Below are 72,089 nucleotides of genomic sequence, written 5' to 3'. Positions count from 1 at the left end.
AGTCTGGAGCCGCGCGACCGCTACGGTCGTAGGTTCGAATCCTGCCTCGGACATGGATGTGTGTGATGTCCTTAGGTTAGTTAGGTTTAAGTAGTTCTAAGTTCTAGGAGACTGATGACCTCCGAAGTTAAGTCCCATAGTGCTCAGAGCCATTTGAACCATTTGAACCACAACGCAGATCAGATTTCGATCTGTGTCATTATCAATGCTAAAACAAATACAAGAGTATATATTACAATGTGATTTCCAAAAATTATAAGTCCATCACATCGTTGTCTTTTAATGTTAATATTACATACCAGTGCGGAATTGTAGCAGTTGTTCGTGCTCAAGTGAATGCTTACACAGTTCAACCATTCCTGTCGTAAAATTATATGTTGGTTTCACAGTACACATCGGTTTGCGTATGGCGTGTACTGTGAAACCAACATGTGATGGACTTATAACTTTTGTAAATCACATTGTAATATATACTCTTGTACATGTTTTAGCATTGATAATGATCTGACACAGGTCGAAATCTGATCTGCCTTGTGACTATAAATGTCATACTAAAGCAAATTAATTCTACGACCTATTGCTGCTTTATCTAATCCAATATAACCACAGTCGTTGAGCGCACCCAGCCCATGGAGGGGAACCTGACAATGTTAATTATTACAATATTGTCACTGAGTAATGGACTACGAAAAAAAATCGAGTAGGCAACCTACCAAACCTTATGCGTCCGTCACGTTGGCAAGGTTAGTCTGGAGTTCCCTTCATACATGGGCAGGAGTAGTGCAATGGGACGAAACCATTACATTTCTTCTACATGTGGATCATACCGGACATACGGACAAATATAATACTGCAGGCATATTGACGGTGTGCGAGATTTGCCTGTGCTCCCAGGCAGAATAAAAATACATGTAACACAAAATAAAGACTTGCAACATCAGTGTGCGACATCACTATAAGACCTGTAAATAGAATCGTCCCTACCGCCCAAATCAGACTGAGCTGTGGCAACAGTGCAGCAGACATAAACTATTTCTACTTAACAAGTTGTCGACTGACAGAGATGATGACATTTTCACTGCTGTACGATAAAATGCGGTGATAGGGAGCTGTAGTGCTCACGCACCGTCTGACGAATTTCACTCAACATTCCAAAGACGTGTAAAAAACTGTGGGACTGAACGGTTACGGTCAAGATGCTACATGATGCAAGGGTGGCACTGCCGACGGCACCACAGGCTGCCATTGATGCCACAACCGGCCACTTCTGGTCCAACCGCTGCCATCACTCTAAAACCTTAGCAATGACAAATATGCAGTAACTTGTGTCATTTTGACAGCCTGACCACAGAAATAGAAATTTTATTATCTACCTGTGTGGTTTATCATATTGCTGGTCACACTTTGTAACAGTGAATCTTTTGTTGCTTGCGGAAATACTGTAACACAATCCATACTAACTTAATAGAATACTTTCCCCAAAACCAGTACTGTAATACTGGACATGTTATCGGCAGATTCGATCGAAAAAAAAATGGTTCAAATGGCTCTGAGCACTACGGGACTTAACATCTCTGGTCATCAGTCCCCTAGAACTTAGAACTACTTAAACCTAACTAACCTAAGGACATCACACACACCCATGCCCGAGGCAGGATTCGAACCTGCGACCGTAGAAGTCGCGCGGTTCCAGACTGAGCGCCTAGAACCGCTAGACCACCGCGGCCGGCTCGATCGAAAACCTAGTATTGTATGAACTCAATATGCACAACGCTTTTTTCGTAAAAACGCTATTGAGAACTGCATTCGTGCCCAACATACATTTCGTGTAAGATAAGAGAAATTATTGCTCGTGCAGAGGCATATAGGCAGTCGTTCGTTCTTCTTGCCTCACTCTATATGTGTGTGGCATTCAGTACCCTCCGCCGCTGACCTGTAGAGTATGTATGCATTCTAAAAAATATTAGGGTGAGAGGTCATGACCAACTTATAAGTAAAGAGCTACCTAGAGTTTTCACTGGCTTTAGGAAACATGTGTTAAAGGTAATTGTATACCGTATCTACTTATGCAGCCTGGTATGGGTCTCACGCAGACGAACAAATCACTTAACATGACATATTTCTACGTAGCTCACATCGAAAAACGCCTCGAATTATTTCCCGAAATGTGTTATGTAAGTGATAAATAATTATGTATTATATTGGTCATAGTGTTTGCTCATGAGTATTTTATGTCAATATTGACGTTAGCATCAGGAACCAACCAACCACATCACGAAATCTTTGATTGTAGTGTCAGTACGTATTCTGTTTATTTTAGGAGTTATGACCGGAAGTGCTGTGATGATTACGTGATCAAATACACTCCTGGAAATTGAAATAAGAACACCGTGAATTCATTGTCCCAGGAAGGGGAAACTTTATTGACACATTCCTGGGGTCAGATACATCACATGATCACACTGACAGAACCACAGGCACATAGACACAGGCAACATAGCATGCACAATGTCGGCACTAGTACAGTGTATATCCACCTTTCGCAGCAATGCAGGCTGCTATTCTCCCATGGAGACGATCGTAGAGATGCTGGATGTAGTCCTGTGGAACGGCTTGCCATGCCATTTCCACCTGGCGCCCCAGTTGGACCAGCGTTCGTGCTGGACGTGCAGACCGTGTGAGACGACGCTTCATCCAGTCCCAAACATGCTCAATGGGGGACAGATCCGGAGATCTTGCTGGCCAGGGTAGTTGACTTACACCTTCTAGAGCACGTTGGGTGGCACGGGATACATGCGGACGTGCATTGTCCTGTTGGAACAGCAAGTTCCCTTGCCGGTCTAGGAATGGTAGAACGATGGGTTCGATGACGGTTTGGATGTACCGTGCACTATTCATTGTCCCCTCGACGATCACCAGTGGTGTACGGCCAGTGTAGGAGATCGCTCCCCACACCATGATGCCGGGTGTTGGCCCTGTGTGCCTCGGTCGTATGCAGTCCTGATTGTGGCGCTCACCTGCACGGCGCCAAACACGCATACGACCATCATTGGCACCAAGGCAGAAGCGACTCTCATCGCTGAAGACGACACGTCTCCATTCGCCCCTCCATTCACGCCTGTCGCGACACCACCGGAGGCGGGCTGCACGATGTTGGGGCGTGAGCGGAAGACGGCCTAACGGTGTGCGGGACCGTAGCCCAGCTTCATGGAGACGGTTGCGAATGGTCCTCGCCGATACCCCAGGAGCAACAGTGTCCCTAATTTGCTGGGAAGTGGCGGTGCGGTCCCCTACGGCACTGCGTAGGATCCTACGGTCTTGGCGTGCATCCGTGCGTCGCTGCGGTCCGGTCCCAGGTCGACGGGCACGTGCACCTTCCGCCGACCACTGGCGACAACATCGATGTACTGTGGAGACCTCACGCCCCACGTGTTGAGCAATTCGGCGGTACGTCCACCCGGCCTCCCGCATGCCCACTATACGCCCTCGCTCAAAGTCCGTCAACTGCACATACGGTTCACGTCCACGCTGTCGCGGCATGCTACCAGTGTTAAAGACTGCGATGGAGCTCCGTATGCCACGGCAAACTGGCTGACACTGACGGCGGCGGTGCACAAATGCTGCGCAGCTAGCGCCATTCGACGGCCAACACCGCGGTTCCTGGTGTGTCCGCTGTGCCGTGCGTGTGATCATTGCTTGTACAGCCCTCTCGCAGTGTCCGGAGCAAGTATGGTGGGTCTGACACACCGGTGTCAATGTGTTCTTTTTTTCCATTTCCAGGAGTGTATTATGTGTACACGGTGGTTTCTTAGGTTACAAATGTACGGGGTGCATGAGGCGTACCCGTACCCCGAAGTATCAAATGCTAACTGGTTTGATTTGTTTAGTTCAAGAACGTACTTACGTATAAACTGTCCATTATAATGGTATGTTCCACATCATGCTATAAATACGCTTCCACACGCCTCCGTGTTCTTGTCGACATATTTTTGGGCATGCCCGGTGTTATAGTGCGAAATGTTTCCTCAAAAACATCGCGCATTTCTTCGTTTATAGAATAGACGTGCAGATACATGCGTCTTAATGACTTCCCATAACGAGTTTTCAGGTTTGGTGAGGTCAGAACTTATTGGTGCCCCTTTCAAGGGAGCTAATTTTGCTGACGTACCACGACCTACCTATCGTCCTGAAAAGTGTTCGTTTAGGAACTTGCGCACTGTGAGAGCGTAGGCTGGCCGCGGTGACCGAGCGGTTCTAGGCGCTCAGTCCGGAACCGCGCGACTGCTACGGTCGCAGGTTCGAATCCTGCCTCGGCCGTGGATGTGGTGATGTCCTTAGGTTAGTTAAGTTTAAGTAGTTCTAAGTTCTAGGGGACTGATGACCACAGATATTAAGTCCCATAGTGCTCAGAGCCATTTGACCATTTTTTTGTGAGAGCGTAGTAAGGAGTCGTTCCGTCTTGTTGCAACCACATACGTTCTGTGAGGCTCTTTTCCTCAAGCAGAGGTATTAACCATGTTTGTGACATGTGTAAGTAATTTGTTCCATTCACAGTACCTTCAGAAAAGTACGGTCCAAGCAGATGTTGTGATGTCATTGCCGCCCATACCGTAACGTGAGGCCGGCTCTTTCCTCACTCGACTGTGTAATGACGGTTGTCCTTGGCCCAGATGACAACAGTTCTAGCACGGGAGCTGTGATACAGGGCACACTGATCTGAAACCATAACTTTGGCTCTGTTTACTGCATTTTGAAATTGAGTTAACAAATGCCTTCTTTCCGATCTGTGTCCGATAACTCGTTTATGAAAGTCGGTCGAAAAGGTCTCACCTTAAGATCTTTTTCGATGTGATCTTGCATTGGTTTTCCTCGGTGTACCGAGTCTCGAAGCACGTTAACATGTCGACATTATATGAGACTACGATATTGCAGTGCCTGTGTTATTCTGATTACGATGCAAAAGGAACAGGCACTGCGGCGACTACAGCCGTTATGCAATACATTAAATGAATTCGCACTTGCGAATGACGACGACCATCAGCTGTAGATTGGAATGACGACAATGAATATTTGTGCCGTACCGTGACTCGAAATCGAATTTCCCGCTTACCGCGAGCTAATTCTTATACACACAATATCTTTGGTTGGAAGTCGGTAAATCTCAGAATTTTGCTATGACGTCATACATTTACCGTTACATGATTATTTCCAATAATGTACTCATTTTAACACATAAATTATCCCATTACACAATTTGGCAATGTAGTGGTGGCTTCATAAGGGGTCAACTAGCGCTGTGTCCGCCCCGGTAGCTGAGTGGTCAGTGCGACATTATGTCAATCTAAGGGCCCGGGTTCGATTCCCGGTTGGGTCGGAGATTTTCTCCGCTCAGGGACTGGGTGTTGTGTTGTCCTAATCATCATTATTTCATCCCCATCGACGAACAAGTCGCCGAAGTGGCGTCAAATCGAAAGACTTGCACCCGGCGAACGGTCTACCCGACGGGAGGCCATAGTCACACGACATTTACATTTATCTATCGCGGCGTGGTATTTCTGTAATATTTGTTATACGTACAGTATCTCTGAGTGGAAGTCGGTAGAGCTGCAGTGCTTAAAGAATTTGAATGTTTCGTCGATGTACTTATAGAATTTGCTATTACGTCATTAACAGCCGCGCGGTATAAGGCACCTTGGGGGGGGGGGGAGGGGGTGTTGTACTTAGCGTAAGATAGATTAAGTAGTGTGTAAGCCTACGGACCGATGACCTCAGCAGTTTGGTCCCATAGGAAATAAAATTTTTTACGTCATTATTTCATTATTTCTACCAACGGGGGGGGGGGGGGGGGGGGGGGGGGAAGGGAGCGTAATCGTTCCTAATATATACATTATACATTATGTCGTTAGTACTGTAGCAGTGATAAGTAATTTGATTACGTTTGAGCACATGCTGCTGCATCGTGATTGACTGAGAGTATCATGACGTCGACAGGAAGTGACATGACATGGTGTTGACGTCGTTACATCGCAGTGTGACGTGACAAAATGTGACATTGGAGTGGGGTCAAGAGCAGTGTGACGAAAATCACGAAATTGCATAAAATACATAAAATAAAATTGAGGAAAAATACGAAAAATTTTAACAATTGTTGCAAATTACGTAAAATTGTACAAAATACGGAAAAGTACGTAATATTGTGGAACATATGTGAAAAATGCAAAAAAATAAGAGTATGCACACATCTGTCTGGGTGTGTTTCCTACTGGTGCATTGAGTGAAGAAAATCGCGTACTTAAATTAAATTTGTTATTAACAGTTACCAACGCCGTAGACCTCAAGTGATGTGACGTTAACATAATTACAATAACATTAATTATTTGCTAACAATGAAAAAATGGTTCAAATGGCTCTGAGCACTATGGGACTCAACATCTGAGGTCATCAGTCCCCAAGAACTTACAACTACTTAAACCGAACTAACCTAAGGACATCACACACATCCATGCCCGAGGCAGGATTCGAACCTGCGACCGTAGCGGTCTCGCGGTTCCAGACTGAAGCGCCTAGAACCACTCGACCACTCCAGCCGGCTGCTAACAATGAGCCACACCCTGATCCTATTCCTATGGTGCACAGCTCCAAAGTGAACACGCTCACTCACCTGCTCTAATTGTAAAAGATGAAGATGGAAGGGTGCCTGAATTTTACTCGTCCAGGGAGAATGAAGGTGATGGTGGGGGAGAGGGGGTTGGGGTGGGGGTGATTTGATCAATTGCTGATAGTTCTCTGGATGGAGGACGTGGGGAGTGATCCTGCACATAACTCTCACAAGTGTGTAACCTGACACTAGAAGTTCTTATCAGTGACCTTGAGAAAAGATCTTTATCTTGGATCGTATGCGAAATAATAACCTACTTTTACGTGGCGTTTTGCACCCACGTATTAAATCTAATGGGTTTTCATTCTCTTTGCCTTCAAAACTAAGCAAATATATAATTGTCAGAAATATAATTTTATGCTATTGATTATCAGATGACACGGTATGACTGGTGTAGTACATGTAGCATTAATACTTTACTTTTATATTGTATAAGGTAACACAGCAATCTATAAGACGTCTGTGACGGTGTGCTTGGGTAAGCATAATTGATATTACTCTACAAACCAGTAGGTAGAGAGAGTTACCTCCATTTTACCGTCTACTAATTTGTTCTACTGATATAAAATTGTTACCTCTTGAACAAATCGACATTTAGTGAGGTCAACCTTAACTACATGCTTCTTCAAGCTATATGGTCAGCCATGAGCTCTGTGTGTTAAGGAACAGATCATCTGAACACAGTGTTGATTTTATTGTAGTTTTCACATTTAAATCTTTGTCTATTTGGCAAAGAGAATTACTGTTATTAGGTACGTGGTAACGTAATACTTCATTATTTGTGAATATACATAAGACAAAATGTCGACGTTGCCTTTAAATTACCGCTATAATTCCGTTCCGCTACAATTTTGAGAAACTAGCTCGTATAATGAGATTCAAAAAATGCATTATTAGTGCAACATAATCTTTAGAAACGATGTGGTGAACTGTCTAATGTGTTCCTTATCCTAAGTTATCAATTAAATAATTATTTTATATTGCAGCATGTCACAAGGAAGGGGTTATGGAAAGTGAAGCACAGATGAATTGCATTTAGCAGTAACGGTATATCTAAATGGGGATCATGGCTTAAATAAATGTGATCAAAAGTCTGCGGACACATCGCTGAAAATGACTTAAAAGTTCGTGGCGCCCTCCATCCCTAATGCTGCAATTCAACATGGTGTTGCCATGCTCTCTCACGATGTCTAATGACTACTGAGGTCGCTGATATAGAGTACCTAGCAGTAGGTAGCAGCACAACGCTCCTAATATGAGAAACGCATGTCTTTGGGGGTGTCCGGATACTTTCGATCATATAGTGTATCATGTGCCTATGCCAACAATTAAGAGGCACGCTGAAAATAAAAACGAAATTTTAGACTGGATATAAAAAATTCGGCGGCAGTAAAGTGTTTTCCGTCGAAGGTGGAAACGAATTGGTAGTGCCTATTAATACATTTCAAGAGACGATGATCGATATAAGCATCTCGGACGTAAGAAAACTTGTGTTCGACATTGCAGAAGGAAACGGTTTGCTCCATAATTTCAATGCAGAAGAAGTCATGGCGGGCAAAAATTGGGCTGAATTATCGCCGAATCCGAGCGAAATGAGGAGGACTCCAAACAAAACTTCCAAGGCCCAGCCAAGGGGCCTGTGAGCTGAGGAGCAGTCCATGCTAAAAACAGAAGGAGAAGAAATGTGTCAAAAGGCACTGCTCTTGAGACTTCAACAGCACAGAAACTCATTCGTAAACAGAGGAATGGTATAGGGAATTGTGAGAGGAAGATCGAACGGAGGAAATGATCAGCTCCATGAAATGAAAAGTTTCGATTCACGCAAAGTGTGCAGGGGTTTGGAAAGGAAGGTAAAAAGTTATATTGCAATGCCTGCAAACAGTAATGTAAGGAATAAAATATGGAACATTTTATTAAACTTATCGTAGTAAATATCTTTAATCTTAAGGACAGAATTTATAAGGGTAGTATAAATTCTGTACCCACTAGCACAAATTAGGAAACGAGATTCCTGATTGGTATCACTTGCAGATGTTTAGAAAATTAAGTGTAGTATGTTCATTTTTTGCTGTATTTCCAGTCTTTAAGTCAGACACCAAGAACAACATCACGCAATTGAGGATGATATTGTTTAAATAAGTTTGTAATATATTGTTAAGCTATAATAAAAGAAATATTAAAAGTGGAAAAAAATAATCAATCTACCCTACCTTCAGTTTTCTCTGTAATTATATGGCAATTTGCAACCGTGATATTTGTGCGCAGACACGCAGGAACTATCTTTAATTATTACAGTGGTGGCGCATTGAATCCAGCGTGAGTAGAACAAAACGCAGCCATGCTTTAATAGAATGTGTTGGAGTTAGCAACCGTGTTTCGTTATACGACATCTATAGTAGTTCACATAGATGTGATGCTGAAATAGATGTAATAATGAATAAGAATGTAACGATGTGCGTAAGCTACTATGAACAGCATAGTGAACGGATTATCCCAAGACAGTAGTAAAAATTTACATGTGTACCAGCACCACAGATGAATATATTATACAAAGAAAGTATGATATGATAAAAGAAAGTATTTAGGCCGTTTAACTGTTCCGGGTGACTGGAATACGGTAGTCGTAAAAGGACGAGAAGGAAAAAATAGTGCAAGAAAACGAACTGGGAGAAAGGAGTGAAAGGGGAAGCTGTGTCATAGAATTCTGCACACAGCACAAATTAATCATTGCTAAAACATGGGTTAAGAAGAAAGCTATAAACGTGGAAGAGACCTAGAGACACCAGAAGGCTTCATATGGATTACATAATGGTAAAAAAAGATGCAAAATATTTCCAGGGGTAGATATGGAGTCTGACCAGAATTTATTGATGATGAACTGCAGATTGAAATTGAAGAAAGTCCAGAAAGACAGGAAATATTGGAGATGGAACATGAACAAACAAAGATTCGGAGCTTATCTAGAGTTTCAAAGAGGGCACTGTAAAGAACTGCAATAGGGTAAAGAAATGCAGTAGAAGGCGAATAGATAGCTTTGTGTGATTAAGTACTGAAGGCAATAGATGATCAAATAGGCAAAAAGACGAGACTCAGCAAAAATCTTTGGATAATGCACAATATGTTGAATTTAATTGATCAAAACAAATAAAGCAGACAAAAGGGGATAAATATGTCTACAAAATGAGGAGGCAAAAACTGAAAATTGGCAAATCACTAATGACTAGAGGAGAAATACAAAGCTGCAGAAGCATGCCTAACCATGGGAAAGATAGATGCCCCCTAGAGGATACCTTTATCGGTCTGAAGTTTGCTGTCGCTCGACTCGAGCTATTCTAGTCTGCCAGGACCATTAACAAGTGGAGGGGTGACTAAGTAAGTTATCTGATGGAGGCTGTTGTAAGCGTCTGATTTACGGCGCTCTTCCGTTGTCTGTTAACGACAGGTCTTGTGGATCCTCTTCTTGTCGTAAAGTGGGCCATGACGTCAATGTGTTATAGCCTTTGCTTTCCGTGATGCAGTGAACGTATATCAGCGGAGGTATTTCACGACTCGTGTAATGAAAGATACCGTACAGTATATTCCACTGCTGGGGACGCTTTCCTCACACATGATTATCTTCTGGCTTGAAACCTCTTCTTATTTTACGATTATGTGCACGTAAGTAATTCTGTGAATGCACGAAACAGCGAAAATTGATCTCCTTGGAGATGATTAATAAATTTAGAAGCGATTTTGAGTGATATTTTAATGATTTGTTCACATAAACTGCTGAAATATTCATACTGCTATCGTGAACATCTGCCTACCATACCGTGCACATGGTGACTGGTTATCTCGGTTCGGTAAAAGCACGTTATCATGGAGCTAGTTTACTAGATAAAAGAACATGCTGCATATCGATGTTACCAAATAAGCTGAAATTTACACAGCGCTGATTAGTTATAGAGTGTGATTATTCCGTAATTTTCATATACACTCAGTTGTAAAGTATTCGGGCAGCACGTAACGGCGCATAATTTTGCAGTTTGCCGCATGAACATATACAGAAATTGCACTTTGTAATGTATTTGGGACTCTGGGTACGATGTCGCAACGTAAAACACGCGTCAAATACGAAGAATTGTTGTTGGACATGTGTCTGTTACGTAATATTTCCTGAAAACGACATGGGAAGATGCACAAAAGTATTCGGACAACGGCGGACAACGTGAGAGAATAGTTCAAATGGTTCAAATGGCTCTGAGAACTATGGGACTTAACATCTGTGGTCATCAGTCCCCTAGAACTTTGAACTACTTAAACCTAACTAACCTAAGGACATCACACACATCCATGCCCGAGGCAGTATTCGAACCTGCGACCGTAGCAGTCGCGCGGTTCCGGACTGAGCGCCTAGAACCGAGAGAATAGTTCATTCCGAGACGCACAGAGGGTGAAGCGACTGCAGTGTGTCCGACATTTCAGCGAGACGATAGCGATGATTAGTAAACACATACCGCGAGCCTGTGCAGGTCGTCGATGTGACGCAGAGGGAAGTGTTCTACATTCGAGCAAAGGCACCTTGTCGTTTATCATCACGCGAAGGGGAAAACCTGCAGGGAAATTGCCGCAATAGTGAACAAGAAGAAAAGTACAGTTCACGACATTATTAAACGGTTCGAGAAAGAAGACCGATTGGAATTCCGTTGCAGTACAGGACGGCCACGGACATTTTCACAGAGAGATGAACGTGTGATTGTGCGAAAGGTACAGCAGAATCCGAAAATATCTAAAATATCTGCCACACGAATTGCAAGTGAGATGGAGGGAGACCTTGGTATAAAAGTTCATCCTGAAACCGTGCGGAGAGTACTACGACGATGGCAGTGCCATGGTCGAGTGGCACGGCGGAAGCCATTCATAAATGCCGTGAACCAGAAGAAACGTATGCAGTTTGCGAGAGAATACGCCGAATCGGGTGATATTTTGCGACGAATGTAAATTTACATTATGGCAAAGCGACGGGAAGGCAAACGTGTGACGAAAGACCAATGAAGAGCTGAATCCCAAGAACCTCAAACCAACTGTAAAGTTTGGAGGTGGGAGCATCATGGTGTGGGGATGCATGTACGGCAATGGTGTGGGTGATTTAGTGTTCATTGATGATACGATGAACAAGGAAGCGTATTTGAATATACTGCGAGGACATTTGAAGCAGAGTGCACGACATCTAGGTATTGCGAACAACTTTCATTTTTATCAGGATAATGATCCCAAGCATACCGCGCATATTGTACAAATGTGGTTGCTCTTCAATTGCCTGAAAGTATTGCACCCCCCTCCCCAATCACCAGACCTTAACCCAATCGAACATTTGTGGGATAAATTGAAACGGACCCTCCGCGCGGACAACATCTATACGAAGGAAACCTTGAAAGAGAAATTGCGCCAAGAATGGGCAAATACAGGCCCATATTTCACGAAAAACTCGTGGAAAGTATGCCTAGTAGATTGGAGGAGGTATTGAAAATGAAAGGTGGACCCACAAGGTATTGACATTTTCGTCGTACAACTTATGAACATTTATTGGACAGTGTCCTAATACTTTTGTAGCAGCAGGATGTGCAGGATGTTTCATTTTTGTTGTTAATTTTTCTGTTATTTATGTTTTGGAAATGAAATAATACAATAATTCTTTTGTAATTAATGTTGTTACGCATATATATTGCTAATAAATATGTTTGGGTTTCATAGTCAGTCTTTCTCGAGTACTCATTGTGAAACTACCCACTGTCCGAATACTTTTGCGACTGAGTGTATATACTCGAGGCATGATTATGCTGTAATTTTCGTATATACACTAGAGGTGGGAAGTGAAGTCATGACGAAAGCGTCTGTTCTTTTCGTAGCTTACATCACTATTACGGCAAGAATTTAGGCAAAGCGCGTATATACAGGGGTTGGACAAAAACATGGAAATGCATGTTTGATGATAAATGCAGACGCTAACCAAGCCTGCTGGTTGCACTGTTGTGTTTGACTACGAACGGCCCTGTGCGACGTCCTCACTACGCCGCAAGTGTCAGTTGTGGTCAGAACATTGTTCTGTGTAGTTTTGAGTGCATTATGTCGGAACGCTCTGTATTCGTAAGTGGGCAGATTGTTGGTGCTTTTATTGTGGGTGGTTCCGTAACCAAGGCAGCCAAAATATTTGTTGTTCAAGAGGCACCGCAAGCAGGGAAAGCGCAAAAACATCAGTCGCTGAGTGACAACTTGCACAAAAGTGTGTGCTGAGTGATTGTGACGGACGGTCATTGAAGAAGATTGTGACGACAGCTGCAAAAGTCACCGTGAAACTGAATGCCGTACTCGCGAACCCTGTCAGCACGAAAACAACACGTAGGGAGATTCATAAGCACGGAACTGCAGGGCGAGCTGCAATTCCGAAGCCACTCATCAGTGAAGCAAATGGCCTTAACAGGAAAACGTGTTCTCGAAGCCACAAAACCTGGACTACGGGGGCAATGGAAGAATCTCATTGGGTCGGATAAGACTTTTTTCACACTGTTTACAACTTCTAGCGCTTTTACGTCCCAAGAGTGAGACATGGCGGGGATTCTGTGATGATTTGGGCAGCCATATCGCAGTATTACACCAGCTCCATGATTATTCTACAGCCGGCCGGTGTGGCCGTGCGGTTAAATGCGCTTCAGTCTGGAACCGCGTGACCGCAACGGTCGCAGGTTCAAATCCTGCCTCGGGCATGGATGTGTGTGATGTCCTTAGGTTAGTTAGGTTTAAGTAGTTCTAAGTTCTAGGGGACTGATGACCACAGATGTTAAGTCCCATAGTGCTCAGAGCCATTTGAACCATTTTTTTGATTATTCTACAAGTTCGCATTGCTGCCACGGATTTCGTGACCATTTTACTGATCAGTCCCATTCCGCGGTACAACGTTTGTCCTCTGATGGTCATTCTGTGTTTCAAGACGACAGAGCCCCTGGACTGGTTTTGTGAGCACGAAGATAAATTGTCGCATCTCCCATAGCCACCACGGCAGCAGACCTCAGTACTATTACGCCTTTCTGATTCACTTGGTGAGACTCTGTATGCCCGCTCTTCACGTTCATCATCGTTACTTGACTTTGCCAATGGAAGAATGGAATACGATTAACTTGAAAACCATAAAGGATCTCTATTTAGCACTTCCGAGGCGACTGGAATCTGTTTTGAATGTCAACGGTTTTCCTACACCGTATTACGACGGTAATTTGTTGTGTTTTCGATTTTTCCATATTTTTGTCCATCCCTGCGTATACAGAGTGTCTCTCTTAAGCCGTCATGCGCATTGTATATCGTGTTTCGACAACTATTTGCAATTTAGGTTTTGCACTATATAGAAGGAGTCGGCCCAAACCAATGCTGCTCATCACACTTTTCATGCTAGACCCAGTTTCAGGAGAACGCATCGGTTTCTTTCACGTTACAAACAAAATGGTTTTTAAAGCGGAATTTTACCTGTTCATTCGATAGAGCAGTCACAAATTTTTCTAGTACGATATTCGTTTTATCGATACTGCTGGAGTACTGGTTATTCTTTGTGTTTTACTGTCCCTCTTATTACACTACTGGCCATTACAATTGCTTCACCACGAAGATGACGTGCTACAGACGCAAAATTTAACCGACAGGAAGAAGATGCTGTGATATGCAAATGATTAGCTTTTCAGAGCATTCACACAAGGTTGGCGCCGGTGGCGACACCTACAATGCGTTGACATGAGGAAAGTTTCCAACCGATTTCTGATACACAAACAGCAGTTGACCGGCGTTGCCTGGTGAAACGTTGTTGTGATGCCTCGTGTAAGGAGAAGAAATGCGTACCATCACATTTCCGACTTTGATAAAGGTCGGACTGTAGCCTATCGCGATTGCGGTTTATCGTATCGTGACATTGCTGCTCGCGTTGGTCGAGATCCAATGACTGTTAGCAGAATATGGAATCGGTGGGTTCAGAATACGGAACGCCGTGCTGGATCCCAACGGCCTCGTATCACTAGCAGTCGAGATGACAGGGATCTTATCCGAATGGCTGTAATGGACCGTGCAGCCACGTATCGATCCCTGAGTCAACAGATGGGGACGTTTGCAAGACAACAACCATCTGCACGAACAGTTCGACGACGTTTGTAGCAGCATGGACTATCTGCTCGGAGACCATGGCTGCGGTTACCCTTGACGCTGCATCACAGTCAGGAGCGCCTGCAATGGTGTACTCAACGACGAACCTGGGTGCACGAATGGCAAAACGTCATTTTTTCGGATGAATCCAGGTTCTGTTTACAGCATCATGATGGTCGCATCCGTATTTGGCGACATCGCGGTGAACGCACATTGGAAGCGTGTATTCGTCATCGCCATACTGGCGTATCACCCGGCGTGATGTTATGGGGTGCCATTGATTACACCTCTCGGTCACCTCTTGTTCGCATTGACAGCACTTTTTGAACAGCGGACGTTACATTTCAGGTGTGTTACGACCCGTGGCTCTACCATTCATTCGATCCCTGCGAAACCCTACATTTCAGCAGGATAATGCACGACCGCATGTTGCAGGTCCTGTACGGGCCTTTCTGGATATTGAAAATGTTTGACTGCTGCCCTGGCCAGCACATTCTCCAGATCTCTCACCAATTGAAAACGTCTGGTCAATGGTGGCCGAGCAACTGGCTCGTCACAATACGCCAGTCACTATTCTTGATGAACTGTGGTATCGCGTTGAAGCTGCATGGGCAGCTGTACCTGTACACGCCATCCAAGCTCTGTTTGACTCAATGCCGAGGAGTATCAAGGCCGTTATTACGGCCAGAGGTCGTCATTCTGGGTACTGATTTCTGAGGATCTATGCACCCAAATTGCGTGAAAATGTAATCACTTGTCAGTTCTAGTATAATATATTTGTCCAATGAGTACCCATTTATCATCTGCATTTCTTCTTGGTGTAGCAATTTTAATGGCCAGTAGTGTTCATATCGTTACAATTAATATCGTACTAGACAGATCTGGATCCGCTCTATTGGATGGACAGGTAAAGTTCCTTTTTAAAAACAATTTTGATTGTATTGAGAAACAAACCGAAGCTTTCCATTGTCACCGAGAATCGCATGAAAGCGGTGATGAGCAGTATTTGTTTGAGGTGACCTAAGCTGCACACTGCAGAAACTAAACTGCAAATATCTGATGAATTATATTTAAAGATATGGCATACGCAGAGGATGCCGAAATAATAGAGATATTTTCAGCAAACTTTGCATTGTCGAGGTCTTTCAAGGATGTGAAGTGCGCTAAAACACGAAAGAGTGCGAAGTGGTTAACAGATTTCTACCATGGAATTCAGTGGGATAATCCTGGTATACACTATAAAGATATGGTGACGTCGCTTAGATTACTCAACCATCATCTACGTAAAGGGGGTAGGAGAAAAGTTCGTGGATGCGTCGAATCTTCAAGTTTGCTGCCATTCAAGACCTGGAATTCTACGGGTGTCCTGCTCTCCATCAACTCAAGAAGAAGAAGATGTGTGAAAATAGTGTTGCTGTTGTACCTCCTTATGAAAATGTAAAATTACTTTGAGAAAACCGAGCGAGGAGATCCAGGTGTTAGCACACTGGACTCGCATTCGGGAGGACAATGGTTCAAACCCGCGTCCGGTCATCCTGATTTAGGTTTTCTGTGATTTCCCTAAATCGCCTCTGGTACCTTTAAAAGGTCAACGCCGACTTCCTTCCCTAATTCGATGGGGCCAATGACCCCGCTGTTTGGTCTCTTCCCCCCAGATCAACCAACCAACCAGCTTTGAGGAATAAATGAATTTTTACCTCATAATACGTGTATTTCTCTTCGCCCTGTTCCCATTTTGATAGTATACAGTTTCGTCCAGATACTATGTCCGTGGTTTTCGTACATATAATTTTTGATATGTTTGCTATATGTCTTCGGAAGCAGATGCGGTCACACGCCTCCTGCTCCCAAAATCCAATATATGCTGCACAACAGGCTTAATTCCATGCAACCATTCTATATATTTTATTATTCTCTGTCTTAAACTTCACCTCCTTAATAGCACTCATCTTCATAAAAACTAACGTCTTTCGTGTCCTACACAGGCTTTGTACATGCATACATAATGCAACAGGGGATAGGTTTTTTTGTAAATAACAACAACAAAAACATATGGTAACGAATTTTTTCGTTTATTCAGTTCACACAAATATAGTTCAGTTCTTGAGATTAAAATTCAGTTCTTGAGATTACAGTTCAGTTCTTGAGATTACAGTGCAGTTCTTGAGGTATAACAAACTGCCTATTGGCTTCTATCTCGGGATTTTCAGCCGACGTTCGTCTGATGATTTTACTGACGTTTCGCCAGCACGAGTGGCTGCCATTGTCAAAGCTTCACACTCTATTGTGGGTGGTGGACTGGAGCCGATGTCGCGGCCGCAGACTATATGTACCCGGCGCGCCAACGTCCGCGTTCATTTCCGGTGAGGTTCTGCTCTTGCTACCTGCGACGGTCGTTCGCTGCAGCACGAGAAGCCAGGATCCGTTTACCTTGAGGCTTTCTTCTCTATTGTTGAAGCTATTTCCATGTTTTTGTATTTCTATAGCTTCTCTGAACAAGCGGGTGTGATAGTGCTTTTCTACAGCCAGAACTTCCGTGTCGACGAATTTTCAAAAGTTCAAATGTGTGTGAAATCTTATGCGACTTAACTGCTAACGTCATCTGTCCCTAAGCGTACACACTACTTACCTAAATTATCCTAAGGACAAACACACACACCCATGCCCGAGGGAGGACTCGAACCTCCGCCGGGACCAGCCGCATGGCGAATTTTAATACGTGGTCGGTCTCACACAGTACGTGCTCCGCCGCGGCCGCTTTCTCCACCTGCTGCAACCTGCAATGTCGCTTATGTTCTTTGGGCCTGGTGTTGATTGATCGTCCAATCATTCCGACATAAACTTTTTCGCATGTGCATGGTATGCGGTATATTCCCGACATTGCAAGTGAGTCCTTTTCCTCCTTTGCAGTTCTAAGACACTCTTTGATCATCTTCGTCGGTTTGAAAATCTTCTTTACTCCGTGTTTGCGCCATATACGGTCGATTCCGTCCGTCACTCTGGAAAAGTATGGAAGAAAGGCCGTACCCGACATTTCTTTTTCTGATTTGTCACTTCGCCGAGTGTTTGGGTCTTTTACACTTCTACGGTACGTCGTCGGATCTAATAGGCCCCCGATCTTCTGCTCATAATCTTTAGTCTTCATTACGACGGTCACATATCCCTTATCGGCAGGCAGTACCAATATACTCTTGTTGGCGTTAAGATTCTTAGTATCTTGTACCTCTTCTTTCTCCAGATTGCAAGCTGGTATCCTGGCTGTTTCAGAGCATATTTCAGTGCGTACCGAAAACTAAGTGTAGATCCGACTTTGCGTATCACACGGAATACGAATCGGTTAATCAAGGCGTCTTCTCTGCCGGCGGACGTACAGAGGAACCTGAGCAACACAGAAGCCCTACCACCTCGGCTGTATGGATTTCCTATGATACATAAGAGTAACGTTGCAGTAAGACCGATTGTTAGTGCTCCTGGCTCGGCAAAACACTTGGCCTCTCTGCTCCAGTCATACGTGGGGAAGATTGGCACATACATAAAGGACTCGGGACATTTCATTGAGAAGCTGAAGAAACTAAAACTTGCACCAAACGACATCCTGGTCAGCTTTGATATTGTTTCTTTGTTTACGAAAGTGACACTCAGTGACTCTCTGGAGTACATCGGTTCCACTTTCCAGCAACACATCACAAAGCTCTTTCATGCATGTCTCACCACGAGCTATTTCACGTGGAATGGCAATTTCTACGAACAGCTGGAAGTCGGCGCCATGGGTAGTCGTCTTAGCCCAGTGGTGGCCAACTTCTTAATGGAACATTTCGAAGCACAGACACTGGACTTGGCGACTTGTAAACCTAAGGTGTGGTACAGGTATGTCGATGGTACTTTCGTTGTGTGGACCCCTGGTGAAGAACAGCTCGGTGACTTCCTAAGACACTTGAACAGCCTCCATGCCAACATAAAATTTACCATGGAAGTAGAAAAGGAAAAAAACTACAATTTCTAGATGTGCTGGTCATAAGGGATGGTGAAGACGTGGGACACAACGTGTATCGAAGACCGACACACACGGACTGATACCTGCACAAACTATCCGAGCCAGAAAAGAGGCATGATTAATACGCTGGAAATGCGAGCAGGACGAATATGTGAGCCGCAGCACCTCAGACGTGAAATGCATCACCTGGAAAGTGTTGTGAGTAGCAATGGGTACTCCACGAGTTATATTAGAAGTGTAACAGACCCCAACAGTCGGCGAAGTGACAAATCAGAAAAATAAATGTCGATTACGGCCTTTCTGCCATGCATTCCCATAGTGACGGACAGAATCGGCCGTATATGGCGCAAACACGGAGTAAAGACGATTTTCAAACCGACAAAGAAGATCAAAGAGTGTCTTAGATCGGCAAAGGAGAAAAGGGACTCACTTGCAATGTGATCGGCCGTGGCAGAGCACGCACTGAGTGAGACCGACCACGTAATAAAATTCGCCGACACGGAAGTTCTAGCTGCAGAGAAGCACTATCACACCCGCTTGTCCAGAGCAGCTACAGAAATACAAAAATATGGAAACAGCTTCAACAAGAGAGAAGAAAGCCTCAAGGTAAATAGATCCTGGCTTCCCGTGCAGCAGCGAACGACCGTCGCATGTAGCAAGAGGAAAACCGCACTGGAAATGACCACGGAGAAGCCATCGGACGTTGGCGCGCCAGGTACATGTAGTCTGCGGCCCTGAACTCTGCTCCAGTTCACCACCAGCAAAGGAGGGTGAAGCTTTGACAACGCCAGCCACTCATGCTGTCGAAACGTCAGTAAAATCAGCAGACAAACGTCGGCCGAAGAACCCGACGCAGACGCCAATAGGCAGTTTGTCAACAAGTGGCCACGAAAGCCTTAACGATCTTGATGTACAGTTCAGTTCTTGAGACACAATATAGTTCTTGAGGTACAGTTTTACTTTCCTCCTCCAATGCAGAGATACTTTTAATTACGCTACGACAGTAACACTGGCCGAAATTTTTTTAAATATTTTTTTTCCAGTACCACTCGATGAGAAAGTTTTTCCAGATTATAAATCTACAATAGAGACTAATGAAGAGATACTTTTTTACTACGACAGCTAAATTCCACAGTCCCAGTAGCACAGCTTCTATAGTAATTCTGGTAGACTGTGTACACTTAGAATCTAATTTCCACAACCCCAGTAGCAAAGGTTTTTTATAATAATAATAACTCTGATGGACTGTGTACACTTAAAAAATGATCTGACTTGGATGGCTAGTGGCAGGTGAAAACTTAAAAGCTATTCTATTTACAAGGTGCACATGATGCGTAGACGTATGATTTACAGGCTGCACATACATTGCGTACGAATAAATAGATCAATATACAAATATTTTTTTGTTTATACTTTCTAATAGATTTAAACATTTTTGTTTATTCTCTTTTTAAACTTTGTAACTTTTTTCGCACGCATGGTCTGCATATCTTCTTCTTCTTCTTCTTCTTCTTCTTCTTCTTCTTCTTCTTCTTCTTCTTCTTGCGTTACGGCCTCTGTAGGACCACGGGTAGGCCCATCGTGGACTGCAATTTCCTCTTCTTCCCCCAGAACCTCTTCATTCTTTCTCTTCTTCTCTCCCGATCTTCTTCCGAGATCTTCAGTTTCCGTTTCTCCTGTCGGCTCCACTGGTGACACTCTAATCTTTTCCTGTATTCTTCTCTGTCATTGATCTCCGGCATATTGGTCGGTGTATATTTGTTCCTCCAATTTTCCTTTCCTTCGACCTTGATCCCCAATTCCAACCAGTCCTTCCAAAGTTCAACAACCCACTTGGTTCCTGTCTTTCCCCTTGTTCTCCCTGTTGTTTCCCACAGACTCTTCGTCATTCTGTCCATACTCATCCTAACTACATGTCCAGCAAACCTTGCCCTTTTGAGTCTGATTTCCCCGGATATTGTTCTCATGTTCCTGTACAATTCTTCCCTAGGTCTTCGCATCCACATCTCTCCACCACTTTTGGGACCTAGTATTTTTCTCAGTATTTTTCTCTCTTCTTTCTCTAGTTGTTCTGCCCCATTTCTTCCTAGTGTCATCGTCTCAGTAGCATATAATACTGCATTCCTCACCGTTGCCTTGTAGTGGCGTATCTTTGCCTCTGTGGATATATTCTTTTTATTGTATATGTCTCTCGTCATGCAGAAGGCAGACCTCATCTTATTTATCCTCTGTTATTCCCTCCTTGCTCCTGTTCCTGTGTTTTGTATATACAAATGTACAATGTACACATAAATATTTGCAACACACACACAAACACACACACACACACACGCACACACACACACACACACACACAAATTACGAACACTATGATAAAGTGGTCATACTCTATCTCCGCAGACCCTCTCTCTGTCTGTCTCTCTCTCTCTCTCTCTCTCTCTCTCTCTCTCTCTCTCTCTCTCTCATTCTCTCTCTCTCACTCACTCGTAGTCCCCCACCACTTCTCTGGCTACAAGTGAGTAGTGTGAATACGTGAGAGTTTCAATCTCACCATCACAAATGATTCTTTTATCGTCATGAGGCAACAGGCCGATTTTAGATTGCAGCACACTGTACACCTTGTGTCCTCTCAATCGAATACTGGTTTGCTGTACCATATGTGGTGACTATGGTGCAGCACCGCGAACACTGCTGTATAGGCGCCGCAAATAGTCTTCGATAGAAAGAGCTCTCGATCCGATATGAGTAACAGCCTTAGCCCGCCTCTGGGTGGCACCTTCCAATGTGTGATACGCATACATTTTTGATCGCAGACCTACAAACTCCACAATCCATTCGCCTCGTCTTTCTGGTTCTGTTGAACAATACCATAAGGATTATCGGCCGTGTATGGCGATGTGTCGAATTCATTACCATGGTACCTCATTACTTCATACGGTACGCAGTTCTTCACCCAACAGATGACGCTATCTGTATCCATGATGATGAGGTCCCATACTCCGAGGAGCGTAGGGGACGATGCGGGAGACCCGCAGCGCCGACTAGGCAAGGTCCTAGCGGAGGTGGTTTGCCATTGCCTTCCTCCGACCTTAATGGGGATGAATGATGGTGATGAAGACGACACAACAACACCCAGTCATCTCGAGGCAGGGAAAATGCCTGACCCCGCCGGGAATCGAACCCGGAACCCTGTGCGCGGGAAGCGAGAACGCTACCGCAAGACCACGAGCTGCGGACCAAGTGTATCCAAATTAAGTAATTTAGGATCTGTGATATGAGTTTTCGCAAACTCATAATGAAAGCGGTACACGTGGAGTTTGGATAGGTCTAGTATGCACATCCCCATATAAATAGGTTTTGTAAACTCTACTGCACTCTTCGCTATCTCCACAGCAACAAAGTTCTTATTGAATATGGTGAGCTGATTAAAATATGGTCTGGAATTGCATTTTCTTATCTCATAACGCCCATCCCCTTCGGTTTTAATCAAAATTTCACATCGTTCCATCACATTCTCCTTTGTTTTACCGTAAATTGAATTATTCGTTAATTTATACAAGACTTTCTCAAAGTCACACATCACGGAAGCTGTCTGTCTCGTATTCAAATCAACATACTCCTTCAACCAGGGGGACTGCTTGAAGGAGATAGTCCATGTGATTCTAGCCAGCTCCATACCCAAGCTGAGACACTGCAGGAGATTACGATAATGCACAACGTATATCCGCTTATTCCCTATCGTTGTCATCAGTTCTGGGGTGGAGCCTCCTCGCAGAACCAGTTGCTCTGGACACAGTGGCAAATCGGCGTGCACATCATGCCAACACATAGGGTATGTGATTTCTGCCTCTGCCACATATCCTACATGAGCATCACCTGCCATACTCCCCATGATATTTCCATCTAATGTGCTGGCGTAAGCTGGCACCAGCACACTATGCGGGATAAAGGTTGCGAGAAGATCGATAGAGGCCAACGGCACACTCACCGGAAATGTGCCGCCAACCCCCTCTCGGCCGCCAGTATTTAGATCGCCGCCGTGGACCGGAGGGCCAGTCTGTCGCACCAGAGTGTCTGTCGCATCCAGTGAGTTCCAGTCTGTCATCGAGTGAGATACCGAGTCGGAAACACAGTCACAGACACTAGCCCAGAACAAGGTAGCACACAGCGATGACAATAGTGTACATAGCGGACTTGTATTTTACCAGCAGTGAAACTAACGTGATTATTACAGAGAGCTTGTACCACAACGACTATCTTGAGTTAAGTAACTTTCTATTCTTATGAATAAAGGACCTGGTTAATATATGCGTGCAGTTTGTGTTATAGAAATAGGATACCGGCCACCAAACATTCTCTCCTTGCTTCCCATGGTACAGATCTACAGAGACAACGATACGACATGAAAGTAGCGGTGGAAATGTTCGAGGGTCGCAACTGCTCTGTCGAACTTCACTGCAGCAGCAACAGTCGCAACCAAATATCGTATAACAACATAGCACAGACACGGGTAGTGCCTGGTGAAGGATTTGCTGGGAGACAATATCCAGCACGCTTTTACATTAGACCAAATAAGGTGTGACTATATACTATTAGGCACTCTTCTAAATACAATTTAGACCAAAAAAGTATGATTATATAGTATTAAGCACGATTCTAAATACACTTTTTAGCTTGTTATGGGTTTAAAGTCTAAATTAGTTGAGGTATCTAGGATACTCTCGATATGAATATGACATGAAACCTACATAGTTTTTAATAAAAATAAAATGTTTTGTTTGGTACTAGTTATAAGGCTAAAATTGATAGCAACATTATTTAATAAGCTGTGAAGCAATACAAATATTTGTATCTTGATTATAATTTTAACACCGTAATGTTACCGGAGCTCAGCCTATTTCACATATTATGACATGCTCACACACATACAGGGTGTAACAAAAAGGTACGGCCAAACTTTCAGGAAACATTCCTCACACACAAATAAAGAAAAGATGTTATATGGACATGTGTCCGGAAACGCTTAATTTCCATGTTAGAGTTCATTTTAGTTTCCTCAGTATGTACTGTACTTCCTCGATTCACCGCCAGTTGGCCCAATTGAAGGAAGGTAATGTTGACTTCGGTGCTTGTGTTGACATCCGACTCATTGCTCTACAGTACTAGCATCAAGCACATCAGTACGTAGCATCAACAGGTTAGTGTTCATCACGAACGTGGTTTTGCAGTCAGTGCAATGTTTACAAATGCGGGGTTGGCAGATGCCCATTCGATGTATGGACTAGCACGGGGCAATAGCCGTGGCGCGGTACGTTTGTATCGAGACAGATTTCCAGAACGAAGGTGTCCCGACAGGAAGACGTTCGAAGCAATTGACCGGCGTCTTAGGGAGCACGGAACATTCCAGCCTATGACTCGCGACTGGGGAAGACCTGGAACGACGAGGACACCTGCAATGGACGAAGCAATTCTTCGTGCAGTTGACGATAACCTTAATGTCAGCGTCAGAGAAGTTGCTGCTGTACAAGGTAACGTTGACCACGTCACAGTATGGAGAGTGCTACGGGAGGACCAGTTGATTTCGTACCATGTACAGCGTGTGCAGGCACTATCAGCAGCTGATTGGCCTCCACGGGTACACTTCTGCGAATGGTTCATCCAACAATGTGTCAATCCTCATTTCAGTGCAAATGTTCTCTTTACGGATGAGGCTTCATTCTAACGTGAATAAATTGTAAATTTCCACAATCAACATGTGTGGGCTGACGAGAATCCGCACGCAATTGTGCAATCACGTCATCAACACAGATTTTCTGTGAACGTTTAGGCAGGCATTGTTGGTAATATCTTGATTGGGCCCCATGTTCTTCCACCTACGCTCAATGAAGCACGTTATCATGATTTCATACGGAATACTCTACCTGTGCTGCTAGAACATGTGCCTTTACAAGTACGACACAACATGTGGTTCATGCACGGTGGAGCACAATACGCCATTCTCCAGGGCTGCATCAGCGCATCAGGGATTCCATGCGACGGAGGGTGGATGCATGTATCCTCGCTAACGGAGGACATTTTGAACATTTCCTGTAACGAAGTGTTTGAAGTCACGCTGGTACGTTCTGTTGCTGTGTGTTTCCATTCCATGATTAATGTGATTTGAAGAGAAGTAATAAAATGAGCTCTAACATGGGAAGTAAGCGTTTCCGGACACATGTCCACATAACATATTTTCTTTCTTTGTGTGTGAGGAATGTTTCCTGAAAGTTTGGCCGTACCTTTTTGTAACACCCTGTATACATACACACAGATACATACCTGTACAGAGAGAGAGTGTGTGTGTTATGTATGAGGCGGAACTATGGGCCTCGTGGGAAAAGGCTGACCCAGCTGAGTCACGCAATTTGACTCTCAGTCTGATCACGAGGTGTGGCCATTAATTGCACGCGTTGATCACGTAGGCTGACGTGAGGATCAATGAACTATACTTGACGGGACGTACATGGAACATCTTAGGTGACTAGAAAGTTAGTAGACTTGAATACAATTAAATACTTAGCTTTATTTCAGCATCAGCGGTGAACGTCGATCTTGACTTTGTACAATAATATTTACAAGTGCAGTTATAGACTGATCTGCGAATACCTCTTCACAATTCTGATTGCTTCATACATATAGATCAATTGGCAATGCATAAGCTGTATGTGGCGCCTGGCTAGGTCGTAGCTACTGACTTAGCTGAAGGCTATGCTAACAAGCGTCTCTGCAGATGAGATCTCTGAAGCTATAACAAGTGAACCATTCCTATCAAAGTCGGCTGTAGAACTGGGCAATGCGCTAGCTTGTCACGTAAGACCAGCCGAGTGGCTGCGCTCGGTCTGCTAGCGTCGACAGTGGCGACTCGCGGGTACTGACGGACCGCGGCCGATTTGAAGCCTACAACCTAGCAAGTGTGGTGTCTTGCGGTGACACCACAGAGAGAGAGAGAGAGAGAGAGAGAGAGAGAGAGAGAGAGACGAGTATCATTGGGGAAAGGAAAATTTCGTGTAAACGATAACCCGTAAAATAACGCGAAATGGGCAGATTTTATGAAATGTCACGAAATTCAGCATTTTCCCCATTCAAGTGTAAAAATTGCGTAAATATGAGGACAGCAGTTTTCTAGTGTTGGTAATCATATGACCGAATATTGGAATTACTTTTTCATTATTCGATGGGCCCTCCGCCAGGCACTCAAGTGTGAACTGCAGAGAAGTCATGTAGATGTAGAATCTACATGTAGATGTAGGCGGCTTTTACCAACTCTCAACCAAATTATCATCCTTCAACCTAACCAAGACCTCGGACTATGGAACAGATCAGACCGTAACTACGAACTTCAGCCACAAAAAATGATAACAATATTGAGCAAATATTGAAATGAACATCCCCAGTGTTCTATTTTACTGCCAGAAATACGTTAGCGTGACATAACGTGCTGTGATTGGCCGATAGAAGAAAACCGTGCTGGCGCCATGTTAATCTACCGGCTTGTGAAGCTAAAGTATCGTGTTTAGTGGTTTTAGCTTTCATACTTGCGCATAACGAAAATATGCTGTTTATTGGATGTTCTGCATTGTAGATCTCTTCAAAACGCTTCAGTTTTGCTTCAGTTTTTTATGCAGAACTATTGGGAATCATGACGTCAACGGGTCAGATTGTTCTCTCTATTTCAGGCTTAAAGCATTTGAGGATGGGTTCATTGTTATGGGAAAACGATTTTTCTCTGTAGGAACTAGCAAGCTTTTGAGGAATATGAAGAGGCAAACTCTTCAGACAGAAATGAATGAAACACTGAAGTGCACTAGGGTACACCTTCAAATTGGGATGATAACTCATATAACCACAGATCCATTCAAATCTGTGTTCACAGCCTTATGTCCTTGTTTCAACCCTAAGATTATAGTCATAAACTCTGTAAATGCTGGCATGGCAAAGATTCTGTTATGTGTACTTGGAATGGTTGGTCTCAGCAGTGTAGATATATTGAAGTGACACATATCCCTTCATAATTTGGCAGAGACGCAACTTTTCGTGACAACACGAAATTTGGACATTGTCAAAGGTCTCGTGCTGAGGTGAAGGCAGTTTGTTTACTGGGTTCATATGTGGACTATGGGCAGATGTTTTCACGCAATAGCGAAGGGTTGACAAATCGGCGAAATGTCAACTCAGGGCAGTGTTTTGACTTTATCACAGTGTTTTATATTGAAAAAACTTTCAATTGTATAGTTGCAAAGTTTTCTTTAATAGATTATACTGATTAGGTTTCACGTATTTCTCTTTTCTTAAGTAATACAAATAAGTATGACGTTAATATCAATATACCATCGGCACAGATGCGTGCATACCTTCAAGGATGCCATCTGTGTGCATGTGCCCAGTTGCAGTTCCATATGAAAGACACGGAGATCTCTGCGACTGCCTAAAGATATGTCACTCGAGCTACATGTATTGCCTGGTTCAACGGCATTTCTCTGTAACTGGTTGAAGGATGAAGCAAGTTATCCCATTTTAATTATTTACCAGAGCTTTAAAAGTGCGTCCATTTCTTTTTGGAATGAGGTCTACACAGGCAAAACTCCTCACAATTATTTCTTTCACTTTTAGTGATCAAAATAAATCCACTGCTGGTGTTCATGTTGTTCACTGTATATAATTTCATAATTGGTTTAATTATCGTAAAAGGTAAATAAATTAACAGACTGGAACTGAACACAATACTTGTGACTATTAAGACGTCGTCTGTCAGTAGTGTTTGGGAAGCTTAAACATGCTGATATTCTCTGTGATCTATTTTATCTATCTGAATATCATCTTAGTTACAAATACGACAAAAGTTCGTTTATAACGACATAACACCGCAGTGGAATTTTAAATAACAGGCAAGACTTGAATACTGAATGAAAAGCAGAATATTCACGACCTGAGAGTAAAATAGTGCGATCTTTTCTGTCAAAAATGCACATATCTTTCCACGCAGTTCTCTTTTAAGCGGATGCATTTTCTCCATCGCTCTTTCAACGAATAGATTCTATTTCTGAAGAGTGATTGAGAAATTTCTAAAAAATAAAAAAATAAAACATCAAGCCTGTGATAATCTATTCACCCAACACAGAACGAGTTCGATGTTCGAATTTATAGAGCTGTGGTAACAGGTGAAATTCTGAGGAAACAGAGCATGTGAAAGTCTCTGTAATTCGTACTTCAAAGCTCTCAGCTATCGTACTGCCATATCAACTTTGTGGTCAAGTTTACTGCCCTGATGAAAAATATTTTTTGCCTTTTTCAAATGAGGCCTCTTTTCAGAATTTTTTTCATCACTTTTGTCCAACAGTATTACGTAGCATTCGCCTACTATTACTGCGCTCTTTGCAAAGTAATCAATAATAAGAATCACTAAACATTGGCCAAAGCCTTTCTGCAGATAAAATCCAACTCTGCTCTTCTGGGAGAGGACCACTATTTTCCACCCACTTTGATTTCATTCCTGGAGTTTCAGCATTTTTAAAATGATGTATACAATGTTGAATATTTCATTTCTACATTTGCTTTTGGTCAGTATCCAACAAATAAAGCATCCATTTCCTGCAGAACTTTCTCATACATAATTCTACCTGTAACATGAGACATATTCTTTCTGCTGAAAATGTGTATGTTTTCAGCAATTTGATAGACCATTAATTAATAACAGTACAATATTAAATTGTGCACTTTGTCGGTGTTACCTTACATCATTAAAGTTCGAGGGCGCCATTCACGTATAGCTATTTAAAAAGTAAATTCCTGATAAACACCCATAAACTTTGGATTTTAGTTGGCAAACTATTCAATAAGAGAAATGTTATGACGATAGGCTATTCCTTTTTATCCACTTGAAGTAAACACGCGCAAAACGATTACATTAAAAAACTACGTTTCCAACACACCAAAAAACAAATTTTTGTAATGGTAACATTATCCCTGTGGCAAGCTTGACTGTGTCCTAGCTCTATATTATCGTCCGGCAATGGTTGGACATGAAGATGACGATGTGAGTTTATTGTGACAATACAGAATACAACAGACAGCATAAAATACTTCATCGAGAACTGGAGAGACAAGAAATGTATGGCACAGCTTGGCCAAAAGAAGAGATCGTTTGATAGGACACATCCTGAGCGATCAACTAATAGTCAGTTTGATAATGGATGGAAATGTAGGGGGAAGTATTGTAGAGGCAGATAGAGGCTTGACTACCATAAACAGGTTCAAACTGAAGAAGGTTGCTGTTGTGTACATAGTTCTGCAGAGTCAGCACGTACACAACTTTCCCACTAGATCGTGCCCCGCTAAGCACAACAGCACAGGCGCAGCGCTCGTCCGTCTCCGCACTACGAGATGGCGCTGCCATAGAGACGGACCAAATTCTGCTTCTGCCGATCCGCGTATTAATATGTAACGCAGTCAATGAGATTGCTGCTAATGTAGAACCTTTTCTCCTCGCAGATCACACTCGCGCAGTGATACATGAATGCGCGAGGTATTATAACTAGTGTACAGACCTCCAATTAGTCAGTCTGCATTTGTCTGCACCAGTCTGTACTAGTCTACATTTGTCTGTATCAGTCCATAGTCAACTTTCAGTCTGCGCCTAATAAGATTACCATATTCCTATACATAGCCATGAAGATAAAGGTATAGACACTTCTGTCAAGTATCAGAGATATATGTGAGAATAAGATTAACGTACCAATACCAAAGGAACTTCAGATTGTCAATTGTAAATAGCATCCAGAACCAAGTTAAGTAATTTTATGCTTATTATTATTTTAATAAACGTGTGTGTGAAAATTAATCAAATTCTGTTTTAAAGTTGATCACCATCAGTCTGCTACTCTAAGCGTGCAAGTGGCATTTCTATCGTCTGACCTAACGGCAGAGGATAAACACGCCACGATAAGACCACGAGACATATTGCTGACACTCCCCCTCTTCGTTAGAGCGACAAGTCAAATAATCTGATGGTGTGTGTACTGAAGGTCTTACAGTACTCACACCACAGTTGCATCAGTTATGCAGAGATGGAAAGACCTGCACTGGATAGACTAATATGAAGAGCTGCTTCAAACCAGTCTTCGGACTGAAGACCACAAATAGAGCAGGAAAGATAAAAGATGTTCCGATTTATTTGTATGCATTATTAGAGAGATGACCGACAAAGGAAGACATCGTAGTAACGAGCATAGAAAAAACGGCGGTAGCAAAGAACCTGATTCCTCTGTTTATTAACGTTTTTGTATTTATCTTTTGGTCTATAGTCGTATAAAATCAGGTAGCACCTGATTTTGAATGCGATCCTCGATTTCCAGCAAAGTCACGTTAATGGTAGCAGTCACAAGGGGCAGCTAACATCAAAGAAGTATCGTATTGAGGGAGTGGATGACTGATGGCAACCAAAAAGGCTACGAGAGAAGGCCGAGTGGAGCGCGTGGCAAGCGGGGACGGTAGTGCGCATACGCGGCCGTCCCTCTGGGGGCCGTCGTTTCTTTGTTCGGCGCGCCTCGCGTGCTGTCGCTGGGAAACGACGTTTGTTAGTCGCCAGCCCGCTGCCCCGGGGCAGCAACAAGTGTACTGGTCAGCCGGACCCTCGCCTCCTTCAAAGTCCCTACCTGTTTGGCCGCAGGCTCCTTCGCCAGTGCTCACTTTCTCCCTGCCGTTTCAAATCCCGCACAACGAATCTCCGCTAAGCCGATTAAAAAAGCACGTCGTTTTAATTCCGGTATTCACTGTATTTCACTAATTGTCTTTGCTAAAGGTGTAAATCGTTAAATAATAAAAGCACGGTATTTAAGCGCGTGATCCAGCTGCCTGCAATTTTCTAACTGAGAGGATTCTTCCTAGTCTTATTTAATACAAACGCACTGCACTCGACGCCCAATAAACAGATTAACGATGAGCTGGCTTCCGTACCAACGCACCCAATTACATTCATAAAGATACAACTTCAGCACAATTATAACAAATGTAAAAGTGGAAACGTGGCGTTGTAAACATTGGCGACGTATTATGCCGAGCCAGTTTTAACGACTTAGTTGTAAAATTTTGCATCATTATTTAATAATTACAGTCTCCTTGAACAGTGGTTCATGGTGTGGGTGGTTCATGGTGTGGGTAGTCATGTCCTAGTTCATGAACCACGGGCAACGTATGAGTGGCCAAGTAAGTGGTCCCGACAGTCGGGATACCAGTTACTTTGGAATAAGGCTGGGCATCTCGGACATATTCTGAGTCGTGGTCACCTTTGTGCTCATACGGCAAAGACTACCAAATCCACCGGTTAGTCCCTCAGCCGTTAGGGGTAAAACCCAATGGGATTCGGGGCAAGTAAGGCTAGCAACCTGCTTCCATGGTACTTTAAATATGATGCTGGAAACAATCAGAGCAAAATGCCTCGGATCTTTGGAGGTGACGGAGTGCCACCTCTAACTGACAAACCAGGGACTCCTAAGATACGACTTGGCAAACAAATGGTAATGAGATGGGGAGCTATTAAAATCAATGGGAGCTACTCTGGGAAGAAGGTAGAGCTGGCGGAGGCTGCAAGTAAGATGGGGCTGGACGTTTTAGCTGTTAGTGACATTCGGGTAAGGGGTGAGAAAGAAGAGGAAGTGGGAGAATACAAGGTCTACCTGTCAGGAGTCAAAGCAGGAATAGCACAATGGGGTGTAGGGCTTTACATCAGGAAAGAAATGGAACCCAGCGTAGTTGCAATAAGGTATGTAAACGAACGACTGATGTGGATAGATTTGACAGTGTCTAGCAAGAAAATTAGGATTGTGTCAGTATATTCGCATTGTGAAGGGACAGATCAAGATAAGATGGATAGTTTTTATGAGGCACTCAGTGATGTAGTTGTTAGAGTAAAGGACAAGGACAGTGTTCTGCTCATGGGTGATTTTAAAGCCAGGATTGGAAATCGAACAGAAGGGTATGAAAAGTTTATGGGTAAATTTGCAGAGGATATGGAGGCCAACAGGAATGGGAAACAACTCTTGGATTTCTGTGCCAGTATGGGCTTAGTAATCACAAACTCCTTCTTTAAACATAAGAACATTCACCGGTATACTTGGGAAAGCAGGGGAACCAGACCTGTCATTGACTATATAATAACAGATCAGGAATTCAGGAAGGCTGTGAGGGACACACGTGTATTCAGGGGATTCTTTGATGACACTGATCATTATTTAATCTGCAGTGAAATTGGGATTGTGAGGCCGAAAGTGCAGGAGGTCAGGTCCATATGTAGGAGGACAAGAGTGGAGAAACTTCAGGATAAGGAAATCAGGCACAAGTACATAACAGCGATCTCAGAAAGGTACCAGTTAGTTGAATGTAGTCAATTACAGTCATTGGAAAGGGAATGGACAAGGTACAGGGACACAGTACTAGAAGTGGCTAAAGAATGTCTTGGAACAGTAGTGTGTAAAAGTAGGATGAAGCAAACAGCTTGGTGGAATGATACAGTCAAGGCAGCCTGTAAAAGGAAAAAGAAGGCGTATTAAAAATGGCTACATACCAGAACCCAGGTAGACAGAGAAAGTTATGTTGAAGAAAGAAACAAAGCCAAACAGATAATTGCAGCATCCAAGAAGAAATCTTGGGAAGACTTTGGAAACAGGTTGGAGACTATGGGTCAAGCTGCTGGAAAACCATTCTGGAGTGTAATTAGCAGTCTTCGAAAGGGAGGTAAGAAGGAAATGACAAGTATTTTGGACAGGTCAGGAAAACTGCTGGTGAATCCTGTGGATGCCTTGGGCAGATGGAGGGAATATTTTGAAGAGTTGCTCAATGTAGGTGAAAATGCGATCAGTAATGTTTCAGATTTCGAGGTAGAATGGGATAGGAATGATGATGGAAATAGGATCACATTTGAGGAAGTGGAAAAAATGGTCAATAGATTGCAGTGCAATAAAGCGGCTGGGGTGGATGAAATTAAGTCGGAACTCATCAAATACAGTGGAATGTCAGGTCTTAAATGGCTACACAGGATAATTGAAATGGCCTGGGAGTCGGGACAGGTTCCATCAGACTGGACAAAAGCAGTAATCACACCAATCTTTAAACATGGAAACAGAAAAGATTGTAACAACTACAGAGGTATCTCTTTAATCAGCGTTGCGGGTAAAATCTTCTCAGGTATTGTTGAAAGGAATGTGCGAGTATTAGTTGAGGACCAATTGGATGAAAAGCAGTGTGGGTTTAGGCCTCTTAGAGGTTGTCAGGACCAGATCTTTAGCTTACGGCAAATAATGGAGAAGTGTTATGAGTGGAACAGGGAATTGTATCTATGCTTTATAGATCTAGAAAAGGCATATGACCTGGTTCCTAGGAGGAAGTTATTGTCTGTTCTGCAAGATTATGGAATAGGAGGCAAACCTTTGCAAGCAATTAAAGGTCTTTACATGGATAGTCAGGCAGCAGTTAGAGTTGACGGTAAATTGAGTTCATGGTTCAGAGTAGTTTCAGGGGTAAGACAAGGCTGCAACCTGTCTCCACTGTTGTTCATATTATTTATGGATCATATGTTGAAAACAATAGACTGGCTGGGTGAGATTAATATATGTGAACACAAAATAAGCAGTCTTGCATATGCGAATGACTTAGTTGTGATGGCAGATTCGATTGAAAGTTTGCAAAGTAATATTTCAGAGCTAGATCAGAAATGTAAGGACTATGGTATGAAGATTAGCATCTCCAAAACGAAAGTAATGTCAGTGGGAAAGAAATATAAACGGATTGAGTGCCAAATAGGAGGAACAAAGTTAGAACAGGTGGACGGTTTCAAGTACTTAGGATGCATATTCTCACAGGATGGCAACTTAGTGAAAGAACTGGAAGCGAGGTGTTGCAAAGCTAATGCAGTGAGCGCTCAGCTACGATCTACTCTCTTCTGCAAGAAGGAAGTCAGTACCAAGACTAAGTTATCTGTGCGCCGTTCAATCTTTCGACCAACTTTGTTGTATGGGAGCGAAAGCTGGGTGGATTCAGGTTACCTTATCAACAAGGTTGAGGTTACGGATATGAAAGTAGCTAGGATGATTGCAGGTACTAGTAGATGGGAACAATGGCAGGAGGGTGTCCACAATGAGGAAATCAAAGAAAAACTGGGAATGAACTCTATAGATGTAGCAGTCAGGGCGAACAGGCTTAGATGGTGGGGTCATGTTACACGCATGGGAGAAGCAAGGTTACCCAAGAGACTCATGGATTCAGCAGTAGAGGGTAGGAGGAGTCGGGGCAGACCGAGGAGAAGGTACCTGGATTCGGTTATGAATGATTTTAAAGTAATAGGTTTAACATCAGAAGAGGCACCAATGTTAGCACTGAGTAGGGGATCATGGAGGAACTGTATAAGGGGGGCTATGCTCCAGACTGAACGCTGAAAGGCATAATCAGTCTCAAATGATGATGATGAGGAGGAGTCTCCTTATTTCATTACTGTTTACAGAAAAAGTAACCCATCAATGTCGCACTCAAAACACAGTTCCTAGACGATATTACTGAATACAAATCCATAATTCTATTTAGTTCAAGATTCCGATCAGATATGAGAAGTTTCCAGAATGAGATTTTCACTCTGCAGCGGAGTGTGCTCTGATATGAAACTTCCTGGCAGATTAAAACTGTGTGCCGGACCGAGACTCGAACACGGGACCTGGCAGAAGTAAAGCTGTGAGGACGGGGCGTGAATCGTGCTTGGGTAGCTCAGTTGGTAGAGCACTTGCCCGCGAAAGGCAAAGGTCCCGAGTTCGAGTCTCGGTCCGGCACACAGTTTTAATCTGCCAGGAAGTTTCATATCAGCGCACACTCCGCTGCAGAGTGAAAATCTCATTCTGGAAACATCCCCCAGGCTGTGGCTAAGCCATGTCTCCGCAATAACCTTTCTTTCAGGAGTGCTAGTACTGCAAGGTTCGCAGGAGAGCTTCTGTAAAGTTCGGAAGGTAGGAGACGAGGTACTGGCAGAAGTAAAGCTGTGAGGACGGGGCTTTTATCGTGCTTGGGTAGCTCAGGTGGTAGATCACTTGCCCGCGAAAGGCAAAGGTACCGAGTTCGAGTTTCGGTCCGGCACACAGTTTTAATCTGCCAGGAAGTTTCAGATATGAGAAGTCTAGCGCCTGTTTTATTAAAATCAGTGATCTGTTACAGTAGTGTGATTTTTTCTTGCAAACTTAACCACATTTCCGTAGAGTTTCTAAACAGCATTGATATGACCTCTCTCCTTTTGCACTACCGTACACGTTTTAAGGCATGGATCTAGGGGGCAGGAGGGGGGGGGGCGGGGTATCTGCCCCGGGCGGCAATTTCAGAGGGCGCCCAAATCATATTCTTGACGAAGAAAATGTTATTTCACAAAGTGCCTAGCATCCAGCGCATGTTGGTCTACCGATTATTCGCGTGATTTTGAAACACATCCCTGTTGGATTTTGAACATTTTTCAACACATCCTAAGTTGATTTCTGAACGAATCATAAGCTGATTTTTGAATGCGTGCATAGCACACGTGTTGTCTCTGTCAGGAGAATCCCCGTCACATCTAAAAATAAAAAGCTTTCCCGCGAACAAATGGAGACGGTACCAGACGATCTGAGCTGAATAAACCCGAAAGGGTGAATGCCAATCGCTGTTTTGTTTACGTGGTTGATTGGGTGTGCGAATGATCAGCGTTGTTTTAATTATTAGCGAAATCGGTAGATTCATACTACCATAGTGGAAATGAAGGACTAACAGGAATAACAGGTAAGAAAGATTATATATTATCTTCTCAGTGTATCCAAGAAAGTGCAATTTTGACAGAAAATTTTTGCCAGTTGTACAGTGCCCGGTTAGCAGCCGCTTACGTTTTGTCTCGGAATAGTACGGAAGAGCGCATTGTACGAACACGTAATAACGCCTAACCGGAGAATAAGCGTGGGATAATTGAACTGGTGCTTCTTGGAGGGTTACTGAAGTCAACCGGAGGATAAGTTTTGACAACGGCAGGAATAGTAACAGAACTAGTGATTACAAGATTGTTAAAACGAGGAAGGAGGACAAATGGGGACATCACACAAATTATACGGAAGAATATGACGATTCCAAATTCATATAAAAATTTGATACTACTACTTTTTGATCTCATGCTTGAGAAACTGGAGCGTATGTATGAAATAAAAAAGTATTTTCTAACATAAAACTTTTTGCTTTTAATGGTCCTAATAAGCATTTGATACAGGCACTTCGTGAATTATATTCTGTAGTGTTATTTATGTAGATGAGTTAGAAAAAATGACCATTTGTTCCAAAACAGTCTTGTTTGTTTGGCTTGCTTGTCTATCTCGTTTTATGTAGCAAACTGTGACAGAATAGACGTAGTGAAATCGAGAAACTACACCAGTCTTGGGTACTATTCGTTTTCGCTTTTTCAGTATTAGACGAAGACATTTTGATTTTTCATGTAACAAAGCGTTTGACGAACTTTGATGAGGTATAGATTCTTACGCAGAAAGGAAAGTACGCCGTGTACAGCTGTAGCAAGAAAAAAAATGCTGGGACCTAGGGACTGAAGAAATGTGCACTGTCTTGTTCGTCTCTTGTCTTTACTGATTTGATGTTTCCTGTACTTAATTTTACACTGAAGAGCCAAAGAATCTGGTACATCAGCCTAACATCGTGTAGGGCCCCTGCGAGCACGCACAAGTCCCGCCACACGATGTGGCATGGACTCGACTAATGTCTGAAGTGGAGCTGGAGGGAACTGACACCGTGACCCTGCAGGGCTGTCCATAAATCCGTAAGAGTACGAGGGGGTGGAGATCTCTTCTAAACAGAACGTTGCAAGGCATCCAAGATAGCTCAATAACGTTCATGTCTGGGGAGTTTGGTGGCCAGCGGACGTGTTTAAACTCAGAAGAGTGTTCCTGCAGTCACTCTGTAGCAATTCTGGACGTGTGGGGTGTCGCATTGTCCTGCTGGAATTGCCCAAGCTCGTCGAAATGCACAATGGAGATGAATTGATGCAGGTGATCAGACAGGATGCTTATGCACGCGTCACCCGTCAGAGTCGTATCTAGACACCCCACACCACTGCAGGGCCTCCACCAGCGGGAACAGTCCCCTGCTGACATGCAGTCCATCGATTCATGAAGTTGCCTCCACACCCGTACACATCCATCCGCTCAATACAATTTGAAACGATTCTCGTCCGACCAGGGAACATGTTTCCAGTCAACTGTCCAATGTCGCTATTGACGGGCCCAGACGAGGCGTAATGCTTTGTGTCGTGCTGTTATCAAGGGTATACGAGTGTGCCTTCGACTCCGAAAGCCCATATCGACGATGTTTCGTTGAATGGTTCGCACGCTGTCACTTGTTGATGGCCCAGCAATAAAATCTGTAGCAATTTGCGGAAGGGCTGCTTTTCTGTCACGTTGAACGATTATCTTCAGTCATCGTTGGTCCTGTTCTTGCAGGATCTGTTTCCGGACGCAGCGATATCGGAGATTTCATGTTTTACCGGATTCCTGATATTCACGGGACACTCGTGAAATGTTTGTACGGCAAAATCCACGCTTCATTGCTACCTCGGAGATGCCGTGTCCCATCGTTCGTGGGCCGACTATAACACCAGGTTCAAACTCACTTAAGTCTTGATAACCTGCCATTGGAGCAGCAGTAACCGATCTAACGACTGCGCCAGATTCTTCTTGTCTTATATAGGCGTTGCCGACTGCATGAATACGCATGCCTGTACCAGTTTCTTTGGCGCTTCAGTGTATCTCACACAGAAGAGAAAGTTATTAGCTAATAGGCAAGAAAGAGTGCAAATTGTCTGAAAAGTTCTTATTCTCCCGTTACAAATAATCCCACCCAGTATCAATTGGGAGTTTTTTCAAGGGAGACAGGATGTCAAGCCGGCTGACTAGAGTAGGAGAGGCAACAAAAGACATTTTAATTTTTGCTGTCCTGAATATAGGTTTGATCGCTTCCATTACAAAAAATACACGTTTGAATTCCACAGAGCGAAAAACAGTGACGTGCGATAGAAGAAGGTTGTGTGAAGAAGCGTGGTACTGAACTTTGGCACACTTCAGACCAAATAATATATCTTACATTTTTCTTGAACATATATGTTTTATGCACCAAACCCTTCGCCAACGGCCTTGTCTCAGTGGTAACACCGGTTCCCGTCAGATCACCCAAGTTAAGCACTGTCTAGCTGGGCTAGCACTTGGATGGGTGACCATCCAGTCTGCCGAGCGCTGTTATCAAGCGGGGTGCACTCAGTTCTTGTGTGGCAAACTGAGGAGCTACTTGATTGACAGCTAGCGGCACCAGTTTCGGAAACTGACATACGACCAGGAGACCGGTGTGCTGACCACATGACCCTCCATATCCGCATCCGGTGATGCCTCTGGGCTGAGTATCACATGGCGGGCGGTTAGTACCGTTGGGCCTTCATGGCCTGTTCAGGTGGACTTTAGTTTTTATACCAAACCCTTCAGAAAGATGTGCCCTACAAAATTCACATATTTTTGAAAACTCGTATTTGTTTTTAATTTTTGGCGTCCTATCTCAAACGCTCGAGGGCGTGGGGGTCGCCACTATCTAGTTTTTCCCCAGTTCGGAAATATCGTAGATCCAGGGCTGCCAGTTTTCAATCACTTAAATTAAAATTATTGTGCTGTATAAACATTCATTAAAAATAGTGAAAAAAGAAAAATGGGGAAGTACATCCTGCTTACTGTTTGAATTCATGACATTTCTGTGCACACTGGCACTAGCAGAAACTGCAATATTAATACAGTGCAGCATTCGCCTCATACTAATGATTTTTTCATGTATTTTTAGGTTTTAGCCTTTATGTGGTCTTGTAATGGCTAGGGGTAGTTGGCCACTACGGTGGATGATGGAACTAAGTTGATAGCGCCAGCAGTCATCAGTACACAACTCTGTGTGGGGTAGCAGTACAACGGTGAGTGGCTACATTGATGAGCTGTCAAGAAAACGTCAGTAATTCATCGTACATTTTATTTTATTAAGCAGGAAACGTTTCCTAATGTTCTGCAAAATCATATTTATTTTGTCGCAAACTGGTACTCGGTTTCAAAGGCCATTTTCAGGTGTCAAAGGGATCTCACAAACACAAATAAAACAAAGTGTGACTGATATAGATGTTATTTACACAGAAGATACAAAAATCGCGATATGTAGACTGTCTGCGTAGGAGAGTATTACATTTTTTCAAGCTTAAATAATTACATTAAGTAAAAAAGGAACCAAAGATTTTTTTTATAAATGAGAAATAAGAAGAGAAATAAGATGAATATACTGTCTGCATCTAGTATTTATTACGAAAATTTAATTTGATGGGGGGAGGGGGGGGCGTTCTGTATCATATTTTAGTCGATTTCCAGTATTTCCAGCCCAGCAGGCTCAACATTACTTTTCTTTGCAGAATGTAAAAATCCACGTTCTAAAAAAAATTTAATACTTTCCTATGCAAACACCCTGCACAGTGACGACTGCTATGTAAGAGCACAAGAACACCCTAGCTTTCGGTACCTTGCGGATTTATTGATTATTTTTCTTTGAATGCTGCTAAACGTGACATAGATACTGCTGTCTGAGAGATAAGGCACTTAAATCTACCGCGCCATTACTCCTCTAGACTCCGGGAAACTTGGCATCAGGGTTGTGAGCATATCTTCAGTTGTGCTCGTTTTAAGGTGCTTTTGCGCATGCGCAACTTGCGTGAGGTAATTGCCTTATGGGCCAAATACATTTGGATTTGATGAAAAACGTGCACGGTTCACGATGCGCCACCCAGCTAGAAGTTTACATCAGTGCCGCCAGGGGGTAGCGCGCTGTGGCAGACTATCATCCCCGTTCGCTCGGCATAAATCCTGCTAACGATAGCACACTCCTCAGAAATGCTAATTTACTCACTATATAATGTAGTAAAATTAGATTGGACGTCAGCATGTGTTAAAGTTGTACTGACAATAAACCTATTTTGTGGATTTCTGAATGAGTTAAAGTACACTACTGGCCATTAAAATTGCTACACCACGAAGATGACGTGCTACAGACACGAAATTTAACCGATAGGAAAAAGATGCTGTGATATGCAAATGATTAGCATTTCAGAGCATTTACACAAGGTTGGCGCAGGTGGCGACACCTACGACGTGCTGACATGAGGAAAGTTTCCAACAGATTTCTCATACACAAACAGCAGTTGACCGGCGTTGCCTGGTGAAACGTTGTTGTGATGCCTCGTGTAAGGAGGAGAAATGCGTACCATCACATTTCCGACTTTGATAAAGGTCGGATTGTAGCCTATCGCGATTGCGGTTTGTCGTATCGTGACATTGCTGCTCGCGTTGGTCGAGAGCCAATGACTGTTAGCAGAATATGGAATCAGTGGGTTCGGGAGGGTAATACGGGACGTCCTGGATCCCAATGGCCTCGTATCACTAGCAGACGAGATGACAGGCATCTTATCCGCATGGCTGTAACGGATCGGTCAGCCACGTCTCGATCCCTGAGTCAACAGATGGGGACGTTTGCAAGACAAGAAACATCTGCACGAACAGTTCGACGACGTTTGCAGCAGCATGAACTATCAGCTCGGAGACCATGGCTGCGGTTACCCTTGACGCTGCATCACAGACAGGAGCGCCTGCGATGGTGGTGTATTCAACGACGAACCAGGGTGCACGAATGGCAAAACGTCATTTTTTCGGCTGAATCCAGGTTCTGTTTACAGCATCATGATGGTCGCATCCGTGTTTGGCGACATCGCGGTAAATGCACATTGGAAGCGTGTATTCGTCATCGCCATACTGGCGTATCACCCGGCGTGATGGTATATGGTGCCATTGGCTACATGTCTGGGTCACCTCTTGTTCGCATTGACGGCTTTTTTTAACAGTGGACGTTACATTTCAGATGTGTTACAACCCGTGGCTCTACCCTTCATTCGATCCCTGCGATACCCTACTTTTCAGCAGGATAATGCACGACCGCATTTTGCAGGTCCTGTACAGGCCTTTCTGGATATAGAAAATGTTCGACTGCTGCCTTGGCCAACACATTCTCCAGATCTCTCACCAATTCGTCTGGTCAATGGAGGCCGAGCAACTGGCTCATCACAATACGCCAGTTACTACCCTTGATGAACTGTGGTATCGTGTTGAAGCTGCATGGGCAGCTGTACCTGTACACGGCATCCAAGCTCTATTTAACTCAATGCCCAGGCGTATGAAGGTCGTTACTACGGCCAGAGGTGGTTGTTCTGGTTACTGATTTTTTCAGGATCTATGCACCCAAATTGCGTGAAAATGTAACCACATGTCAGTTCTAGTATAATATATTCGTCCAATGAATACCCATTTATCATCTGCATTTCTTCTTGGTGTAGCAGTTTTAAAGGCCAGAAGTGTATATTAAGCTACGAATTTTGTCATACAGTAATCCGTTTGAGGCTCTAACAAGGGGAACTCCCTACCGCATCCCCTCTGTTTTAGTGGTAAGATGGCCTAGTGGACAGCCCGTCAATAACTGAACACAGATCAAGCATGAAAACAGGGAGGAGGTGTGCTGAACTGTAAAGAAAACCAAAATTGGAAGTTAGCGGTCCAAGCTTAAGAAGTGACGCACGTAGTGTATGGACGGCATCGCAGATTAGCCGGTATGGTAGCTTATCTGTCGTGTTCGGTCAGAAAGCTGGCTCACCTCTGTAACAAAAAAAAAACTGAGTGAAGATATCAACAAAGAACTTCAACGGATGTCGTCTGACGTCTGTTACCATCAAATACAACAAACAATTACGAACAAAATGAAAGAAAGGTGGTCATGGTGCTAGACTCTTCAGCGGACGATCTATGTTCAAATCTCTCTCGGGTTATTTATTTCTTAATTTTTTCACAACGTGATGATCTGTCCGTCTGGTCATTGAAATGTCTGTTCTCTTTCTGTAGTCCAGGCAATTGTCATACTGTTCATTGGTTATAGAATATGAATCATGTGGTAAGAATATATTACCGTCGCAAGTAAATGTGATAAATAGTGAGTGCAGGCGAGTTACGACATAGAAGTTTCACAGAAACGAAAACAACAAATAAACATCTGTGAACTATGTTAGAACAAAGGAATTCAGAAGTCAAAACTTCCAAAACGGAACGCTACTGCAAAAACGTTAAGACATATGTTTTGGCAGAGCATAGAGAAACTGTGTGATTGTGAAACGGTTGCGGTCATTTGTTGCAGCTTATGTGACAAACTATTATGTTTTCATCATTTCCTCGGCAGTGATCATATTCTCATTCATATGAACACCTAAATCGGCCAAGGAGTTATATCTCGCTCACATAACAGGCGTACAAATGGTTCAAATGGCTCTGAGCACTATGGGACTCAACATCTTAGGTCATAAGTCCCCTAGAACTTAGAACTACTTAAACCTAACTAACCTAAGGACATCACACACACCCATGCCCGAGGCAGGATTCGAACCTGCGACCGTATCAGTCCCGCGGTTCCGGACTGCAGCGCCAGAACCGCTAGACCACCGCGGCCGGCACAGGCGTACAAACTAGGTGCGTCGATAAGAGGTTCCTATCATATGACGCACATACTGTCACTAATGCTGTGTATGGCACACCAGGCGTGTTTCCAGGTGAAAGATTCGGTTGACTTGTCACCTCGTCTCAAGCATTTGCGGTTCTCATTCGAAAGCCACTTCCTTTCGATAACTAACAGAGTAGCTGTCCAGAATCAACTGCCATTATAAGTCCCTACCTTACACCTCGCCATTGCAAACGGACGTTACACCGCGACACATACACTAATTTGAATAAAGCAAACAGCGATATAAAAAAAAGGCACGAGGTAACTTTGAAAATAGCTCGCCCACATTGCAGTCCAACACAGTGACCACTTAATCAAGATGCCGTGGCTGTTGTACGTCGTTCGATGTTGCACTTGTTAAACTTGGACCGTTCACTATTTCTGTTTTGCTGTTTTTTTCGCAATTCAGTACACCTTATTCCTATTTCCACTCTTCGATGCTTGATCTGTGTTCAGTTTTTGGCGGGCTGTCCACCGAGCCATCTTACCACTAAATATGAGGGGCGTGCGATGGGGAGTTTCCCTTGAGAGAATCATAAGGGCCGAAAGCACACAAAGCCGATTATGAGATAGTAGCATTTATTCACGCTTCTGAAATCTGTTGTTCTTATGGTGAGTCAGGTTTATCTGTGCTGTAGGCCCACATTGGATGTATGAAAAATCACGAAAAACTGTATCATTCACTGGTTTCTCTGTTCAAAAATGGCTCTGAGCACTGTGGGACTTAACATCTATGGTCATCAGTCCCCTAGAACTTAGAACTACTTAAACCTAACTAACCTAAGGACATCACACAATACCCAGCCATCACGAGGCAGAGAAAATCCCTGACCCCGCCGGGAATCGAACCCGGGGCGTAGGAAGCGAGTACGCTACCGCACGACCACGAGCTGCGGGCTGGTTTCTCTGTTCACTTAAATGTGGAATCGACGGTGGTGTGCTTTAGGCCCTTATGGATGTCAGTGCCTTATTTGTATTCTAGTCAATGACCACTTGGTAAACTTTATTACCTGAGTTTAATCATTTCCACAACCGGCAGTTTGTGTTTGGAACTGGTTTTTTACTGTGTGGGAATCGGCTTTCGTGTGCAATTAAAACATGAACTATGTTGAATCTATTTTAAATGCTAACAGAAAAGTAAAGCCGCGAGGACGGGCCGTGCATCGTGCTTGGATAACGCAGTCGGTAGAGCACTTGTTCGCGAAAGGCAAAGGTCACGAGATCGAGTCTCGGTCCGGCACACAGCTTTAATCTGACAGGAAGGTTCATATCAGCGCACACTCCGCTGCAGGGTGAAAATCTCATTATGGGAAGAGAAAAGTAAATTACTGGGAAAAGCTAGCTGCAAAGGAACTGTGGCCTCCGACAACAGATCCTTTGAGAGAGAGTAACGAAATCTAATTAGCGTGACTACAAGCGAACTTTTAACAAGGAAGCGCACAGTTAGCACAAGTTGTGTGGCTGCAACGTAAGAATATCTGACTTTCAGCCCAGAAGTAAATTCGTGAACTAATACATCTGTTAGGGATCTTGTACATCCGTCCAAAAAAATATAAAAGCATGAAAACTTCCACTTACACAAAAATGCGAAACGGATAGTTGCGAAAGCTTACAAAATATTTCGCTATTGCCCTAAACTGTACTTAATTATGTACAAAACCACAAAATTACACAAAAAAATTCTTTCTTTTGTCAGATAAGTTATGCATCTTATTATTATTATTTCTCTTTCGTGTCTCAGGCGTTATTATTGTTATTATTACTGTTGTTATTATTATTGGCAGCGGCTGTAGTTGTATAAACTTGTTGATGAGCATAACTGTTATATAGCAGTTGCTGTTAATTTCAGTCTCAAATTTTTCTGAATCTAAAAGTTTGCGAACACCCAGAATGTATACTCGCGAGCCGCCACTGGCCCTACGTATCATCATTTTGGTGTCTTCTGTGTAAATAAAATATCTGTGTTAGTTGCACGTCACCGTATCTGTGTTTGCAACACTCAGTTGTCACCTGAAAAAGGTTAAGAAGCCGAAAGCCGATTCGTGACCAAATAAGTATAATTTTGCATAACATCAGGAAGTGTTTCTTATTGAATATTACAATAATGTTCTGCCGAGCACAGCTGAAAAATTCAGTCAATGATGCATTTTACTGGTGAACCAGTTACAACAATCATAGCGTCGCTCTGTCCTGGCAAAGTCCTCCAGGACGTCTGTTGAAGACAACTAGTGTGAAGAGGTTGATGCAAGAAAGCTGCAGCCTACGGTCTTCGGCGACCCACAGAGACGCCAGTGACTCGGCAGAACCACTGATTCGGATGCGTGTGGTCGCATATGTGTGCATAGTAAGGTCGCAGCTTTACAGCTCAGGGCAGAACGCACCGGAGGTTGCAGAATCCCGTTGTAGCCCTTGCGGAGAAAGAAGGCCCTCTGCAGTAGTTTACGTCCTTGGGAGTGGCTGTAGACAGTGACACTATACAAAATTATTAAGGCTTTCGTGGCCACTTGTTGACAAACTGCCTATTAGCTTCTGTCTCGGGTTCTTCGGCCGACGTTCATCTAATGGTTTTACTGACGTTTCACCAGTTCACCACCGGCGATGGAGGGTGAAGCTTTGACAATGCCAGCCACTCGTGCTGGCGAAACATCAGAAAAATCATTAGATGAACGTCGGCCGAAGAACCCGAGACAGAAGCCAATAGGCAGTTGTCAGTGACAGTATACCTGCACAGGCAAAGGTAGTTGGTTGGTTGCACCATCTTGGTCTCGAATGGCTGTTCCTCACCGTAGGAGGCTGGCAGCGATTGGAAGTAGGCCCAAAGGAGCCCCCCTGGCTGGAAGGTTCTAAGTCCACAGCGTCATACTCAGTCATACTCAGAGACAGCAGCAGACCTACAGTCAGTGGACCTCTCCTTGTAGATGGTGACTCCCACACTGCACACATCTATCTAAAAACGAGGAGTACTGATACCATCTTAATGTGTATTTACTTTGCCAAAGTACCGCTTCACGTCACATACTCGGAACAGAGCCTACAGTGTGGAGGAGAAGCAATGGACTTCTACAGCACAGCAGTTCTTGTTTGCTGTGTCGTTATTACGATGCTGGTCCCTCGCCTGGTCTGTGATGTGGTAACTGGCCGGTGTCGAAGCTGTGGTTCTTTGTTGTGTCTGACATAACTGCGTTTGATTGGCTCTGATCTGGCCTGCTCCTGAGGCCTCTTGCAGTAGCGATGGCAGGTTTGTTATTTTATTTAGCAGCGCCAAAAAATAGTGGTGGCACTATACACCTTCCCTCTCCAGTAAATCCCGTCTCTGGACCTTAGCTCAGGATAATTCCGCAAAACCTCAACATACTCCCTACAAACTAATAACTGTGTACAGTAAATTTTCCTTAAAAATAGTCGGCTTAAACCACAAGGTTCATTGGCTGTATAATTAACCAACAGCATTAGCCTACTGGCTATTCTCCTTTTCACGTATGACCATTAACTTCGTTACGTAACCACCTGCATACTGACTAAGTAATATTACCAGTAATATTACCTCATTAATTAACAACGTCTTCAGAATAAAACGATTCAATGTATGCCTTATGTGTATTAAAACGGCTTCGGCAGAGTGTCCCAGGAGTAATGATAAATATTCACGGATACGACAGGAAAGAACATTTGAAGCAAAAAATATGGACATATGTCCTACTCTGTATGGTTTCCGAAATAGAACACATTTAATGCATATTATTATTTATTTTCCTTATTATTCAATTCATTGCCAGGTTTATACATGTACAACAATGAGTAAACATTACATCATGCATCTGACAAAAGTTTACACATGCACAACAATTAGTAAACATTACAACGTGCGTTTGACAAAGTATCAATTGGAAAATACGTATTTTTAACATATTCAGCTCTAAGCACTATCATACACGTCACATTACAGCTGTTGTGTAGTTCAAATGTTCAAATGTGTGTGAAATCTTATGAGACTTAACTGCTAAGGTCATCAGTCCCTAAGCTTACACACTACTTAACCTAAATTATCCTAAGGACAAACACACACGCCCATGCCCGAGGGAGGACTCGAACCTCCGCCGGGACCAGCCGCACAGGCCATGACTGTAGCGCCATAGACCGCTCGGCTAATCCCGCACGGCGTAGTGTAGTTCACAATGAATGTTCGTATATCACAACGTCAACTTCAATGCATTTCTGCGCTCTCGGGAGAACACGATGTGTTGCTAGTTTTAGTGCCTCTGCATGTTCACTAATGAGGGCAGTAGCGTCCATGAAGCGACCAAATAGTCAGTTTCCGTATTCACCTTTCGTGGGCACACCTCAGACTTCATCTAGCCCCGTAAACAAAAATCTGATGGCGTAAGATCTGACAATCCTGGCGGCCAGTTAACTGTACTACCAAGACCAGTCCAGCGATTAGAGTAAGTGCAGCTGACACGTTCCCTCATACGTCTGGTAAAATGTGGAGTTGCTCCGTCATGCTGGAAATTCCCTACACTGCAGCTCGCGTGGCCAAAGGAACGTCCTCAAGGTGTTCAACAAACGAATTTTCCAAAAAATGTAAGTAATTCTGTCCCGTTATTCGTTGTTCTAAAACTACGGAACCTATCAACGTGTTGCAGATCATGCCGCACTAAACATTGATATAAAAAATAACTTTGAAATTGGTTTCCACTGTAGCGTGTGGATTCTCCTGCGACCATCGACGATTATTACGTGTGTTGTTGGTTCTATTCCGTGTAAATGGGGCTTCATCTGTGAATACTATTACTGGAAGCAAATGGCGGCTGTCATTTAACCAGTGAGAAAATTCAAGTCATGAGGCATTGTCGCCCATGAAACGTCTGTGGGGTGGGTACAAGTTCCCACATGTAATGTTTTCCACACACGTGTTCGTGCAGAAAGTTTCCATGTACTGGTAATAAGACTACGCTGCTCCATTTTCAACAATGTGTTGCAGTTTCTATGCGAGTTATTGAACTACACGTTCAGAAGAAAAATGGTAACTTGGAAGGATACCTGTTACACACAATGTGCTGAATACTCTAAAAAACACTCTGCAATCAGGAATTCGATGTGTAGGATAACGGAAGTGGTAGTCTTCGACAGCAGCAGGAGCGCTGCCATTGCAGAAGCCTTAAATATAAATCACATTTGTGTGGCATTTTAGCTATCGAATGTACAAACGCAGTTAACCAACGCTTTTCTCGTACACCCTCAATTCCTCGCATTAAAAAGAAATGGTTCAAATGGCTCTGAGCACTATGGGACTTAACATCTGTGGTCATGAGTCCCCTAGAACTTAGAACTACTTAAACCTAACTAACCTAAGGACATCACACACATCCATGCCCGAGGCAGGATTCGAACCTGCGACCGTAGCAGTCGCGCGGTTCCGGACTGAGCGCCTAGAACCGCGAGACCACCGCGGCCGGCTTCCTCGCATTACTTCAATCACAACACACCATGGACAACTGTGCGTTCAAAGGGTTAGTTTAATGGCAGAAAGACATCCTGAGCAAAGAGATTGAAAGAAACGAGGTAGGTTGGGCTAGAATAAAATGTCAGTGGGATTGGGTGGGTACGACAAATATATACCTGCCACTAGCCCAAGAACAAATGTACAATAAACGTGTTATATCTTGTAAACCATCAGGAATAGGGCATGTGTCTGTATGAAGTTTTTTACTTCAAATGAGGATTCCTGTCAAACTCCTGAACATTGACTATTTTTCCTGTATAGCTTATTTTACATAACTGTTCCTTATTAGCTATAGGGACCGTTGCGCATCCCTCGTTTTTCACTCACAAACATAACTCAATTGAACCATGATGCAACTAATTCAAAAACAATACAGAAAAACTCTTTCCCCTTACCACATTTCCTTAAAAATCGTCTTTTAACATAAAATGGTTGTATTCAATTCATCCCTCATATTCGGCATTTCTTTTCGTTCTTTCGGAACTTTATCTCTGCAACAACTCAAACCATCCTCACAAATACACCACATAAGTATGTTAGTATCACACAATACAGTGACAGGTAGTTACACTTATTTCCATCTCTTTAACGCTAATCACAGATTGAATTCTCCCTTCAGTACTACCTTTCCTTTAGGCTTGTGGTACAATATCACATGAATTGAATCTTAGCGATTTTTCCTGCAGTTTAATTGTTTGGTACTTCATTACAGACGATTCTTGTGGCTGTTTACACTGGCAACAGTTTTCCCTTGCTAAAACGACAGTGCTCTCAGTTCCACGATGCCAAAGGTCAGTTCTTGTACGACTCTCCCTCTTAACTCCAGATCTGTTAGACTGCAAGTGTCATGACTTTTGTGAACTTTCCGATCCCCAGGCACATCCTGCTGAAAAGATTCAACCTTGTCCTTGTCGGTCCAACCATTAACGTTATAAACAAGTTTCCTCTTTCTTCTTTTCCTATCGCCTCTTTCCTTCTCAGGAGGCGGTGCCACCACAGGTAGCGACGAATCTGCATCCTTCGAATGGAAATACGTCTGTACCTCTTCATTTCTTACAACATTTACAATATGCTCGACCTTATCGATAGCTACTTGTGCAGCCTCTGCAGTACCTACAAAAAAATTACCATGTGCGGTTCCTCTCTGCATGACAGAAAAATCATCAGCACTTGCGCTTCCCTCAGGCTCCAAGGCTTTTAAACGACACTACTTACACCCATTGGGGTGGATACTACAGCACTTAAACCAACCATGTTCCTATCCATTCACTTCAGTACAGCGCACACACACTTCGTCAGGAACTGGAGACGACAACTCATTTTCGGAAAGTATTGGAGCTGATAATTCTGCATTACGCCCCTTAACTGCTGCTACGTTACCACTGTCTGCATCCGTGCAATCAATATCCCTTCTCCTTCTTTCAAGCCTCAATAAAAGCCTCTTATTCCTTATCGTCAGAGATGAACACCGGTGCTCGTTCTAGACAGTGACTAATCACATTCATTCTGCTCTTCTCCACATGCTCTGAAGTACCTCTACTGTGCAAAACTGTATTCTGTTCCTCGACGTTCATCTTTATCGCTATATCTGCTTGGATTGCTCACACAACCACTATTTCCTCAGACATACTCGTATTTCCTTTGTCTGCTCCTAATTTGGCTGCTAACATTTGCAATGTTTCCATCCAAGGCAGACACTTGTGGTACTGACAACTATGTGGTAGACCCTCTATCAGTTACACAAGAAGCAACGAAGAAAATAAAATCAAATAACACTTGAACGTAACGCTATCAAAACACCCCTTGCTTCAATTCAGCTTCACTTCCTGAAACGCAACACAATGTTAGCACCTTATACATGATGAGACACACTACCCATAGGTGAAAAATAACAACCATATTTACACATCCTCAGAACACCGTCTGAGTTTACCTGACACACTTCACATCTAAGCCGCGCGACTGCTACGGTCGCAGGTTCGAATCCTGCCTCGGGCATGGATGTGTGTGATGTCCTTAGGTTAGTTAGGTTTAAGCAGTTCTAAGTTCTAGGGGACTGATGACCATCGATGTTAAGTCCCATAGTGCTCAGAGCCATTTGAACCATTTCACATCTAAAAACAAAATTAACATCTGAAAAAAGAGCAGTCGAGTCTCCATGAAACTTGAAGTGGAACAAAAACACAAAAAAACCTGCACTCACAACGTCTCGATGCTATCAGTTGCGGCTATGACGAAGTGGTGAGTCCAGATGCAGACGACCATATCGGCGGTGGCTGATGCCTAGTGACGACTTCTGTCACCAGTTGTAAGGATCAAACGACCATGGATGGTTGACCACTATGTTAGGGGGTCATACTAAGTTGACCGTGTCAGCGGACGTTAGTACTCTACCCTGGGTAGCAGTGGGGCAGTGAGTGGCTACATGGTTGGAGGGTGATGAGCCCCCAAGGAAATGTCATTAGTTCAACATACATTTTATATGCGAACCAACTACAACAATTGTGGCGGTGCTCTATTGTGGAAACGTCTTCCAAGACGAGTGCTGAAGACAGCAGGTATGAATGCGCCGATGCAAGCAAGCAGCCTGCAGCTTTAGGCGACCCACGGTGACGCCAACGATTCAGTCGAACCCCTGGCTCAGATGTAAGTGGCAGCAGGAGGGTGTGGAACCAAGCTGAGGATCTTGCAGAGAAAACCACCCCTCAGCAGTAGTGCCCGTTCTTGGAAGAGAAAGCAAACAGTGACAGTATGCCCACACGGGTAGAGCAGTTTTTCGTCTTCACTGCTCTGGTCTCGAATGGCTACTCCACAGATTAGGAGACTGGCAGTGACCAGACGTAGACACAAAGGTGGTCACCCAGCTGGAAGGCGCTAAGTTCACAAAATCAGACTCAGAGCTAACAGTAGACCTGCAGTCAGTGGAGGTCAAGTCTCATGGTGACTGCTTCTAGAATCATGTCAACTCACAGACGAGTGTCGACCTCTCCTTGTAGATGGTGGTTGACAGATTTCTTATCTATTTGAAAGTTAGGGGTATTTATACGGAATTGATGTGTACTGGTTTTGCCGAAGGACTACTGCCTGGTGTCATAGTGGCAGTTCTTGTTGTAGCTGATATAACTGTGTTTAGTCATCTCAGGTCTGGCCTGCTGCCATGGCCTCCTGAATTACCTATGCAGCTTTTTTATTTTGCGAAGGAGCGCCAGAAACAGTGGTTGTGCTACAGTCTTAATCAGAGCGCTAGACACCTAAAAACAGATTGTCTTCGACAATAATTTCACTGTTGCCTACTGCTTCCCTATCTCGGTAGGGAGTCTGAGCCGTGGTAAAAATTTCTGTTTTGAAGAGCATGCTGCAGCACGTAGTGTGAAGCAGTCGCCCTCCGTTTCTCGCGGTGGCGCCGCTGTGGCAATCGCAGCTTTGCTTTGTCCCTCTGGTGGGAAAGGGGAAAGGTTGCCTGTTCACGTGCATTTAAGGGGCGCTGTGAGCTCGCCAGTCGGTCAGTCTGGGTCAGTCTCTCGTCCCCAGCTTGCTAGTCTGTCTCTCGTCCGAATTTTTGAGGCAGTTAGTGTCTGTCTGTCGTCCGGAGTGCTAGTATGTCTTTCGTTCGGATCAACCTTTAAAGCCAACAAAATGAGGGTCTTTCCACTCCGCCAGTAAGAGAACTCAGCGAGTGGTCGCCCGGTCGGGGCTCAGTTCCTGCATCTGAGTCTGCGCGTTAGGCCGCCACTCTGCTCAAGTTTGCTCAGGCAATGGTCAAGGCGGTTGGATCGATCGGTCGGTCGGTCGCGCACTGAGACACAAGATGACTTGTCCGTCTTGAGCATCGGCGCATGTGAGGTCGCCACGTGTGTCCAGTGGGCCGCGCCGTATAACGAGGGGGTAGTGGCTTCGTGGTTCACACGAGAGAAACAGTAGTCAACCCACAACATCGGTCTGGCCGGTGCGAAATGCGACGCCGTGAGTCGGGAGATCGGCGCGCCTTCCTGCGTCCGTTGAAGCGGCTGGCAGCGGACGGTTCGGGAGAGCGATTTGGGGGTGCTGCGTCAGGTCTTCTCGAGAAATCGCAGTTTCTTAGAAGTTAAGTGACTGGCGATATGTTGTGTGATTTACTCTTGTTAAATTCTACTTGTTTTCTTGGTCAGTCGCTCGTCCCCAGCTTGCTCGTCTGTCTCTCATTCCTATCTGTTAGGCTGTTAGTGTCCGTCTGTCGTTCGGAGCTGCCTCTGCCATGTTTGTCGGATTCGGTGTGTTAACGAATTTATTGCTTGGAGTGTAACGGCCTAATTCCTGAAATATGTTTTGATCTTGCTTATTATCTTGAGAGGTGGTATCTGTGTACTGTAGAGCATGTTAACTTGTTTGGCCAACCTAGTATAATTTTATATAAGATTGCACTTCATGGGCTTTTATTTAAATGGTCATTTTAGTATATAAAGTTGCCACCCTTCCACCGTAAGACTTTTCTTAGAAGTTAAAATCAAGTTGCACTTTCGGTGGCAAAGTTAATATTTTAATTTTAGTGTCTTGTACCATTTCGATCCCTCCTTCGGGGTGCATAGTTTGTGTGCTTGTGTGAATTATTAAAAACTTTTAGTTTAAAGTAATCTGGTGTGTTGCAGATTTGCACCAGTGTAGTCTTTCAGAGGTTGTTGTGAGCGGTCGTAACTACGGCCGTGTCAAACGGGAGTGGCAAGGTTCTCAGCCCGAAAGCTCATACAGTCAAAAATTTGTTTCTTTCTGCCTCTGAATAAATTGTAACTTGATATTTAGAGGGTGCATTCTGGTTATAATTTGAAATCTGTTTCTTTAAAAAAATGCTTTAGGCACCATTAAAGTGAGTAAATTACCATTTGTTAAAAAGGAATTTGCTTATTATTTTATCAGTTACTCCCTGGCAACTACTTCCACGCTCACATAGTGTGATTTCATGTGTTAATGTTCTTGATGAATCGCTAGTAAGTGTAATAAATTCTCAAGAAAATTCTTTGAAAGTAAATCACGGTTCATTATTGGTAGAAGAGCGTGGTTAGAGTTCTTGCTACTACTCTTTGAGTAACTGATGGAATTGTAGTTGTACTTATTTTATAATTTTGTAATATTTCGCTTAGGCCAAGTGACTGCTTAGCTGCTTGTTCCAGGTTGTCATGGCGGCCAGAGAATGTCCAGGATTAGGCCTGTTTCACAGAAGGCAACTCTTATATGAGTTGCGTATTCGTAATATAAACAAACAAGGCACTGTTCCTGAGTTGCTTGCGGACTTTAAAGATGCCTTGCTCAATCCGGTCCAAATGTCACAGGAAGTTATTGGTTCCTTTCCGACAGCCATGGCAGCGGCGGCAGGAGAGGTCCGTGAGTTCCAACAACATTAAGACTGGTTTTGTGTTGATCAACCGAGTCGCAAGCAGTTAGCTATACTATGCGCACATTTGGTGCACGTGTTTCAGCGGGTCTTTGATCTACACTCCTGGAAATGGAAAAAAGAACACATTGACACCGGTGTGTCAGACCCACCATACTTGCTCCGGACACTGCGAGAGGGCTGTACAAGCAATGATCACACGCACGGCACAGCGGACACACCAGGAACCGCGGTGTTGGCCGTCGAATGGCGCTAGCTGCGCAGCATTTGTGCACCGCCGCCGTCAGTGTCAGCCAGTTTGCCGTGGCATACGGAGCTCCATCGCAGTCTTTAACACTGGTAGCGTGCCGCGACAGCGTGGACGTGAACCGTATGTGCAGTTGACGGACTTTGAGCGAGGGCGTATAGTGGGCATGCGGGAGGCCGGGTGGACGTACCGCCGAATTGCTCAACACGTGGGGCGTGAGGTCTCCACAGTACATCGATGTTGTCGCCAGTGGTCGGCGGAAGGTGCACGTGCCCGTCGACCTGGGACCGGACCGCAGCGACGAACGGATGCACGCCAAGACCGTAGGATCCTACGCAGTGCAGTAGGGGACCGCACCGCCACTTCCCAGCAAATTAGGGACACTGTTGCTCTTGGGGTATCGGCGAGGACCATTCGCAACCGTCTCCATGAAGCTGGGCTACGGTTCCGCACACGGTTAGGCCGTCTTCCGCTCACGCCCCAACTTCGTGCAGCCCGCCTCCAGTGGTGTCGCGACAGGCGTGAATGGAGGGACGAATGGAGACGTGTCGTCTTCAGCGATGAGAGTCGCTTCTGCCTTGGTGCCAATGATGGTCGTATGCGTGTTTGGCGCCGTGCAGGTGAGCGCCACAATCAGGACTGCATACGACCGAGGCACACAGGGCCAACACCCGGCATCATGGTGTGGGGAGCGATCTCCTACACTGGCCGTACACCACTGGTGATCGTCGAGGGGACACTGAATAGTGCACGGTACATCCAAACCGTCATCGAACCCATCGTTCTACCATTCCTAGACCGGCAAGGGAACTTGCTGTTCCAACAGGACAATGCACGTCCGCATGTATCCCGTGCCACCCAACGTGCTCTAGAAGGTGTAAGTCAACTACCCTGGCCAGCAAGATCTCCGGATCTGTCTCCCATTGAGCATGTTTGGGACTGGATGAAGCGTCGTCTCACGCGGTCTGCACGTCCAGCACGAACGCTGGTCCAATTGAGGCGCCAGGTGGAAATGGCATGGCAAGCCGTTCCACAGGACTACATCCAGCATCTCTACGATCGTCTCCATGGGAGAATAGCAGCCTGCATTGCTGCGAAAGGTGGATATACACTGTACTAGTGCCGACATTGTGCATGCTCTGTTGCCCGTGTCTATGTGCCTGTGGTTCTGTCAGTGTGATCATGTGATGTATCTGACCCCAGGAATGTGTCAATAAAGTTTCCCCTTCCTGGGACAATGAATTCACGGTGTTCTTATTTCAATTTTCAGGAGTGTAGAACAAGTTGTTGTAAACGAGGCTGATCGTAAGGACGTGGTTGAGTTGCAGCGAAAGGTGGCTGCCTTGCAGATTAGGTTAACTGGGTAAGAGTCTAACTCTGAAGAATCTAGTGAGCACTGATAATCCGTTAAGTTAAGACATTAGCCTCTGGTCATAAAGATCTGGTAGCTCATTGGTTGTCAGCTTCGAATAGTCCCTTCAAACTTGGTCATCTTGTGAGGCTTAGCTCGGTGCCTTCTACTGTGTAGGGATGCCAGATAGCCTGGGGTATGTTTCCTCTGCATTGTTGAAGTCCGAGCGGGTATCTCGCTATTTTCGTTGCTGGCTTAGCAATGGCTGTGAATTGGCCGTCTTGCTGGACATAGGTCGGTCTCCTCCCGGGGCAGGGATGTCAGGTAGCCAGAGGGCGTGTTTCCTCTGCAGGGGTGGGTCCGACCGAGTGTTTCGCTTGCAGCCTTTCTCGGCCACTATCTTGTGCCTTTTAGAAGTTGCCAGTTAGTTTATTTCGGCATATCACCTCCGTGTTTTGGTTTGAGGGGAGGAGGTTGAGCCGTAGTAAAAATTGCTGTTTTGAAGAGCGCGCCGCAGCGCGTAGTGTGAAGCAGCCGCCCTCCGTTTCTCGCGGTGGCGCCGCTGTGGCAATCCAACTTCGGTGTCTCCCCCTGGTGGGAAAGGGGAAAGGTTGCCTGTTCACGTGCATTTAAGGAGCGCTATGAGCTCGCCAGTCGGTGAGTCTGGGTCAGTCTCTCGTCCCCAGCTTGCTAGTCTGTCTCTCGTCCGAATTTTTGAGGCAGTTAGTGTCTGTCTGTCGTCCGGAGTGCTAGTATGTCTTCTGTTCAGATCAACCTTTAAAGCCGGCAAAATGAGAGTCTTTTCACTCCGCTAGTAAGAGAACTCAGCGAATGGTCGCCCGGTCGGGGCTTAGTTCCTGCATCTGAGTCTGCGCGTTAGGCCGCCAGTCTGCTCGAGTTTGCTCAGGAAATGGTCAAAGCGGTTGGATCGATCGGTCGGTCGGTCGCGCACTGAGACACAAGATGACTTGTCCGTCTTGAGCATCAGCGCATGTGAGGTCGCCACGTGTGTCCAGTGGGCCGCGCCGTATAACGAGGGGGTAGTGGCTTCGCGGTCGACACGAGGGAAACAGGAATCAACCCACGACATCGGTCTGACCGGTGCGAGCTGCGACGCCGTGAGACGGGAGGTCGGCGCGTCTTCCTGCGTACGTTGAAGCGGCTGGCAGCGGACGGTTCGGGAGAGCGATTTGGGGGTGCTGCGCCAGGTCTTCTCGAGAAATCGCAGTTTGTTAGAAGTTAGGTGATTGGCGATATGTTGTGTGATTTACTCTTGTTAAATTCTACTTGTTTTCTTGGTCAGTCGCTCGTCCACAGCTTGCTCGTCTGTCTCTCGTCCGCATTTCACAAAATGTTCAAATGTGTGTGAAATCTTATTGGACTTAACTGCTAAGGTCATCAGTCCCTAAGCTGACACACTACTTAACCTAAATTACCCTATGGACAAACACACACACCCATGCCCGAGGGAGGACTCGAGCCTCCGCCAGGACCAGCCGCAAAGTCCATGACTGCAGCGCCTTAGACCGCTCGGCTAATCCCACGCGGCTGTTCGCATTTGCTAGGCAGTTAGGGTCTGTCTGTCGTTCGGAGCTGCCTCTGTCATGTATATCAGATTCGGTGTGTTAACGAATTTATTGTTTGGAGTGTAACGGCCTAATTCCTGAAATATGTTTTGATCTTGCCTATCATCTTTAGAGGCGGTATCTGTGTACTGTAGAGCATGTTAACTTGTTTGGCCAACCTGTATAATTTTATATAAGATTGCACTTCATGGGCTTTTATTTAAATGGTCATTTTAGTATATAAAGTTGCCATCCTTCCACCGTAAGACGTTTCTTAAGAGTTAAAATCAAGTTGCACCTTCGGTGGCAAAGTTAATGTTTTAATTTTAGTGTTTTGTACCATTTCCATACGTCCTACGGGGTGCATAGTTTGTGTGCTTCTGTGAATTGTTAGATCTTTTAGTTTAAAGTAATCCGGTGTGTTGCAGATTTGCACCAGTATAGTCTTTCAGAGGTTGTTGTGAGCGGTCGTAACCAAGGCCGTGTCAAAAGGGAGCCGCAAGGTTCTCAGCCCGAAAGCTCATACAGTCAAAAATTTGTTTATTTCTGCCTCTGAATAAATTGTAACTTGATATTTAGAGGGTGCATTCTGATTATAATTTGAAATGTGTTTCTTTAAAAAAAAATGCTTTAGGCACCATTAAAGTGAATAAATTACCATTTGTTAAAATGAATTTGCTTATGATTTTATCAGTTACTCCCTGGCAACTACGTCCACGCTCACATAGTGTGATTAAATGTGTTAATGTTCTTGATGAATCGCTAGTAAATGGAATAAATTCTCAAGAAAATTCTTTGAAAGTGAATCTCGGTTCAGAGTCAATGATAGAGAAGCTGGATGTGATCTTGGAAGGCATATCTTCAAAGTATATTTCCACTAAAGCAGAAAACACAAAACGCCATCATGTCCTGCAAATGGAGTGTGGTGCATACGTCTGCTGCTCGTATAGGTTAAAGGAGTTGACAAACATGCTTAAGAGCATTGCAGAAAGTGATTAGCGTGTTAATAGGCATTGTCCGGCATTGTCGTGCACAAATTCCCCACGTAATAGGCACAATAAAAGAAAGGGTAGGTTGAATGATGTTCTGGGAGTTTTCCCTGCATTGGCAGTCTCGTAAGTCACTTCCTCATTCCAGTAGATGTGTCTACGCCGGCAAACACCTCCGTCCCAAATCACCTGCGCTAGTGGTAAGGCAGAATAAAATTGTAGGTACTACGTGTAACTTTGTGACATTCACCGCACCAACTGTGTATTCCGCTACACTATCAGAGGTTCACTGCAAGGTTATGAGGTGTTAGAGAAAGACTGGTGAAATGTTTGCTTACAGCTTAGTTTTCAACAGACACTTCGTAATACACTGTCCAGTCACAGTAATGTCACCATCCATCAAAAGCTTGGTTAACTACTTCTGAAGTGGGGACCACTGCGAGACATGAAGGAATAGAGTCATCGAGATTCTGGGAGGTACAGAGAGGCATGTAAGACCATGCCAACAGCAGTGCCGTGGATATCTGAGCAAGGTTTCTCAGTTGAGGATCCATGGCATGAAGAGCTCGATCGAGGTGACCCCATAGTGTTTAAATCTGGGAAGTTTTGGGGCCTGGGGAGTACGGTAAACACATCCTGGTGCTCTTATAACCACTCATGTGTGCTACGAACTGTGTGACACATTGCATTCTGCTTCTTCTAGATGTCATTGTATCGACGAAAAACAAACTGAATATAGGGGTGGACGTCGTCCCCTACGATAGATACATGCTTGTGTTGATCCATTGTGCCTTTCAGTATGACGAGATCACCCACGGAATGCCACAAAAACATTCCCCAAACCATAACGCTGCTTTCTGTGGCCTAGGCCCCTTTACTTCCAAACATTTTACGCCATACATGCCAACGACCATCTCTCTGATGGAGCATAAAGCAAGATTCATCTTAAAATGACGAACTGTCACCACGTCCAATTGCGATACTGATGTACAAATTCTAGCCTTCTTCGCCCATACAGTGAAGTCATCATGTGTTCATGAACCTAGCATCTGCTGTGGAGGTCCATCCAAAGCAATGGTCGCTGAGCAGTCATTCAGGAGACACTGTTGGTGGCCCCTTGGTTCATCTGGGTGGTCAGTATCTCAGCAGTTGCACGTTTATTCCCCCGTACACATCTCCACAGTCATTGTTCACCTGTCTCATTTATGGCCCATGGTGCACTGCAGTAATAGGGCAAAGTGAGTTCTGGCACACTTTCAATATCAAATTGATATCAAATTAATTATGCAAATTAATTAATTGATCAATCAATTACTCCCACCCCCTAATGACATTATGGGTTTTCCCCAGTTGCCATGTGGGTCCCTTCCGCCACCACCCCTATCCGCTCCATCCACCACCCCCCAGCCCACATCTCGTGGTCGTGCGGTAGCGTTCTCGCTTCCCACGCCCGGGTTCCCGGGTTCGATTCCCGGCGGGGTCAGGGATTTTCTCTGCCTCGTGATGGCTGGGTGTTGTGTTCTGTCCTTAAGTTAGTTAGGTTTAAGTAGTTCTAAGTTCTAGGGGACTGATGACCATAGATGTTAAGTCCCATAGTGCTCAGAGCCCCCCCACCACCCCCCACCCCTGGAAATGGCGGGAAACTCGCTCAGCCTGTGGTGAGCTGCTGGACCTCTGATAGGCTATAAATAAAAGGCAAGTTCACAGGAAACAATTATTTTATTACCAAAAGTTTTGTACGCTTATGATTATTTTTCATCATAATCACCGAAAAGATTGAGACGTTTGTCGGACCTGTGGACAAGCTTTGCAATACCCTCTTCAAAAAATGCTGCAGCCAATGATTTCAAATGAGCATTGGTGTTGTCTTGAAGTTCTTCGTTGGTTTGAAAGTGCTGTCCTCCTAACCACGTCTTCAGTTCAGGGGAAAGGTGAAAGTCACTGGGTGCCAGGTCAGGGCTGTATGGCGGATGATCGGAAATGTCCCACTGCATTGTTCAAGGAGCTGTTGGGTTGTGCCAGCAGTGTGTGGACGAGTGTTGTCATGCATCAGCACAATTCCTGAAGTCAGCATTCCTCTTCGTTTGTTTTGAAAGCTCTCTGCAAATGTTGTAAAGTTTCACAATAAGCAGCTGCATTGCTAGTGGTTCCAGGCTGCATAAACTTTACAAGCAACACACCTTTTTGGTCCTAAAACATGGTAGCCATAACCTTTCTGTTGTTGGATGTTTGCTTGAAATTTTTTTGGTTTGTTTGGTGAATTTGGATGCATCCATTGTTGTGATTGTCATTTTGTTTCCGGTATGTCGTACTCGATCTGAGTTTCATCTCCAGTAGCAATTGATTTCAAAAATTCTCTCCTTCATCGTGATAATGGTCAAGGAAATACAAAGCTGAAGCCATTCGGTGACTTTTGTGTGCGTCCGTCAACCGAGCACAAAGTCTTTTGTAGCCTAAATGTACAGTAACGATAGAGTATATGACAGATCTTGAAACTTCTGGAATTTCCACAGACAAAGCAGTGAACCTAGGATTTTCTCTAACCATTCTGTCAACTTGCTCAACGAGGTCGGCTGTAATGACAGACTTGCGTCTTTGGCCCCCTTCATCATGCAGGCCATTTCAGCCATCTTTAAACTTTCGGCACCATTCACGCACAACACCATCATTCATGAAGTTATCACCATACACTCGCCTCATTCTCCTATGAGTTTCTGCGGCACTATTCTCTTCTGCTTGCAGAAACCGAATTACACTTCGTAATTCAGACTTGGCGGGAGCAACAACGACGGCAGCCATGTTTACGTGGCTGTAATGCAACTCAGGCAGGTGCCTTGACGTCGGAAATGGCGGAGTGTGTAGTGCGAGAGTTGTGCAGTAGCCTACAGCGCGTGTCCACTTTCTGCCGCTCGCATAGCTTCTATACTAAGGGATCGGAGGTTGAAAAAAAAAATAAAACGGCCCACGTAGTATTTATTTAAACACTTCCACCCTGTTTATTTATTTATATTTTTATTTAAAAAATTAGAAATGCCATCACCAGAGGATGTCCCACTCCTCGCAGCATTCTCGGAATGCTATACAACAATTCAAACAAATAACATTAATAGTTTTATTCCAATAAGGAAGATTTGACAATACTTAACTTGAATGTACTACATGTTGTCATAAGCGATGGGCGACAGACAATATAATTCAGAGTCCTTGACTACATGCAATGTTCCTGCAAGTTTTACACACAGTTTGTGGATCACTAATAACTGTTCTCATAGCACTCTCTCCTAGACCGTGCTAATACTCTGCAAATACTGCCCACTAATGTCCGCTCGAGGCTGGCATGAGCGGCGCTCATATTCACTTCTTGCAGAGGTTGCTCCTGTCATGGGACGGTCCTTGTCAGCGGGCTACTGACTGATGTCGCCTCACCACCTTCTCTGGTCTTGCGTTCATCCTCTTCGTTCTGGCGCTTGTGGTTACGCCAGAACATTAACAATTTAAGACATTGGAATAACCTTTAAGCAATTTGCAAGTGAAAAGGCAGCACGGAATATATTTATTATTTCAGCTTGTGGGTGAAAGGGCGCTCATGTACAGTTTGAGTCTGCGTGCTATTGGTTTCAAGTAGTACTGTGATTTTTTTTTTGTTGCACAATTGTGTGACATCATGAATTTCAAGCTGTATTGTAATCTACAGAAATAAATAAATAAACTGTGTGAAATCCATCCCTGCAAACTGTTTAAATAGTCAAATCATAATACAGCTTGAAACCGATGATGTCACACAACTTGTGCTAAAAACATAAATAATTAAAAAAAGTTCACAGAACCATTCGAAACACGTAGCATGCAGACTCAAAATCTACATAGAGTGCCCCTTCACCTACAAGTTGAAATAAATACCTCTCCTTCAGCTACAAGTCGAAATACATCTAAAGAGACGCCAACACTCAAAAATACATTGCATGAATCAATTAAAGACAATATTCCGGCTGACATGGATGACATGCTCATGCCCTGGACCCAGAGCAAAAAAGGTAATTACTCACTGTGCTTACAATCATGTGATTGTCATATATGATAACTGTATTCTTCTTCTTCTTCTCTCTGGAACGTTTTACTAATTTTTGGATGCGCAGGGTAGCCACGCAGTCTGAGGCGCCTCGTTACGGTCCGTGCAGCGCCCCTCGTCGGAGGTTCGAGTCCTCCCGCGGGCATAGGTGTCTGTGTTGTCCATAGCGTAAGTTATATTAAGTAGTGTATAAGCTTAGGGACTGATGACCTCAGCACTTTGGTCCCATAACACCTTACCACAAATTTCCAAATTTTCTTACTAATTTTCGTTATGCTCTCTCTCTCTTCTACAGAAGTGCCACAGCTGTCTGTGGCTAGGGTACCTTGGGTGGTCAAACCAACGGCTGCGAAGCATGGTCCAACGAGGCATGTGCAGCTGCGCAAGACACCTGTACTCATGGCATGGGAAGCTGCCACAAACGGGGCCACCGCTTAGCCAGCTCTCGGTGCTGTTCCAGCACCACCCATACCCTGGTGTCCCTGAATAAGACATCAGAAGGGCAACGGGCACCCACCCCTCAGGCTAGCAGGTCAGGCCTGCAAGAACAGCAGCAGTAGTAGCATCGAGAACCAGCACCACAGCCAGGCTGCAGTCACTGGCCTGACCCACTAACATCGCCTCCTCCTCCATCATCTCATCCCCACTAGAATCGGCGTCAACAAAAGGTATGTGTGCCTTTGCACATACCCCCCAACACCTCACTGCAACCACCCTGGCCAACACGGTGGACACAACCATCGTCTAGTTATAATGTTAGTAATAGCAATGATCCTGTGGCTAGCAGTAGTTCCCTCTCCCGTCCTTTTAGTGAAGGACATGAGAATAGTAGCACTGTACCCCAGTTAGAATGCGTGGTGACTGAAGATGCCTTTGAGGAGCGAATCTCGTTCACTAGTATCGAGAATCTGGCAGGTTCCTATGAGTGTGCCTTCCTGTCATGGAAGCAGAGCTCCTCGAGGTTTTTAATGATCCATGGTATCCTGGTATCCTGCCATTAAATGCGGTCCAGTACTGTGCACTGAACTGTCACACGCCGCCAAAGTTGCCTCTGGCATTGAAGAGACGAATCTTCATTACCTTTTGGAGGAAATGCCGTGATAATACGGAGCATATCAATCACTGAGTGGTTTCGTCAATTCACCTTGAGAGCTATACCCGACCAGTTTCCTAAGATGGAAGTTAGGGGGCTAGCTAAGACACTCAGTCAAATACTACAGCTGGACATCCATACACATGTATGTGATCCAGCTATATATAGCTACCCAAAGATATAGCTGATAAGTAGGCATGCATTAATGTCCTAAATAAAACCGATCAAGATTGTTTTGCATGGTCAATCCTGACTTGCGAGAGAAGTTACACAAAAAATCCACAGTGCACATTTCAATATGGCATATGCATTGACGTTCGTAAGTGTTATAACTTTGGATCGAGGACATACCTAAATTTGAGGTACAGAATGCCGCAATATCGGTTCATGTTTATGGCCTGGAGACAACACATACATCCATGCCCGAGGCAGGATTCGAACCTGCGACCGTAGCGGTCGCGCGGTTCCAGACTGAAACGCCTAGAACTGCTCGGTCACTCCGGCCGGCCGCAGATCCTAAATTACTTTATATGGATAGAGAAAGCTTCATCTATTGGGTGAAGAACTGCAATCCATATGAAGTAATGAGGTACCATGGTAACAAATTCGACACGTCATCATATGCAGCAGAGAATTCTTATGGTATTGTTCCACAGAACAAGAAGGCCATATGAAAGATGAGGCAAAAGGCGGGTTCAGGCTGTGCATCATATGGCATCGAGAGCTCCCTCTATCAAAGATTATTTGCAGTGTCTTTACAGTGATGTTCGCGGTGCTCCACTGCTGCCACTACGTATGGTATGGCAAACTCGTATTTAATCAAGAGGACATGAGGTGTACACTGCGCAGGAGTCTAAAATCGGCCTGTCTCCTCATGACGATAAAAAAGTTATTTGTGATGACAGGACTGGAACTCTCCCGTACTCACACTATACACTTGTAACGAGAGAAGGGATGGGGGACTCTGAGATGAGTGAGTGAGTGAGAGGGGAGGAATGAGTGAGTGAGTGTGTGTGTGTGTGTGTGTGTGTGTGTGTGTGTGTGTGTGTGTGTGCGTGTGCAGAATAGTACGACCCTTTTATCATAGCGTAAGTAATTGTATGTGTGTGTGTGTGTGTGTGTGTGTGTGTGTGTGTGTGTGTGTGTGTGTGAATGGTGTAAATATTTATTTATGCACACTATATGTGTGTGCTAGAAAAAAATTTAAAAATGTAGAAAGTATAAAATGAAATATTTCAGTATCTCTATTGCTAACCATCTAAATATTTACTTATTTGGACACATCGTGAGTACTGTGTACATGTGTAAATATGTCTATGTCCCAAAAGCGTCATGTAAATTGAATAGTTTTTAAGTTTCACCTTCTGCTAGGATCAAGTCCGATTAATGTTTAGATGTAGATGTATACGGACCCATCCATTTAAATGTAAATTATTATGCCTGTTTGGGGTGGTCGTGTAGATTCATCCACTTATCGTAAACTATTTCATCTTTGAGAGGAATTTCCTTAGTATTAGTGCAAGAAAAAAATAACTTTTCATTAGTTATAACCCTTTGTATCTGTGATGTGATCCAAAATATTTCAAACAGACCACTTTGAATCTGTAATGTGAGTCAAAATATTTCAAACAGTGTTACTGTAAATCTGTGATTTGAGTGAAAATATTTCAATCAGTGATACTTTGAATTGTGATATGTACTACTGTGTCTGCAAAATATTTCAAACCACTGTGATAGAACTAAAAATCTGCCTTAAAATATTTCAAACATAACTACTTTGAATCTGTGATGTGAATCAAAACACAGCCCTACTTTGAATCTATGATCTGAATATGCCTGTAAAATATTTCAAACAACTGTAATGTGAACCAAAAGAACTCTGTAAAATATTTCGCATAACATACAGATACTTCTGAATAAAAATGAATTCGTCACCATACGTCTATGTTATTATTTCACAAATCTGTACCCTCACAAATGCATATAAAGGCTATGCAAGACGCACAAGGTATTATTCGAAACATGAGGGAGTGACATTTGAGATGGAGAAAAACAAAATACATGAAATGGTGACATTGGACTTTACCTAGCATGCTGCCCATATTTCTTTATGGGAGCAGATATCACTTGACCGTGTCCATTTCCAATTATGTATAGTAAACATGTCTAAAATTATGTTATGAATGAATGCTTGAGGAAAATCACAAACGCAGGATACGGACTAAACTACGTGGATCAGGGTAAAAAATAAAAAAAAAAGCCCCAGACATATTATGAGGTAAAAATTCATTTATTTCTCATTCAACTTAAAAGTAATTTTACATTTTCATAAGCAGACACAGCAACTCTATTTTCTTACTCCTTCTTCTTCAGTCGATGGAGAGCAGGACACCCGTAGAATTCCAGGTATTAAATAGCAGCAAACTTGAAGATCCAACACATCCGTAAGATCTTCTCCTTCACCTTCACGTAGATGACGGTATCAGTGTGGTCGAATAATCGAAGCGACGTCACCATATCTTTATAGGGTATACCAGGATCGTCCCAGTGAATTCCACCGTAGAAATGTGTTAACCACTTTGCACTCCTCCATGTTTTAGCCTACTTCACCTTCTTGAAAGACCTTGGTGATGCAATGTTTGCTGAGAATGTCTGTATTATACACTCCTGGAAATTGAAATAAGAACACCGTGAATTCATTGTCCCAGGAAGGGGAAACTTTATTGACACATTCCTGGGGTCAGATACATCACATGATCACACTGACAGAACCACAGGCACATAGACACAGGCAACAGAGCATGCACAATGTCGGCACTAGTACAGTGTATATCCACCTTTCGCAGCAATGCAGGCTGCTATTCTCCCATGGAGACGATCGTAGAGATGCTGGATGTAGTCCTGTGGAACGGCTTGCCATGCTATTTCCACCTGGCGCCTCAGTTGGACCAGCGTTCGTGCTGGACGTGCAGACCGCGTGAGACGACGCTTCATCCAGTCCCAAACATGCTCAATGGGGGACAGATCCGGAGATCTTGCTGGCCAGGGTAGTTGACTTACACCTTCTAGAGCACGTTGGGTGGCACGGGATACATGCGGACGTGCATTGTCCTGTTGGAACAGCAAGTTCCCTTGCCGGTCTAGGAATGGTAGAACGATGGGTTCGATGACGGTTTGGATGTACCGTGCACTATTCAGTGTCCCCTCGACGATCACCAGTGGTGTACGGCCAGTGTAGGAGATCGCTCCCCACACCATGATGCCGGGTGTTGGCCCTGTGTGCCTCGGTCGTATGCAGTCCTGATTGTGGCGCTCACCTGCACGGCGCCAAACACGCATACGACCATCATTGGCACCAAGGCAGAAGCGACTCTCATCGCTGAAGACGACACGTCTCCATTCGTCCCTCCATTCACGCCTGTCGCGACACCACTGGAGGCGGGCTGTACGATGTTGGGGCGTGAGCGGAAGACGGCCTAACGGTGTGCGGGACCGTAGCCCAGCTTCATGGAGACGGTTGCGAATGGTCCTCGCCGATACCCCAGGAGCAACAGTGTCCCTAATTTGCTGGGAAGTGGCGGTGCGGTCCCCTACGGCACTGCGTAGGATCCTACGGTCTTGGCGTGCATCCGTGCGTCGCTGCGATCCGGTCCCAGGTCGACGGGCACGTGCACCTTCCGCTGACCACTGGCGACAACATCGATGTACTGTGGAGACCTCACGCCCCACGTGTTGAGCAATTCGGCGGTACGTCCACCCGGCCTCCCGCATGCCCACTATACGCCCTCGCTCAAAGTCCGTCAACTGCACATACGGTTCACGTCCACGCTGTCGCGGCATGCTACCAGTGTTAAAGACTGCGATGGAGCTCCGTATGCCACGGCAAACTGGCTGACACTGACGGCGGCGGTGCACAAATGCTGCGCAGTTAGCGCCATTCGACGGCCAACACCGCGGTCCCTGGTGTGCCCGTTGTGCCGTGCGTATGATCATTGCTTGTACAGCGCTCTCGCAGTGTCCGGAGCAAGTATGGTGGGTCTGACACACCGGTGTCAATGTGTTCTTTTTTCCATTTCCAGGAGTGTATTTGCATCTTCTGTGTGTGCTACGAATGCAACATATTTAAATATGAACTGGCTACGCTCGTCATCATAGAAAACCTGAGTGTCTGAAATGATGTTCCCACCTTGAGATGCCATTTTGGAATGCTGGGGGTACGGCGAGGGCACCTGTTCATTCATACAGCTCGTTGCGCAACACTGGTGAGCAGGCAGCAGTTGATCACACGGTCGTGTAGAACTAGAGCATACGCTGCAGGGAGCTCCACAAAATTTGCCGAAGATTCAGATTCAGTTCACATATCTATAAGTCCAGGTTTAATAATCGCGAACTGCTGTGAGCAGTCTGTTACGATGATTGGCGCCAGCTCCTTAAATTTCGGTGGACTGCATAGACATCCTTCCTCTTCATAGCATGAAGCATGGAACTGCGCATACGAGTCATATGCTAAGCTGCAGGTGTAAATTATCATGAAGACTGAGAGTTTAGGCAGACTCTAGCATTAGTTAACTTGCAATTATCAAATTTAGTGAAATCATTTGCCATATTCCCTCTTCTGTTAATCTGAAAGCAAGTTGAATGGAGGTTTTAATAGATCACGTTTGTATGCTTGCAGCAGGTAGCACTGGGTACTCGAAAAACTCACATGAACGCAAAGATAATGGTAGACATACACTGGCATTAAGAACTTTTAAAGTCTTCAAATTCTGCTCAGCCAATACTGTGATGTGTGGCATTTTCCGTATTATTTTATTGCTGATGATCTCGTTCTGTTGTTGAGCTCCTTGAATGTTTGAGTAGCTATCCATTGCACTCTGCACCAGAATAAGTGCATATTTAGCATTTAGAACAATTAACTGCATGTCCATAATGTTTCCCATAATCAGTTTTAAAGATACATATACAGTAAATCGCATGTACTATTCCACTGTTCTATCCATTGGCTCATAAATCGTTTAAAGCCGGGTTAGAAGCACAGACATATTTTTAAGAGCTGATGTTATGCCTTTACTGTGTGTATGGTCAATCACGACCCTGTTAAGTTCATATCGTATCTTATGAAACAGTAACGCTAAAGCATTACATGTAGGGTTCGATGCCACTATAGCAGTACCATCCCATTTCGTAATTGATCCATTAAGATTATGAAATTCCTGCGTGGGATGGTTAAAGCATTTTAGTGTTGGATGACAATCCTAATTTCACCGTTCTTGTTAAATGTGGTTAATGCATAAGGTTTATGCAAAAGTATCGCTGGCAGTAATCCCGTCATATTCCACCAGACTAGTTACATCAAATGATGTCATTGCGCGGCTTCAGGCTAACTGATTTAAGAAACTCATAGTCTGCACATGTTCTCACCTTGCTGTTCTGTTGTGAAGTGCCATTCTGTGCATTATGCACTTTGGTTTTATACCTTACACCCATCATGTCTTCGTTGACAACACAGGGACGCTGCGAACCCTGACTGGTTGAAGCTCGCCGCCAATGGTTGGTCCAACAAGTTATAGGTCGTTGCTTCTGACTCCAATTGGTCCCGGCTGGTTGAAGACCACCGCCACTTCTGGGTCTTCGAACGTTCAAGGTCACTGCTGGTTCCACTTTAGACGTAGCCGTACAATGATTTCCTCGCCACGAAAGTCGGCAAGTTGATTATCCTCGTCCACAATATGCAGCTCTAGATAATCCAGTGCCTGAACTGTTACTGGAAGGTAAATAGCGTTGGTACGATTCTCAGTGATCTTATACCCTGTTCCCTCTCATGGGAAGAATCCATAAATTGCCCGAATCAATCTGTTGTTGATATAAGAGTTTGTTCCGAAGTTACACTCGACATGTTGTAAGTAGGCTGTTTATGTTTTCTTATTGGCAACGTTACGTAGCGCTCTATATGAAAATCACTGGCTGTGTTGTGTGCAGCCTGTGGCTAGTTTGCATTGTTGTCTGCCATTGTAGTGTTGGGCAGCGGCAGCTGGATGTGAACAGCGCGTAGCGTTGCGCAGTTGGAGGTGAGCCGCCAGCAGTGGTGGATGTGGGGAGAGAGATGGCGGAGTTTTGTAATTTGTCATGAACTGCTATATATACACTCCTGGAAATTGAAATAAGAACACCGTGAATTCATTGTCCCAGGAAGGGGAAACTTTATTGACACATTCCTGGGGTCAGATACATCACATGATCACACTGACAGAACCACAGGCACATAGACACAGGCAACAGAGCATGCACAATGTCGGCACTAGTACAGTGTATATCCACCTTTCGCAGCAATGCAGGCTGCTATTCTCCCATGGAGACGATCGTAGAGATGCTGGATGTAGTCCTGTGGAACGGCTTGCCATGCTATTTCCACCTGGCGCCTCAGTTGGACCAGCGTTCGTGCTGGACGTGCAGACCGCGTGAGACGACGCTTCATCCAGTCCCAAACATGCTCAATGGGGGACAGATCCGGAGATCTTGCTGGCCAGGGTAGTTGACTTACACCTTCTAGACCACGTTGGGTGGCACAGGATACATGCGGACGTGCATTGTCCTGTTGGAACAGCAAGTTCCCTTGCCGGTCTAGGAATGGTAGAACGATGGGTTCGATGACGGTTTGGATGTACCGTGCACTATTCAGTGTCCCCTAGACGATCACCAGTGGTGTACGGCCAGTGTAGGAGATCGCTCCCCACACCATGATGCCGGGTGTTGGCCCTGTGTGCCTCGGTCGTATGCAGTCCTGATTGTGGCGCTCACCTGCACGGCGCCAAACACGCATACGACCATCATTGGCACCAAGGCAGAAGCGACTCTCATCGCTGAAGACGACACGTCTCCATTCGTCCCTCCATTCACGCCTGTCGCGACACCACTGGAGGCGGGCTGTACGATGTTGGGGCGTGAGCGGAAGACGGCCTAACGGTGTGCGGGACCGTAGCCCAGCTTCATGGAGACGGTTGCGAATGGTCCTCGCCGATACCCCAGGAGCAGCAGTGTCCCTAATTTGCTGGGAAGTGGCGGTGCGGTCCCCTACGGCACTGCGTAGGATCCTACGGTCTTGGCGTGCATCCGTGCGTCGCTGCGGTCCGGTCCCAGGTCGACGGGCACGTGCACCTTCCGCCGACCACTGGCGACAACATCGATGTACCGTGGAGACCTCACGCCCCACGTGTTGAGCAATTCGGCGGTACGTCCACCCGGCCTCCCGCATGCCCACTATACGCCCTCGCTCAAAGTCCGTCAACTGCACATACGGTTCACGTCCACGCTGTCGCGGCATGCTACCAGTGTTAAAGACTGCGATGGAGCTCCGTATGCCACGGCAAACTGGCTGACACTGACGGCGGCGGTGCACAAATGCTGCGCAGCTAGCGCCATTCGACGGCCAACACCGCGGTTCCTGGTGTGTCCGCTGTGCCGTGCGTGTGATCATTGCTTGTACAGCCCTCTCGCAGTGTCCGGAGCAAGTATGGTGGGTCTGACACACCGGTGTCAATGTGTTCTTTTTTCCATTTCCAGGAGTGTATTATGACTATTAAGGTATATACATTGTTTGTTCTCTATTAATATCTTTCATTTGCTAACTATCCCTATCAGTAGTTAGTGCCTTCCGTAGTTTCAATCTTTTATTTAGCTGGCAGTAGTGGCGCTCGCTGTATTGCAGTAGTTCGAGTAACGAAGATTTTTGTGAGGTAAGTGATTTGTGAAGGGTATAGGTTAATGTTAGTCAGGGCCATGCTTTTGTAGGGATTTTTGAAAGTCAGATTGCGTTGCGCTAAATAATATTGTGTGTCAGTTTAAGCATAGTCGTGTATAAATTGTTCTAAGGGGACGTTTCATATGTCGACCCTTAGCCTAGGATACCTCACTGGAATCTTCTGATTTTTTCTTGTAGTTTGTGTAATTAGTGTAGATTTTGTTTATTGCTAGCGCGTAATTGTAGAGAGAATCTCCTTTGTAGTTGCAGTCTTTCATTGTTGTACAGTAAAACAGTTGTGGCATGCATGTAGATTTGCACCAAGTATTTCGCAGCTGCAATTAACTAGATATTATTTTCCGTACTATGTTAATGTGTTCTCTTATTTTTGCTCTTCAAAGTGTGTTTTTCTGTGTTATCGTGTGAAATATTGTCACAATAATGGCTTGTGGAAAACGTAACACTAGGCTTCAAAGTAAACTGAGAAATAATAGTGACGACGAGCGTAGCTTATCAGCACCACTGGGTAGTGAATTAACAGACATTCGAAGTAGTAATTTGGTAATTGTGCATAGGGAGATGGAGCGGGCGGCAAATAATGGTGTAGACAGTCAAACAGGTAGTGAACAGGGAAGCATTATCGATCGATCGGTCGGCAACAGCTCGCCTCAGGAATCCGAAATGATAGGACACAATTTTGCAAATACTGTAGATTCAGGTTTTGCGTCCTCACCGTTTTCTCAAATGAGTCAAGACACATTTTCTGCTTGTCAAAATGTGAATGTTGCCGGTGAAAATGCACTGCCAAAAAGCATAGAGAAACAGATTCCAGACACTAACACATTATTATTGCAATTAATGCAACAAATGGAACAAAATCAGAGACAAATGGGACAGAATCTTCTAAAGTTAGACACAATGGAACAAAATCTACAAAAGTTAGACACAATGGAACAACACCAGAGACAAACACAGCAACAGTTACACACAATGGAACAAAATCAGATACAAACACAGCAAAAGCTTCAAAAGTTAGACTCATTGGAACAAACTCTCGAACAAACACGTGAAGATTTAACTGCTGAGTTACATAACATTGAATCGAAATGTCAGAAAGTGTGTAATGACGTAAAAACACAAATTTGTGAGCATTTTCAACCTATTTTTTCGCGGCATGAAAATGCATTACAGAATCACGAAGCAGCCATAAAAGAACTGCAAACCATTTTTCATGAAAATCATGAGACCTTGTGGGCTAAAATTGACTCAGTTGCATCTACCGATTCGGTTACGCAACTTGCAAAAACTCAGGAAAACTTAAAGGACACAGTAGATTCGATTTCAACACAAATAGACACTCTGAAGCTTGGTTCAGAAAAATACACTGAAGAAATGTGTTCATTATCAGAGAAAGTAGTTGAACTTTCGGATCAGCTAAATAATTTATCTACGAAGGTAGATGATAATCTGAATGATGCAAAACCGGTAGTCTTTAATGACACAGAAGAGAGTGAACAAATTAGGAAACTGAAACAAAATCTGAATCAAATTGATACGCAACACCAAAGAGAAATCCGGGAAGTACAAGATCAGCTGACACAGGTAATACAAGAATTACATATTTCAGAGGACACTCGCGCTCCAATACGGGAAGAGGGACATAGAA

This window comes from Schistocerca cancellata, chromosome 4 (genome assembly GCF_023864275.1).
Source record: "Schistocerca cancellata isolate TAMUIC-IGC-003103 chromosome 4, iqSchCanc2.1, whole genome shotgun sequence".
In the NCBI taxonomy this organism is placed as follows: Eukaryota; Metazoa; Arthropoda; class Insecta; order Orthoptera; family Acrididae; genus Schistocerca; species Schistocerca cancellata.
Note: the sequence above shows the minus strand (reverse complement) of the source record.